Source organism: Balaenoptera borealis (assembly GCF_965194805.1).
Source record: "Balaenoptera borealis genome assembly, contig: HAP1_SCAFFOLD_1360, whole genome shotgun sequence".
Lineage (NCBI taxonomy): Eukaryota > Metazoa > Chordata > Mammalia > Artiodactyla > Balaenopteridae > Balaenoptera > Balaenoptera borealis.
The window spans coordinates 9192-81280 of NW_028122861.1; the positions used below are offsets into that span (position 1 = coordinate 9192).

The 72089-nt window shown below is 44.6% G+C and overlaps 1 long non-coding RNA gene and 2 pseudogenes across 3 annotated transcripts; 1 reads left to right on the forward strand and 2 right to left on the reverse strand.

Moving 5' to 3' along the window:
• Positions 1 to 32400: 32400 nt before the first annotated feature.
• Positions 32401 to 33560, reverse strand: LOC309621996 (heterogeneous nuclear ribonucleoprotein A3 pseudogene; annotated as a pseudogene). Its single transcript has one exon. The product of its transcript is annotated as a heterogeneous nuclear ribonucleoprotein A3 pseudogene (transcript).
• Positions 33561 to 50337: 16777 nt separating this feature from the next.
• On the reverse strand, positions 50338 to 51497 carry LOC309622000 (heterogeneous nuclear ribonucleoprotein A3 pseudogene; annotated as a pseudogene). The gene has a single exon. The product of its transcript is annotated as a heterogeneous nuclear ribonucleoprotein A3 pseudogene (transcript).
• Positions 51498 to 55662: 4165 nt separating this feature from the next.
• LOC309621997 lies at positions 55663 to 63257 on the forward strand. The gene is made up of 2 exons (XR_014240404.1): positions 55663 to 55791; positions 61581 to 63257. It is a non-coding gene; the product is annotated as an uncharacterized lncRNA (long non-coding RNA).
• Positions 63258 to 72089: the final 8832 nt, after the last annotated feature.

Consider the following 72089-nt stretch of genomic DNA (forward strand, 5'->3'; position numbering starts at 1 on the left):
GACATCACAGCAAGCACTGAAAAGAATTCTTCTTCACTCGGAGACTTTACTCTGGCACTCACTGACCGCCACACAGCTGCCTCCTCCATGTTTCTGGCAGCCCAGTATGATAAAACTTCAGACGCCAAGAACATGGTCCCTCTACATCCATCGCTTTCTGCCAGCCTTGCTCAGGGAACACCATCTCAGATTCCAAATCAGGGGCAGAGCCGCCTGCCACTTCCCTGCCAGGAAGGGAGCCAGGTATATTACTATAACCAAGGCACACTGGGGTCTTTACTGTATGGAGAACTTGGCTCCTGCCCGCAATCCTACGGCTCGGCGTCATACACAGGAAGTCGGGCCTCTGGGCAACCAGAAATGGGAATGGGACTGAAGGAGATTCAGCCCACAAATATCCGACCACCAGCTTCCACCTCTGCAGTCTGCCACCCTGTGTCTGCTCAACGCATCACAGAAACAAGTTTTCAAGGTGAGTATAACAAACGCCAGAGAAAGTTGAAGAATGAGGTCGGCACTCAAAAATGGGGTCAAATCGACAGCTGGGAAGGGGTGTAGAGGCAGGTAGAATTTAGATCCTGAGCCTTTAATAACCACTACCTTCGCTCAGTGCCCTCTGTTTTTAGACTCTCTATGAGAACACCTAGGGCTTCCCTGGTGGCGCCGTGGTTAAGAATCCGCCTGCCAATGCAATGCGGGGGACACGGGTTCGAGCCCTGGTCTGCGAAGATCCCACATGCCGTGCAGCAACTAAGCGCATGTGCCACAACGACGGAGCCTGCATTCTAGAGCCCGTGAGCCTCAACTACCGAAGCCCACGTGCCTACAGCCCATGCTCCGCAACAAAGAGAAGCCACCGCGATGAGAAGCCCGCACACCGCAACCGAGAGTAGCCCCCGCTAGCCGCCAACTAGAGAAAGCCCGTGCACAGCAATGAGAGACCCAGTGCGGCCAAAAAAATAAATACGTAGAATAAATAAGTTCAAACAGTAAATAAATACATAAACATAAATTACAAAAAAAAAGAACACCTAATGCAGGTGGGAAGGTGCGAGGGCCACTGTAGAGGTCATCTATGCTACATGTACAAGAACCCCGAGAGCACACCAATCGGTACCACACTTTTCACTGCTGTAGCCGATCATTCCCCCTGTACTGCCACACTGTAGCACTCCCTTCCCTCATCTACTGCTATAGTCTCTTTGGAAGGTGTTTCCGAACTCTTGTTATCAGAGTGCCAGTTGAACTGTCCTCACTTCCTTCATTTATACCAGGATTGAAGACCTTGTGGTCCGAGATCCTGTCCAGAGAGCAAGCAGGCTAAGACTCTGTCTTTGTTGATGTATTTCATCAGCAAGGGCTCTACCCCCTCTCCTAGTTCATGGTGTGACGTGTTCTTGGCCTCTCGGGAAAGTGGGGAGAATGGAAAGGACCCTATATGAGAATGCTAGGCTCTGTAAAACATTTCAGGTTTTTAAAAATAAGGCTCATTTTGTATTGGACTTACAACAGTCCTATGAAATACAAAGAAAGCCGAGAATCAGTGACAGGAAAGGATCACCAGTAAGAACTACAACAGTCACCGCTTACCTCGTAGCATAGGGCACTGTCCGTGATCCTTAAGAAGAGTTAGTAGAAATGCCTTGCCCATCTTGCCCCTGAACCCCTTGAAAGGTACACGACTGCTGTGTTGGTGTTTAGGGGGAGCATCTCACTTACCAGGGACTGACTTCTCCCTTGATTCCTCTGTAGTGATGGAGACTTCCCCGCTGATGAAAAATTCCCTGGGATTGCAACCTCTAAGCCAGACAGCTTTCCTATGGAATGACAGAGAACTTGTCAAGGTGAAACACCAGTCTGCGGGAGAAAGGGAAGAAGAGAATGATGGAAATCGTTTCTGGGAAACTATTTTTACATTATGTGTTGTTTGTTCCCGGTAAATAAACTGAAATCTTCCTAACAGTAAAACAAAATCTAAACCACTAAAGCCAATAATACAGGAGTATAACGTTCGACAAAAATTTCTTTGGCTGCGCAGCATGTGGGATCTTAGCTCCCCAACCAGGGATTGAACCCACGCCTGCTGCATTGGAAGCGCAGAGTCTTCACCACGGGACCACCGGGGAAGTCCCAGGACTATCACTTTTAAAGGAGAAGGTACAAACCCCTCGGTTCTATGAACTGGAGATTTTTAGTAAGAAGTCAATATATTTGTTGTTAGGCACATTTTATGTTAGGCTGTCTCCCTGCACAGGATGCAGGCGCCTTGAGAATGGAAGTCATATCCCTCTATAGTACGTCCCTCTTCTTTCTGCTTTGCAGTTTGCTGCTCCACTTGCTCAACCCCACCTAGTAATAACCTATACTTCCCTTGTTCCTGTTTTCCCATCTGGAAAACAGACAAAAGGCAACCAAACAACGCAAAGGTCTCAACAAATAAGGGATATCCAAAACCAGAGATGGCCAGAACTTCTGTACCCCTGATGAAATAGTCCTCATACAAAACCTGATAATCAAATTCCTTAATGCTAGGAATCACAGTGAAAAATAGTATCTGAACTGACTTCTGTCAGATGAGTGAGAACTAAGGTTAATTCAGTGTATCTGAAGCATAGAAAGTGAGGGCAAAAGTGGCACAAGATGGGACTAGAGAAGCAGAGAGGATTCTAGACCACGCAGAGTCTTAAAGGCCAACAGTGTGTTTTCTATTCTCAAAACAATGCTTGTGAGCGATGTTTATGAGCAACGTTCCAACTTGCTTTGAAGGTTTCTTGTGTGAAGAGTGGATTGGAAGGAAACAAGATATATGGACACTAGTTAGGACCTAATCGCAACAGACAGGCAAGTTCAGTATTAGGAAGTTGAGGAAGAGCTGGCTGACAGATTCCAAAGAAATTCAGGAGATGAACTGAAGCGGGCTTAATGGGGTAGGAGATGGAGGAAAGGAAGGTCTTAGGGAATTCAAGGGTTTACTGCACACATGAGCAAAGTCTCAAAATTAATCATTTGAACGTACAGAGGCGGATCTCCCAAATGACACCGGTTAGGAAGCAACGGTACGCCCTTTAGAATTCCTAGAGACAACACAAATCAACTGTTTCGATGGAAAATTCGGCGGGACTCTTGATTTCCATGGGAATACAGAGAAAAGAGACACTGATCTGGCTTGCAGGTATATTTAGGAAGTTGTTAGCCGGACATCACCTACTAGTATCATGTAAGTAGGCCGTCCGAAGTAGGAAGCTTAGGGGAAAAACCTGGAGGAAAACTTAAAAGCTTAAGCCACACCTCTACACTACACCACCTTTCACAATTTCTTCTCAGATAAGCATCATCCCCATCAGTGAAGAAACTCGTACCTCATAATAGGAAAAACAGGCCTAAAGATTCAATGTGTGTCTTGGGAGGTCCCATCTATGCGATATCTTCCTGGGACCAGAAAAGGCCCCAGGAAGATCCATCTCTGCACCCCTGAAAGCTTACCACCAAGGAAAATGACTAGGTCCATAGATTTCCTCCCTCAAACCAGCTTACCTCACACATAGATCATTAGCAACTCCGCCCTTACTCACATTATCACAGTCACAAGAGTGGTTAGGGAGAAAAGCACTAACCAGGGGAACTAAAACAGAGGCAATCCAGGCCAAGCTGGGCTGGTGGCAGATATCTGCTCCTTACGCTCGGGTGCATAATGCGACTCACCACAGTGCCTTTTTCACAGACCCTTTTGAACGTTTCTCCACAGAATCCAACAGCTCAAGTTAGTTCATGACGCTTCAAGGTCAACAATCGTCAAGAGAAAAACATGCAATATGTCTTACAATGTTGGATTCCTTACAAACAGGACAAGGAGATAACCATGTAGACAAAACCAGAGCATTTGAAAACATCTGTATTCTACAAACACACCAGTGAATGCTATAAATAAGGTACTATGACATAAAACAAAATGAAAACTAGATGTGAGACTGTTCTCTTCAGTGTACAGACTTCATGGCAGTTGCTGCACACTATCTAGCTACTTAGATCTTTAACTCTCTGTTCTGTTAATACCAAATGAGGCCCAAGTGTGTCAACCTGTTTCCCACAGAAACCAAAAAGTCTACATGCATCTCTTTTCTCCTGTGCCCTTTCACCTTACCTGCTCCCAATTCTCCACCAACGTCCTCCTCTTTCTCTAATTATTCTCCTCTTCATTTTGCTTGGCCTTGCCCCCAAGCATGCAAGACAGAGAGTCCTAGAGGTCCAAGATTCTAGAGTGGCTGTTTGCAAGGCGGAGGAGATTACAGTAACTGCCACACTGTATATACTTCTGTGCAAAGAAAAAGGGACAGTGTTCAGAATGTCTCTCACATATAACAAGAGCTGGAGATGGCAGGATACCTGTGTGGCCCAAGGAACTAGAGCTAGCAAATTATGGGCCAAACAATTGCAACCAAAGGCTGGAAGAGGAAAGGTCTGCAACCAGCTCTGTCTCCTAGCTCTCTGGTATTTGCTGCCAACGGGCAGAGTCTATTTCGTGAAGCATCAAGCACTGAAAAGAAGACTCCTGCTGCTGGAAGGTGACAGGAAGTAACGTCCAATGCAAGATCAAGGCTTGTCCTCGAAGCAATGCCCATAATGGAAGAAAAAAAAAAAAGAGAAAGCGGAAGAGAAATGTTAAGTCGCAAGTCCAACCTGGCCCCCAGCCTAGCCCAGCCCAAGGAAGGTAGGAGTCAAGGAGAAGAAACTAAAAGAGAAGAGCCTTGGACCACAACATTCTCCACAAGGTACACTCAAGAAACTTCACCCTACTCTTGAACCAAGTTACAAAGAGAGCTTCTTAATCCCTACTTTGGCTCCTTAAAAGCTGCTATCAGTTCACTCATTAGACACATCTGATTTCAGAACAACTGTAATAGTTCAAACTAGATGGCTCTTTCCTTCCTAAGGATTATTAATTAAAGAAGATCTATATAGCTCTAAGTATATGATACATAAAATAGAATACTCTGTAGAATATAAGTAACTCTTAGTTCAGTGTATTAATGAACGTCTGTAAGAAATGTTGCAATGATTTCCCTAATGGAAGAGCCTGGGGGAGGTAAATCTGTCTTCTAGGATTTCCTCCTCCCCAAAGCTCAGAAACTCAGGTGTTGTTTTAGCTCTCCTACACTCTCTTCACCCAAGCCCGCCTTCCTGTTGGGGATCGGACCTCCCTATTGGCTCTCTCATACCTTTCAACTGCCTGCTTTGTGACATCACTCTCCTCCCAAACCTACTACCACTTGGTAGAGCCTTGGGGTTTCCGTGGAGCTGTTTGGACCAGTAACCAGTGACCTCTGTACTGGACACGTGCGCCGTTCAGCTGCAGCCACTCAGACATCCTCTAGTGTTGTCTCCTCATCCCTTGTACCTGCAGTGGATGCTTCCTCTTCTCTGACCATGTCAGGTAAGAAAAGAAACTTTGGAAAGTTTTGCGTTCGATTTCTTTTGCCCCTAAATTGAGTAGGAGATTCAAAATAGCATGGAATAATGAGGGAAAGTATTGAACTACACGTCTGGAGACCTAATTTCACTTTTGACTTTGACGTTTACTATCTGTGTGACTTTGGACAAATCACTGGCTGTCTCACAAAGCCTGTTGCTTTCCTTAACTGTTACGTTAGGATACCACATTGGGTTGATCACTCTGATCCCCTTCTTTTCCAGTATTGAGCCTTAAAGGGTACCCATGTAGAAAACGAAATCAGACACTTCTCAAGAGTGTTTCAACAGAAACACAGAAAAGCCAGGGGACATAGAAAACTAGCAATATATACCAAGATGTTTCATCTCTAATGGTCTCCCTCCACTAGGATTTCGACTAGTTGAAAAGAGAGAATAGGGAGAGAGGATGGAGAGTACTGGGCTCTACAGGGAGGCACAGAGTCGAGCGTAAGGAAGTTTAGGACGGTTTTCATTAGCACAGGCCAACAGGCACCAAGAGATGGGAGAAAATGTAAGAATGAAGAGGGAAAGCATAGAGGAGCTCTCAAGAAAAACGGAGTTTGCAATGGAATGCTGATGGGAACCAAAGATTTTCAATTAAAGCAGAAACAGCACAGAGGGAAACCTGCTCAGAGCAGGGCAAAACCAAGTTGATGGTAGCAAACCCTTACATTAACAGACTTAAGAAGGAAAGTAAGGCCAGAACAGGGGATCACCGGGAAAGGCAGCTTATCAGAAAAGTCATACTCCGTTTTCTTTCTTTTATTGCCTCTCTGAATACAGTTGGCCACTTGACAGTTTTGAATATAAACATTTTAGAAATACGTTTTAGAAATGATGCCTCCTATAAACAAGCAACCACAGTGGTTATCTAGGGGGCTGCTTTTCAGTGTTTTATTCTTTCTAATTTTTAAACTAGGTAGACATTTCACCAATTCAACATTTTAAGTGATATCTTCTAAATTGAATCAGAAGGACTATTTTCCTTGGTGTGATATGTAGGTTCTAAGGCAAGGCTGCTTTTCATTTTTACAGTTATTTCCTTCCTAACACAGAGAGCACATTGATCAACAGCCATCGTTCGCTTGTAGATCTTAGCTACCGAAGAAGAAGAAGAAGAAGAAAAAGTCAGGCCCCACATCTCTAATTCCCCCCACTTAGGGAATTCCCTGGCGGTCCAGTGCTTAGGACTCGGTGCTTTCACGGCCAGGGCCACGCGGCGCGGCCAAAGAAACAAAACAAACAAACATCCACGTTTATCGAAAACCATATTGTGGAGTCCTGTGGATTTTCTTACATTTGAAAATCTTTTTTAATTGGATTCTAGGCATGATGGTTTTTTGAGGTTTTGGGATGCCATCTTCTTGGATGCTGAAGATGATTCTAATCTAAGTTCTAGGATAAATCCAAAAACCTTCCTGATACATTTTAAGCTTCCTTTCTGCTTATTATATAAGCTATATTCATTGAAATATATATTTCTCCTAGGCTTAATACCTCTTACTTGCTGGGTAAAAATATGAAGGAGCACAATAATGAAACTCTTTTACACTTATTATTTTGCTGTCTGCTTCGTACCGGTTTTCATTGAAATACTTGTCTATATGTGTTGTGGCTACCTATACATGCACATTTATTGCATTCTGTTGCTTGTTATGCATTTTTTACTGACATACCTTCTCTGTCTGTATGCATTGGCTAGGAATTCATTCACCTCTATCACCTCCATCGTGTCTTCTGGTTAATAGTATTCACTAAAATAGAGTGGGCAAAATTCACTTTCATAATATTGCATGGATGGTACAGAATGCCATTTGTTAGTAAATTCATTAGGCTTCGATACTTGCCACATACCCCAGTTTTCATTAATATCTATGGATTTCTTTTTCGTTAACGTAATATGCTTGTCATGATTTTTCTTTGTCTTTCTAGAACTTATTGTATCTTCCTCCATATAAATCATACGCAACAGATCAGCTTATTCATCTATTAATTATTACTGCTATTATTATTGGTGGTGGTGTTATAACCACTTTACAGGTGAGGAATCTGAAGTAATCAGATAACTTTTCCCTTTCCAAAAGCACTTAAGAAATCCACTTTCGGGTAATCATTTTGAGGTAGGATGAGAAACCGGGCTTGAAGAGGGCAAAAATGACTCTTTCAATTCACCAGTTGGACTGAGCTGTACGTCACCTCTAGGTAATAGCGTGGGAACTGCACAAGCAAAGGGAGACACTGAAGACGACCATGGTAATAGCCGTACTGTTTTCTAATGGACAAAAAAAATGCCTATATTATAAGTTCTATTTCTCCTGCTTTCTGGCAGTATCATGCTCAGAGTGGAGTCCTGGCAAGGAAGTCAGGATACTTAGGTTCTGAAACCTGGTAATGATACTAACATAATGAGAGAACTTGAACAAGTCAACCCGACCTCTCTGAGCCTCAGTTTCCTTACTCACGAAATGAGACTGAGAACATCGAAGTTCTCTAAGGGCCTCCTAGTTCTAAAATGCTTCCAGTCTAGGAAATAGCATAGAAGTCAATACGAGTGCAGGCTGAAGGGAAAGACAGGGCAGGGAGAAGGTTGCTTCCAGCCTAGAGAACAATCTCTGAACCACACCACTTGGCTCTTCTGCCCGTCTGTGCCCAAGATGGGAGCACAGGCAGTTAATAGAGAAGAGTGGAAAACTGCTCAGTCCTTACAGCCATCATCAACTGTCTGATTTTGGGTTTCTCAGGAAGTAGTGATAGTAGAGGTGTCCTGATAGCAAGAACCTTCAGATGATGCCGTTCCTCAAACGTAGTGAGAATTTCTCAACCTCCCTGAGTTTTTCATGACCCTCTTGTTCTTACAGAAAATTTCCAACATCCATCTCTACTTGGAACTCTAGATTCTCTGCAGCATTCTCCTCCTGTGGTGAGCAATGCAACTTCCCTAACACGAAGTGTCTGCAACTTCTCCAGAGTCTCTGCCCCTGCCGTCAGTTCGGCATCGGCTACTGGTACCCCTTTCCAGACACTCATGGGTAGTGCCTACCTTTACCAACATTCTAGCACGACTATGTTATCTGGAGTTACTGACCACAGCCAGATCTCCACTTCAGCTGCTTCCTATCCAGGTGTTCTTGAGTGGGACATCACAGCAAGCACTGAAAAGAATTCTTCTTCACTCGGAGACTTTACTCTGGCACTCACTGACCGCCACACAGCTGCCTCCTCCATGTTTCTGGCAGCCCAGTATGATAAAACTTCAGACGCCAAGAACATGGTCCCTCTACATCCATCGCTTTCTGCCAGCCTTGCTCAGGGAACACCATCTCAGATTCCAAATCAGGGGCAGAGCCGCCTGCCACTTCCCTGCCAGGAAGGGAGCCAGGTATATTACTATAACCAAGGCACACTGGGGTCTTTACTGTATGGAGAACTTGGCTCCTGCCCGCAATCCTACGGCTCGGCGTCATACACAGGAAGTCGGGCCTCTGGGCAACCAGAAATGGGAATGGGACCGAAGGAGATTCAGCCCACAAATATCCGACCACCAGCTTCCACCTCTGCAGTCTGCCACCCTGTGTCTGCTCAACGCATCACAGAAACAAGTTTTCAAGGTGAGTATAACAAACGCCAGAGAAAGTTGAAGAATGAGGTCGGCATTCAAAAATGGGGTCAAATCGACAGCTGGGAAGGGGTGTAGAGGCAGGTAGAATTCAGATCCTGAGCCTTTAATAACCACTACCTTCGCTCAGTGCCCTCTGTTTTTAGACTCTCTATGAGAACACCTAGGGCTTCCCTGGTGGCGCCGTGGTTAAGAATCCGCCTGCCAATGCAATGCGGGGGACACGGGTTCGAGCCCTGGTCTGCGAAGATCCCACATGCCGTGCAGCAACTAAGCGCATGTGCCACAACGACGGAGCCTGCATTCTAGAGCCCGTGAGCCTCAACTACCGAAGCCCACGTGCCTACAGCCCATGCTCCGCAACAAGAGAAGCCACCGCGATGAGAAGCCCGCACACCGCAACCAAGAGTAGCCCCCGCTAGCCGCCAACTAGAGAAAGCCCGTGCACAGCAATGAGAGACCCAGTGCAGCCAAAAACATAAATACGTAGAATAAATAAGTTCAAACAGTAAATAAATACATAAACATAAATTACAAAAAAAAAAGAACACCTAATGCAGGTGGGACGGTGGGAGGGCCACTGTAGAGGTCATCTATGCTACATGTACAAGAACCCCGAGAGCACACCAATCGGTACCACACTTTTCACTGCTGTAGCCGATCGTTCCCCCTGTACTGCCACACTGTAGCACTCCCTTCCCTCATCTACTGCTATAGTCTCTTCGGAAGGTGTTTCAGAACTCTTGTTATGAGAGTGCCAGTTGAACTGTCCTCACTTCCTTCATTTATACCAGGATTGAAGACCTTGTGGTCCGAGATCCTGTCCAGAGAGCAAGCAGGCTAAGACTCTGTCTTTGTTGATGTATTTCATCAGCAAGGGCTCTACCCCCTCTCCTAGTTCATGGTGTGACGTGTTCTTGGCCTCTCGGGAAAGTGGGGAGAATGGAAAGGACCCTATATGAGAATGCTAGGCTTTGTAAAACATTTCAGGTTTTTAAAAATAAGACTCATTTTGTATTGGACTTATAAACAGTCCTATGAAATACAAAGCGAGCCGAGAATCAGCGACAGGAAAGGCTCACCAGTAAGAATTACAACAGTCACCGCTTACCTCGTAGCATAGGGCACTGTCCGTGATCCTTAAGAAGAGTTAGTAGAAATGCCTTGCCCATCTTGCCCCTGAACCCCTTGAAAGGTACACGACTGCTGTGTTGGTGTTTAGGGGGAGCATCTCACTTACCAGGGACTGACTTCTCCCTTGATCCCTTTGTAGGGATGGAGACCTCCCCCCTGGTGATGAAAAATTCCCTGGGATTGCAACCTCCAAGCCAGACGTTTTGTGTGACACAAAGTCAAGAACTCCCCAAGTCCTGCAGTAGCAGAAACAGCCACATACTTGAGAGTAACCCACCATCTGAACTTGGGGACATTTCAGTGACAGCTCCAGTCCAGAGTGCCAGGCGTCTCCTGGCCCTGCCTCCAGCTCCAAGCCAGGGACAAATAGAGAGTAAGCACGTGGATGATATCAAAACCAAGCTTTCAAAGCCTCTGGATGCCTACCAGATCCCAACAGAGAACCAAGATCCTCCACTACTCCCTTTAGGAATCCCTGATATTCACCAGCCGCTGGCCTGCACCGATCCCCTCAGCCAAGAGGAGCAGCCTGGTTCTGAAAATGCTGATCTGGGAGAGAACAGCCGGAGTCGTCAGGACCTAGGGACACTTGAAAATGGGATTGAACCTAGCAGTGGTCTTGCAGACATTACTACACTGGCGGAGGATATTCACCTTCCCCAGCTCTTTAATCCTTTGAAAGATCTTGATCAATCCCAAGGTCCCAACGTGATCAAAGCTAAAGACACCAGAGCCATTAAGGTGAATCAGGTGCAGGAAAAGCCAAGTGTCATAAAGGTTCCCTCTGATCAACCCAGGAAGAACAAACAGAAAGCCTCTGAGCCTATCAGTGGCGCTCCCAAGGCCAAAATCCAGCCAAAGAATCCAGAGTGCCTGTTAGGGGGAGAAGTGGTTACATGCCACGCTGCAGTCAGTGACAGGGCTCCTGTGAACACGGCCAAGCACTCTCAAGGCAAACCTCAGAAAGCTGCATCCAGAAAGATCAGCAAAACTAAGAGCCACGGGCAGGAAAAGACCAAAAGGACCAGAGGGAGAAACAAGGCTGAGGAGAACAAGCAGTCAGGGAACAAAGTCAAGGCAGAAGAGAAGCCAGCAATCCCCCACACGAAGCGAAAGGAACACCAAACTGAGCTTCTCCAACAGAGCTTTCAAAAGCCTCGAACCTCCCTTGGCGTGCGCATGCTGGAGTCTGTGAAGGTTCTTCATGCGCTGGGGAAGAAGAATGAGACGAAAACTGGGCTCTCTTCCTGTCGGCTCTTGGGAAAGTCAAGCAACCCCAAAGACCCCCAGCCACCCCCAGCTATCCAGCCATGGCGGCATACCCCACGTGAGGGGAAGGGTCCTGAGAAAACGCAAGTCCAAGCCCAGAAACCAGACAGCAGTGCTGAAACAGAGTGTCCGTCTCCAGCCCAGTATGAGCGGCCTCCTCCTGGGAAGGTCAAGTTGATACCTCTGCCTTTTTCTGCCTGGGACAAGCCTCAAGCTCGACCCGCTCCTCGGAGGCCACAGTCTCTGGCCTCACATCGGCCTGCTGGGGCTTACCGTGCCCAGCCTGGTTCTACTGACTCAGCTCAACCTGCTGCAGCCAATTCATCCCAGCCAGCTCCTGCCTCTTTGCCAGGCCCCGCCAAACCAGCTCAGCCAACTGTGACCAACCCAACCCAACCGGCTTGGCCCAACCATACCCAGCCTCGTGTCCCTCAGTCTGCTGCTCCTAGGCCTGCACCCTCCAAAACTTCATCTGGCGCTCCTCTCCAGCGGGAGCCTGTTCCCCCTGCTGTGAATAAGCGCCAGTCCCCACCCAAGCTCCAAACCCACTTTCTACTCCAAGACTTCAGCAAGCAACGAGTTCCATGGAGGGAACCCAACGTGCCTGAGCCAGTCATGTCAAAGCCCATCGAACAAGAGCAGAGGCCAGAGCGAGAGGCCATGAAGAGGCGGGCTCAACAACAACGGGAGAATGCTGCCAGATACACCTCTTCGGGCAAGCTGCAATTTTTCACCGAGAGGGAAAACGAAATGGAAATTGCCGACTACTACGGATACGTCAAGTGAGAGCTGCTAGGATTCTTGGTGCCACCTTGGCTACCAGCTGTTCTTCCATACACAGGTAAGACAGGTATAGAACTGAATAAGTAAATGGAATACAATTAATAGACGAGTAACAAACCTTTCGAATTTTCAGATGCTGCTAACTGGGGCGTGAGAAAGGAAGGACTGAAAGTTGGATGGGAGAATGAAGGAAAGGGGTAAAAACTGAGCAAAGAGGAAGGAACTTGGCCCAGGGCTAGGAAGGCCAAAAGAGACGTATGGATTTAGGAAAGGAAGCAGGAGCGAGGATGAAATGGCAGAAGTAAAAAGCAGGGTCAGAGGTCTGGGTTGAAAGAACACAATTGGAGTAGAGTTGAAGGTGACAGAAGATGAGTCTAGGTTTACTAGGAGAAATAGAAAAAGTCTCTCGGGGACGCTGGCCTTAAGTCTCACAACCACCAGATAGGTATTTCAGAAAACAAGAGGTTCAGGACACATCTCTGAAAGGTCTGAGTTGCCTTATTCAGGTGTGACTGTAGTGGGGGAATAGGGAAATCTACCAGAGAAGTGGCTAGGGCTCAGAGTTATCCTAGGGGCAGCTGACGACAGGGGCAGAGCCAAGGGAACTGCTGGATCAGGAGGCCCACGAACAAAGCAGGGGCATAGCCGCCTGTCACTTCCCTGCCAGGAAGGAAGCCAGGTATATTACTGTAACCAAGGCACACTGGGGTCTTTACTGTATGGAGAACTTGGCTCCTGCCCGCAATCCTACGGCTCGGCGTCACACACAGGAAGTAGGGCCTCTGGGCAACCAGAAATGGGAATGGGACTGAAGGAGATTCAGCCCACAAATATCCGACCACCAGCTTCCACCTCTGCAGTCTGCCACCCTGTGTCTGCTCAACGCATCACAGAAACAAGTTTTCAAGGTGAGTATACAGACGGCAGAGAAAAGTTGAACAATGAGGTCAGCATTCAAAAATGGGGTCAAATCGACAGCTGGGAAGGGGTGTAGAGACAGGTAGAATTTAGATCCTGAGCCTTTAATAACCACTACCTTCTCTCAGTGCTCTCTGTTTTTAGACTCTATATGAGAACACCTAGGGCTTCCCTGGTGGCGCCTGCCAATGCAGGGGACACGGGTTCGAGCCCTGGTCTGCGAAGATCCCACATGCCGTGCAGCAACTAAGCGCATGTGCCACGACGACGGAGCCTGCATTCTAGAGCCCGTGAGCCTCAACTACCGAAGCCCACGTGCCTACAGCCCATGCTCCGCAACAAGAGAAGCCACCGCGATGAGATGCCCGCACACCGCAACCGAGAGTAGCCCCCGCTAGCCGCCAACTAGAGAAAGCCCGTGCACAGCAATGAGAGACCCAGTGCAGCCAAAAACATAAATACGTAGAATAAATAAGTTCAAACAGTAAATAAATACATAAACATAAATTACAAAAAAAAAGAACACCTAATGCAGGTGGGAAGGTGGGAGGGCCACCGTAGAGGTCATCTATGCTACATGTACAAGAACCCCGAGAGCACACCAATCGGTACCACACTTTTCACTGCTGTAGCCGATCGTTCCCCCTGTACTGCCACACTGTAGCACTCCCTTCCCTCATCTACTGCTATAGTCTCTTCGGAAGGTGTTTCCGAACTCTTGTTATCAGAGTGCCAGTTGAACTGTCCTCACTTCCTTCATTTATACCAGGATTGAAGACCTTGTGGTCCGAGATCCTGTCCAGAGAGCAAGCAGGCTAAGGCTCTGTCTTTGTTGATGTATTTCATCAGAAAGGGCTCTACCCCCTCTCCTAGTTCATGGTGTGAAGTGTTCTTGGCCTCTCGGGAAAGTGGGGAGAATGGAAAGGACCCTATATGAGAATGCTAGGCTCTGTAAAACATTTCAGGTTTTTAAAAATAAGACTCATTTTGTATTGGACTGACAACAGTCCTATGAAATACAAAGAAAGCCGAGAATCAGTGACAGGAAAGGATCACCAGTAAGAACTACAGCAGTCACCGCTTACCTCGTAGCATAGGGCACTGTCCGTGATCCTTAAGAAGAGTTAGTAGAAATGCCTTGCCCATCTTGCCCCTGAACCCCTTGAAAGGTACACGACTGCTGTGTTGGTGTTTAGGGGGAGCATCTCACTTACCAGGGACTGACTTCTCCCTTGATTCCTCTGTAGTGATGGAGACTTCCCCGCTGATGAAAAATTCCCTGGGATTGCAACCTCCAAGCCAGACAGCTTTCCTATGGAATGACAGAGAACTTGTCAAGGTGAAACACCAGTCTGCGGGAGAAAGGGAGGAAGAGAATGATGGAAATCGTTTCTGGGAAACTATTTTTACATTATGTGTTGTTTGTTCCCGGTAAATAAACTGAAATCTTCTTAACAGTACAACAAAATCTAAACCACTAAAGCCAACAATACAGGAGTATAACGTTCGACAAAAATTTCTTTGGCTGCGCAGCATGTGGGATCTTAGCTCCCCAACCAGGGATTGAACCCACGCCTGCTGCATTGGAAGCGCAGAGTCTTCACCACGGGACCACCGGGGAAGTCCCAGGACTATCACTTTTAAAGGAGAAGGTACAAACCCCTCGGTTCTATGAACTGGAGATTTTTAGTAAGAAGTCAATATATTTGTTTTTAGGCACATTTTATGTTAGGCTGTCTCCCTGCACAGGATGCAGGCGCCTTGAGAATGGAAGTCATATCCCTCTATAGTACGTCCCTCTTCTTTCTGCTTTGCAGTTTGCTGCTCCACTTGTTCAACCCCACCTAGTAATAACCTATACTTCCCTTGTTCCTGTTTTCCCATCTGGAAAACAGACAAAAGGCAACCAAACAACGCAAAGGTCTCAACAAATAAGGGATATCCAAAACCAGAGATGGCCAGAACTTCTGTACCCCTGATGAAATAGTCCTCATACAAAACCTGATAATCAAATTCCTTAATGCTAGGAATCACAGTGAAAAATAGTATCTGAACTGACTTCTGTCAGATGAGTGAGAACTAAGGTTAATTCAGTGTATCTGAAGCATAGAAAGTGAGGGCAAAAGTGGCACAAGATGGGGCTAGAGAAGCAGAGAGGATTCTAGACCACGCAGAGTCTTAAAGGCCAACAGTGTGTTTTCTATTCTCAAAACAATGCTTGTGAGCGATGTTTATGAGCAACGTTCCAACTTGCTTTGAAGGTTTCTTGTGTGAAGAGTGGATTGGAAGGAAACAAGATATATGGACACCAGTTAGGACCTAATCGCAACAGACAGGCAAGTTCAGTATTAGGAAGTTGAGGAAGAGCTGGCTGACAGATTCCAAAGAAATTCAGGAGATGAACTGAAGCGGGCTTAATGGGGTAGGAGATGGAGGAAAGGAAGGTCTTAGGGAATTCAAGGGTTTACTGCACACATGAGCAAAGTCTCAAAATTAATCATTTGAACGTACAGAGGCGGATCTCCCAAATGACACCGGTTAGGAAGCAACGGTACGCCCTTTAGAATTCCTAGAGACAACACAAATCAACTGTTTCGATGGAAAATTCGGCGGGACTCTTGATTTCCATGGGAATACAGAGAAAAGAGACACTGATCTGGCTTGCAGGTATATTTAGGAAGTTGTTAGCCGGACATCACCTACTAGTATCATGTAAGTAGGCCGTCCGAAGTAGGAAGCTTAGGGGAAAAACCTGGAGGAAAACTTAAAAGCTTAAGCCACACCTCTACACTACACCACCTTTCACAATTTCTTCTCAGATAAGCATCATCCCCATCAGTGAAGAAACTCGTTCGTACCTCATAATAGGAAAAACAGGCCTAAAGATTCAATGTGTGTCTTGGGAGGTCCCATCTATGCGATATCTTCCTGGGACCAGAAAAGGCCCCAGGAAGATCCATCTCTGCACCCCTGAAAGCTTACCACCAAGGAAAATGACTAGGTCCATAGATTTCCTCCCTCAAACCAGCTTACCTCACACATAGATCATTAGCAACTCCGCCCTTACTCACATTATCACAGTCACAAGAGTGGTTAGGGAGAAAAGCACTAACCAGGGGAACTAAAACAGAGGCAATCCAGGCCAAGCTGGGCTGGTGGCAGATATCTTGCTCCTTACGCTCGGGTGCATAATGCGACTCACCACAGTGCCTTTTTCACAGACCCTTTTGAACGTTTCTCCACAGAATCCAACAGCTCAAGTTAGTTCATGACGCTTCAAGGTCAACAATTGTCAAGAGAAAAACATGCAATATGTCTTACAATGTTGGATTCCTTACAAACAGGACAAGGAGATAACCATGTAGACAAAACCAGAGCATTTGAAAACATCTGTATTCTACAAACACACCAGTGAATGCTATAAATAAGGTACTATGACATAAAACAAAATGAAAACTAGATGTGAGACTCTTCTCTTCAGTGTACAGACTTCATGGCAGTTGCTGCACACTATCTAGCTACTTAGATCTTTAACTCTCTGTTCTGTTAATACCAAATGAGGCCCAAGTGTGTCAACCTGTTTCCCACAGAAACCAAAAAGTCTACATGCATCTCTTTTCTCCTGTGCCCTTTCACCTTACCTGCTCCCAATTCTCCACCAACGTCCTCCTCTTTCTCTAATTATTCTCCTCTTCATTTTGCTTGGCCTTGCCCCCAAGCATGCAAGACAGAGAGTCCTAGAGGTCCAAGATTCTAGAGTGGCTGTTTGCAAGGCGGAGGAGATTACAGTAACTGCCACACTGTATATACTTCTGTGCAAAGAAAAAGGGACAGTGTTCAGAATGTCTCTCACATATAACAAGAGCTGGAGATGGCAGGATACCTGTGTGGCCCAAGGAACTAGAGCTAGCAAATTATGGGCCAAACAATTGCAACCAAAGGCTGGAAGAGGAAAGGTCTGCAACCAGCTCTGTCTCCTAGCTCTCTGGTATTTGCTGCCAACGGGCAGAGTCTATTTCGTGAAGCATCAAGCACTGAAAAGAAGACTCCTGCTGCTGGAAGTTGACAGGAAGTAACGTCCAATGCAAGATCAAGGCTTGTCCTCGAAGCAATGCCCATAATGGAAGAAAAAAAAAAAAGAGAAAGCGGAAGAGAAATGTTAAGTCGCAAGTCCAACCTGGCCCCCAGCCTAGCCCAGCCCAAGGAAGGTAGGAGTCAAGGAGAAGAAACTAAAAGAGAAGAGCCTTGGACCACAACATTCTCCACAAGGTACACTCAAGAAACTTCACCCTACTCTTGAACCAAGTTACAAAGAGAGCTTCTTAATCCCTACTTTGGCTCCTTAAAAGCTGCTATCAGTTCACTCATTAGACACATCTGATTTCAGAACAACTGTAATAGTTCAAACTAGATGGCTCTTTCCTTCCTAAGGATTATTAATTAAATAAGATCTATATAGCTCTAAGTATATGATACATAAAATAGAATACTCTGTAGAATATAAGTAACTCTTAGTTCAGTGTATTAATGAACGTCTGTAAGAAATGTTGCAATGATTTCCCTAATGGAAGAGCCTGGGGGAGGTAAATCTGTCTTCTAGGATTTCCTCCTCCCCAAAGCTCAGAAACTCAGGTGTTGTTTTAGCTCTCCTACACTCTCTTCACCCAAGCCCGCCTTCCTGTTGGGGATCGGACCTCCCTATTGGCTCTCTCATACCTTTCAACTGCCTGCTTTGTGACATCACTCTCCTCCCAAACCTACTACCACTTGGTAGAGCCTTGGGGTTTCCGTGGAGCTGTTTGGACCAGTAACCAGTGACCTCTGTACTGGACACGTGCGCCGTTCAGCTGCAGCCACTCAGACATCCTCTAGTGTTGTCTCCTCATCCCTTGTACCTGCAGTGGATGCTTCCTCTTCTCTGACCATGTCAGGTAAGAAAAGAAACTTTGGAAAGTTTTGCGTTCGATTTCTTTTGCCCCTAAATTGAGTAGGAGATTCAAAATAGCATGGAATAATGAGGGAAAGTATTGAACTACAAGTCTGGAGACCTAATTTCACTTTTGACTTTGACGTTTACTATCTGTGTGACTTTGGACAAATCACTGGCTGTCTCACAAAGCCTGTTGCTTTCCTTAACTGTTACGTTAGGATACCACATTGGGTTGATCACTCTGATCCCCTTCTTTTCCAGTATTGAGCCTTAAAGGGTACCCATGTAGAAAACGAAATCAGACACTTCTCAAGAGTGTTTCAACAGAAACACAGAAAAGCCAGGGGACATAGAAAACTAGCAATATATACCAAGATGTTTCATCTCTAATGGTCTCCCTCCACTAGGATTTCGACTAGTTGAAAAGAGAGAATAGGGAGAGAGGATGGAGAGTACTGGGCTCTACAGGGAGGCACAGAGTCGAGCGTAAGGAAGTTTAGGACGGTTTTCATTAGCACAGGCCAACAGGCACCAAGAGATGGGAGAAAATGTAAGAATGAAGAGGGAAAGCATAGAGGAGCTCTCAAGAAAAACGGAGTTTGCAATGGAATGCTGATGGGAACCAAAGATTTTCAATTAAAGCAGAAACAGCACAGAGGGAAACCTGCTCAGAGCAGGGCAAAACCAAGTTGATGGTAGCAAACCCTTACATTAACAGACTTAAGAAGGAAAGTAAGGCCAGAACAGGGGATCACCGGGAAAGGCAGCTTATCAGAAAAGTCATACTCCGTTTTCTTTCTTTTATTGCCTCTCTGAATACAGTTGGCCACTTGACAGTTTTGAATATAAACATTTTAGAAATACGTTTTAGAAATGATGCCTCCTATAAACAAGCAACCACAGTGGTTATCTAGGGGGCTGCTTTTCAGTGTTTTATTCTTTCTAATTTTTAAACTAGGTAGACATTTCACCAATTCAACATTTTAAGTGATATCTTCTAAATTGAATCAGAAGGACTATTTTCCTTGGTGTGATATGTAGGTTCTAAGGCAAGGCTGCTTTTCATTTTTACAGTTATTTCCTTCCTAACACAGAGAGCACATTGATCAACAGCCATCGTTCGCTTGTAGATCTTAGCTACCGAAGAAGAAGAAGAAGAAGAAAAAGTCAAGCCCCACATCTCTAATTCCCCCCACTTAGGGAATTCCCTGGCGGTCCAGTGCTTAGGACTCGGTGCTTTCACGGCCAGGGCCACGCGGCGCGGCCAAAGAAACAAAACAAACAAACATCCACGTTTATCGAAAACCATATTGTGGAGTCCTGTGGATTTTCTTACATTTGAAAATCTTTTTTAATTGGATTCTAGGCATGATGGTTTTTTGAGGTTTTGGGATGCCATCTTCTTGGATGCTGAAGATGATTCTAATCTAAGTTCTAGGATAAATCCAAAAACCTTCCTGATACATTTTAAGCTTCCTTTCTGCTTATTATATAAGCTATATTCATTGAAATATATATTTCTCCTAGGCTTAATACCTCTTACTTGCTGGGTAAAAATATGAAGGAGCACAATAATGAAACTCTTTTACACTTATTATTTTGCTGTCTGCTTCGTACCGGTTTTCATTGAAATACTTGTCTATATGTGTTGTGGCTACCTATACATGCACATTTATTGCATTCTGTTGCTTGTTATGCATTTTTTACTGACATACCTTCTCTGTCTGTATGCATTGGCTAGGAATTCATTCACCTCTATCACCTCCATCGTGTCTTCTGGTTAATAGTATTCACTAAACTAGAGTGGGCAAAATTCACTTTCATAATATTGCATGGATGGTACAGAATGCCATTTGTTAGTAAATTCATTAGGCTTCGATACTTGCCACATACCCCAGTTTTCATTAATATCTATGGATTTCTTTTTCGTTAACGTAATATGCTTGTCATGATTTTTCTTTGTCTTTCTAGAACTTATTGTATCTTCCTCCATATAAATCATACGCAACAGATCAGCTTATTCATCTATTAATTATTACTGCTATTATTATTGGTGGTGGTGTTATAACCACTTTACAGGTGAGGAATCTGAAGTAATCAGATAACTTTTCCCTTTCCAAAAGCACTTAAGAAATCCACTTTCGGGTAATCATTTTGAGGTAGGATGAGAAACCGGGCTTGAAGAGGGCAAAAATGACTCTTTCAATTCACCAGTTGGACTGAGCTGTACGTCACCTCTAGGTAATAGCGTGGGAACTGCACAAGCAAAGGGAGACACTGAAGACGACCATGGTAATAGCCGTACTGTTTTCTAATGGACAAAAAAAATGCCTATATTATAAGTTCTATTTCTCCTGCTTTCTGGCAGTATCATGCTCAGAGTGGAGTCCTGGCAAGGAAGTCAGGATACTTAGGTTCTGAAACCTGGTAATGATACTAACATAATGAGAGAACTTGAACAAGTCAACCCGACCTCTCTGAGCCTCAGTTTCCTTACTCACGAAATGAGACTGAGAACATCGAAGTTCTCTAAGGGCCTCCTAGTTCTAAAATGCTTCCAGTCTAGGAAATAGCATAGAAGTCAATACGAGTGCAGGCTGAAGGGAAAGACAGGGCAGGGAGAAGGTTGCTTCCAGCCTAGAGAACAATCTCTGAACCATACCACTTGGCTCTTCTGCCCGTCTGTGCCCAAGATGGGAGCACAGGCAGTTAATAGAGAAGAGTGGAAAACTGCTCAGTCCTTACAGCCATCATTAACTGTCTGATTTTGGGTTTCTCAGGAAGTAGTGATAGTAGAGGTGTCCTGATAGCAAGAACCTTCAGATGATGCCGTTCCTCAAACGTAGTGAGAATTTCTCAACCTCCCTGAGTTTTTCATGACCCTCTTGTTCTTACAGAAAATTTCCAACATCCATCTCTACTTGGAACTCTAAATTCTCTGCAGCATTCTCCTCCTGTGGTGAGCAATGCAACTTCCCTAACACGAAGCGTCTGCAACTTCTCCAGAGTCTCTGCCCCTGCCGTCAGTTCGGCATCGGCTACTGGTACCCCTTTCCAGACACTCATGGGTAGTGCCTACCTTTACCAACATTCTAGCACGACTATGTTATCTGGAGTTACTGACCACAGCCAGATCTCCACTTCAGCTGCTTCCTATCCAGGTGTTCTTGAGTGGGACATCACAGCAAGCACTGAAAAGAATTCTTCTTCACTCGGAGACTTTACTCTGGCACTCACTGACCGCCACACAGCTGCCTCCTCCATGTCTCTGGCAGCCCAGTATGATAAAACTTCAGACGCCAAGAACATGGTCCCTCTACATCCATCGCTTTCTGCCAGCCTTGCTCAGGGAACACCATCTCAGATTCCAAATCAGGGGCAGAGCCGCCTGCCACTTCCCTGCCAGGAAGGGAGCCAGGTATATTACTATAACCAAGGCACACTGGGGTCTTTACTGTATGGAGAACTTGGCTCCTGCCCGCAATCCTACGGCTCGGCGTCATACACAGGAAGTCGGGCCTCTGGGCAACCAGAAATGGGAATGGGACTGAAGGAGATTCAGCCCACAAATATCCGACCACCAGCTTCCACCTCTGCAGTCTGCCACCCTGTGTCTGCTCAACGCATCACAGAAACAAGTTTTCAAGGTGAGTATAACAAACGCCAGAGAAAGTTGAAGAATGAGGTCGGCATTCAAAAATGGGGTCAAATCGACAGCTGGGAAGGGGTGTAGAGGCCGGTAGAATTTAGATCCTGAGCCTTTAATAACCACTACCTTCTCTCAGTGCTCTCTGTTTTTAGACTCTATATGAGAACACCTAGGGCTTCCCTGGTGGCGCCTGCCAATGCAGGGGACACGGGTTCGAGCCCTGGTCTGCGAAGATCCCACATGCCGTGCAGCAACTAAGCGCATGTGCCACAACGACGGAGCCTGCATTCTAGAGCCCGTGAGCCTCAACTACCGAAGCCCACGTGCCTACAGCCCATGCTCCGCAACAAGAGAAGCCACCGCGATGAGATGCCCGCACACCGCAACCGAGAGTAGCCCCCGCTAGCCGCCAACTAGAGAAAGCCCGTGCACAGCAATGAGAGACCCAGTGCAGCCAAAAAAATAAATACGTAGAATAAATAAGTTCAAACAGTAAATAAATACATAAACATAAATTACAAAAAAAAAGAACACCTAATGCAGGTGGGAAGGTGGGAGGGCCACTGCAGAGGTCATCTATGCTACATGTACAAGAACCCCGAGAGCACACCAATCGGTACCACACTTTTCACTGCTGTAGCCGATCATTCCCCCTGTACTGCCACACTGTAGCACTCCCTTCCCTCATCTACTGCTATAGTCTCTTTGGAAGGTGTTTCAGAACTCTTGTTATCAGAGTGCCAGTTGAACTGTCCTCACTTCCTTCATTTATACCAGGATTGAAGACCTTGTGGTCCGAGATCCTGTCCAGAGAGCAAGCAGGCTAAGACTCTGTCTTTGTTGATGTATTTCATCAGAAAGGGCTCTACCCCCTCTCCTAGTTCATGGTGTGAAGTGTTCTTGGCCTCTCGGGAAAGTGGGGAGAATGGAAAGGACCCTATATGAGAATGCTAGGCTCTGTAAAACATTTCAGGTTTTTAAAAATAAGACTCATTTTGTATTGGACTGACAACAGTCCTATGAAATACAAAGAAAGCCGAGAATCAGTGACAGGAAAGGATCACCAGTAAGAACTACAGCAGTCACCGCTTACCTCGTAGCATAGGGCACTGTCCGTGATCCTTAAGAAGAGTTAGTAGAAATGCCTTGCCCATCTTGCCCCTGAACCCCTTGAAAGGTACACGACTGCTGTGTTGGTGTTTAGGGGGAGCATCTCACTTACCAGGGACTGACTTCTCCCTTGATTCCTCTGTAGTGATGGAGACTTCCCCGCTGATGAAAAATTCCCTGGGATTGCAACCTCCAAGCCAGACAGCTTTCCTATGGAATGACAGAGAACTTGTCAAGGTGAAACACCAGTCTGCGGGAGAAAGGGAGGAAGAGAATGATGGAAATCGTTTCTGGGAAACTATTTTTACATTATGTGTTGTTTGTTCCCGGTAAATAAACTGAAATCTTCTTAACAGTAAAACAAAATCTAAACCACTAAAGCCAATAATACAGGAGTATAACGTTTGAAAAAAATTTCTTTGGCTGCGCAGCATGTGGGATCTTAGCTCCCCAACCAGGGATTGAACCCACGCCTGCTGCATTGGAAGCGCAGAGTCTTCACCACGGGACCACCGGGGAAGTCCCAGGACTATCACTTTTAAAGGAGAAGGTACAAACCCCTCGGTTCTATGAACTGGAGATTTTTAGTAAGAAGTCAATATATTTGTTGTTAGGCACATTTTATGTTAGGCTGTCGCCCTGCACAGGATGCAGGCGCCTTGAAAATGGAAGTCATATCCCTCTATAGTACGTCCCTCTTCTTTCTGCTTTGCAGTTTGCTGCTCCACTTGTTCAACCCCACCTAGTAATAACCTATACTTCCCTTGTTCCTGTTTTCCCATCTGGAAAACAGACAAAAGGCAACCAAACAACGCAAAGGTCTCAACAAATAAGGGATATCCAAAACCAGAGATGGCCAGAACTTCTGTACCCCTGATGAAATAGTCCTCATACAAAACCTGATAATCAAATTCCTTAATGCTAGGAATCACAGTGAAAAATAGTATCTGAACTGACTTCTGTCAGATGAGTGAGAACTAAGGTTAATTCAGTGTATCTGAAGCATAGAAAGTGAGGGCAAAAGTGGCACAAGATGGGGCTAAAGCAGAGAGGATTCTAGACCACGCAGAGTCTTAAAGGCCAACACTGTGTTTTCTATTCTCAAAACAATGCTTGTGAGCGATGTTTATGAGCAATGTTCCAACTTGCTTTGAAGGTTTTTTGTGTGAAGAATGGATTGGAAGGAAACAAGATATATGGACACCAGTTAGGACCTAATCACAACACACAGGCAAGTTCAGTATTAGGGTGTTGAGGGAGAGCTGACAGATTCCAAAGAAATTCAGGAGATGAACTGAAGCGGGCTTAATGGGGTAGGAGATGGAGGAAAGGAAGGTCTTAGGGAATTAAAGGGTTTACTGCACACATGAGCAAAGTCTCAAAATTAATCATTTGAACGTACAGAGGTAGATCTCTCAAATGACTCCGGTTAGGAAGCAACGGTACGCCCTTTAGAATTCCTAGAGACAACACAAATCAACTGTTTCGATGGAAAATTCGGCGGGACCGGTGCGTTTTTTCACTCCAACTTAGCTCCAGTTCCTATTACTCACATCTTCTGTGCCAAAACAACACAGCTGGAGGAACTGAAGGGGATTCCGTTTTGGTAATTAAGGAGTGTCCCCAACACTGACAGTCCCATCTTAAAAAGCACTCCCTCTGCATTTTACCCGAGGAGCAATGGCCAGAGCCTCCCTTTGAAAACGATGGGCAGAAATGAGAACATCACACACTGTCCCTTTCAGCTACTGTGAACTGAGCCGCGAGACGACCAATACCCCCTGGCACAGCGCGGACGGGCCAGCGCGCGGGGGCAACAGGGACAGGAGACAGCACAAGAGACGAAGCCCAGGCCCAGGGGCCAAGGCCTATTACCTTTCCGGCATGTGCAAAACATAAAACAGAAGCAATATTGTAACAAATTCATTAAAGACTTAAGAAAAAAACAAAAATCAGATGCTAAAGTGCCTACTCTAACCACTATACTATATTGCTTCTATAAAACAAGCACTAAACCTCAGATACAGAAAAAAACCCTTTTCGTGTCCTCACACCTAGGTCAAAATTACAAAGCGTTAATTCAGGAGACAGAAAGGGAAGGAATAAATCTGAATGAATCTGAGTCAGAACACAGTGCTATATAACCTTAGGCAAATTCCACAATACCCATGCCTCAACATGGCAAATTCCACAATACCCATGCCTCAACCTCCCTATCTATAAAGGAGTTAACCACACCAGCGCTAACCATTACTTGCCTCCTGGTAGCTTGTGAGTGTTAATTAATATTTGTAATAAATACACAGATCATCAGTTGAAAGAAACAAGGAAAACTACAGCGTTATTATTATTGCCTTGTTGCTAGAGCTAAACACCACAAATCAACATAAATAACTTATGTACACCAAGAATGTAGGGTTTGAATATGTACTTTGAAAGGCCATCATATAATTAGTTGTTTCACCTCTAATTGCTTTTCCTTTTTTTTTTTTTTTAATTTAAAAAAGCAATACAGGGACTTCCCTGGTGGTTCAGTGGTAAAGAATCCGTCCTGCAATGCAGGGGACGCGGGTTCGATTCCCGGTCGGGGAACTAAGATCCCACATGCCGCGGGGCAACTAAGCCCTCGCACCAAACTACTGAGCTCGCACACCTCAATGAGGTAGCCCACGTGCAGCAAACTACAGAGCCCACGCGCTCTGGAGCCTGCACGCCACAACTACAGAGCCCACGTGCCACAACTAGAGAGAGAAAACCCGCACGCCACAACTAGAGAGAAGCTCTCATGCTGCAACGAAGAGCCCGTGCGCCGCAACGACAATAAAGATCCCACATGCCTTAACGAAGGTCCCGCGTGCCGCAACTAAGACCCAATACAGCCAATCAACCAATCAATCAATCAAGTGGGGCGGGGGGAGCAATACAGGAATTTCCCTGGCAGTCCAGTGGTTAAGACTCCAAGCTCCCAATGCAGGGGGCACGGGCTCGATCCCTGATTGGGGAACCAAGATCCCACATGTGGCACAGCGTAGCCGAAAAAAAAACAAAAAAAGCAACACATACCCTACGGCATTTATCCCAGAGAACGCATGTTCGCACAAAAAAAGGTACACAAATGTCCACAGCATCTCTATCAGTAATAGTCAGGAAATGGGAAAAAAAACTCAGATGTTCTTCAATGGGCAAGTGATTAAACAAACTGAAGTACAGCCAAACCATGGAATACTACTCAGCAATTAAAAAGAAAGCGGCACTGGGACCTCTCTGGTGTTCCAGCGGTTAAGACTCTGCACTCTCAATGCAGGGGGCCCAGGTTCCATCCCTGGTCAGGGAACTAGATCCCGCATGCTGCAACTAAAGACCCGCACAGCCAAATAAATAAATAAATAAATATTTTTTTTAAAAAAGAGGAGCACTGTTGATTCATGCAATTTGGATGACTCTCCAGGGAATTACACTGATTGAAAAAGGCCAATCCAAAAGGTTGCATACTGGGAATTCCCTGGCGGTCCAGTGTTTAGCACTCAGCACTTTCACTACCTGGGCTGGGTTCAATCCTTGGTCGGGGAACTAAGATCGCACAACCGGCAGCGCAGCCAAAAAAAAATTTTTTTTACTTAAAAAAAAAAAAAGGTTACACACTATATGATTTTATTCACATAACATTCTTTTTTTTTTAATTAATTAGTTAATTTATTTTATTTTTGGCTGCGTTGGGTCTTCGTTGCTGCGTGTGGGCTTTCTCTAGTTGCGGCGAGCGGGGGCTACTCTTTGTTGCAGTGTGCGGGCTTCTCGCTGCGGTGGCTTCTCTTGTTGCAGAGCACGGGCTCTAGGCACGCGGGCTTCAGTAGTTGTGGCACGTGGGCTCAGTAGTTGTGGCTCCCGGGCTCTAAAGCGCAGGCTCAGTCGTTGTGGCGCATGGGCTTAGTTGCTCCGCGGCATGTGGGATCTTCCCGGACAAGGGATCAAACCCATGTCCCCTGCAATGGCAGGCAGATTCTTAACCGCTGCGCCACCAGGGAAGTCCCACATAACATTCTTGAAATGACAGGTTGCCAGGGACAGATAGGGCCGGGGGAGTGGGAGACGGGCCATCTTCCCCAGGGGGTATTTTCCCTTGATCATCTGCACAAAAACTTTATTGCAACTTTATCCACTGCACTATCAGATCATTATGATTTGGTGGGGAGTGGGGGAGCAGCAGTGGCTATAAAATGGCATCAGGAGAGATCCTGTGGGATGGAAATGTTCTCTATCTTGACTGTGTCAATGGCAATACCCAGGTTGTGACAGTATACTATGATTCTGTAAGATGTTACCATTGGGGAAAACTGGGTAAAGGACACACAGGAGCTATCGCACTATTATTTCTTACAACTGCATGTAAACCTACAATAATCTGGACACAAAAAGTTTAATCAGAAATGAAGGCAACACATGCCTCTTGTAACAAGTAAAACAATAGTCTGTGGTCAGTCTCTTTCTCTACCCGTCCCATTCCCTCCCTCTTGAGATAACCATGCAAACTCACTGCTCATACAAACAGGCATGCATTTAATACTTTCTGTTTACTGTATCAAAATGGGATCATACATACTACATATTACCCTGCAGCCTACCTTCTTCACCCATCATCCCTATATCATAGAGAGCTTAAAAAAAAAAAATTTTTTTTTAAGTGCCAAGCAGGATGGCAGGTATAGAAAATTTTCTGACTAGGGCAAATCTGACAAATGTTTACCGTGCTAATGTGCCATAGCTCAGCCAGGTGCATTCAGTGAGAGCACAATATGCAAGTAGCATTCTAAAGAGATCTGCAAAAAATGCAAGGTCTTCAGCAGCTCTTCGAGGATCCCATCCCCCTCTCTGCCTCCTCCATGGAACCATCCCATGGAGGTTGAACAGTTTAACTCCATTTGCCCCTCCTGCTGTTTGTGCTTTCGTTGTATACTTCTGTTCTACATCTCCACAAGACATTATTATTGTCACTTATTTACAAAATAACATATAAATATAAAGGTGTATGTACCTGGGTATATGTACATGTATATATTAGACACACACACACTTTAAGTGCTCTTTGTTCTTTCCTGCAGTTGTGTTCTTTTTTTTGGGGGGCGGGGGGGGCAAGTTTTTATATTGGTAAAGTTCTGTACTACTAGAAATATAAGATTTGAAAAGAAAAGTGAGACTTGAGGATCATCTGTGGAGCTTATCCTCATTCTCCTGCTGACGCATTATGTGTTTATAATTTGAGAACTGCAGATAAATACAAACTGGTCTTCTCCATACTTGCTCACTAAGGAATTCCTCATTTCTAGGAAACGTCTATTTCAAGGAAAGGAAACAAACAAAAACACCTAGTGCACTAGATGATTAAAAGGTACACATTTTATAGCCTGAGTTCGAGAAAAAAATTACCCAAGAAACGGCCTTTTTCCCTAGGAGCCAGCTTCTACTAGGGGAGTCTAGGGTTCTCTAGGCAAAGAAAAAAAACTTGCCAGTTTAAACAGAATAACAGAAACGTTCAGCCAATCAAATATACAGAACTCATCACTTGCAGTGAGGAATGAAAGGCCTGTATCAACAGAAACAATAAATGGCACCGGCAACGTCTGCAACAGAAAACAAACAGGAAATCCTTTAAAAAGCCAAAATTGCAAAGACAGATGAACAGGGTATGAAATTACACGCCGGGCAATGCACCTGTTAAAGGAAAAGAGGCGCACACCAAGTCTGAAGTCTTAAGAATTCGGTGTTTAACACTACTTCTGCATGCTGCCCAGCAGAAAACTCGGGTCCTGGCTTAATCCACAACGCACACTTCATTTAAGGAGGTGAACTGCTTGGTCTGACTCAGTTTCTTATTCTGTAAAATGAATGCAACACAGCTGTCGTGAGTCCCCAAAGAATTCTGCACAAACGCTTTGTAACTCCAAAGTGCTGTGCAAATCAGAGCAGCCCTTCTCTCCTTCACATTCGTTGGACTTAGAATTTCAGAAGTTTAGCTGAAAATACAGACGACTCGGAAGCAAGGGACTGAGAGTGGCCCACACAGGTGGAAAGAAATGCAGAAACTGGAGCACCTCATACAAACCGCAAGAGACCACGTTCACGTGCACACGTTATCAGTGACAGAAAACGCCACCGGTAGCAACTGTAAACCACTGAGAGGACCAGCAACGACATGTGTCCAAATCCAGCCGGCAGCACAGCCTCGTCGGCGGCAATGCCTTAAACACAGCTCCCCGCACTCCGCGGCCTAACAAGATCCACTTTTTCCAAAAAGTTTAGCAACTTGCCAAGTACACTGGCGTAGTTCACCTTTTTTAATTGCTAAGCAAACATGCAGGGGAGTTGAGACAATCAAGGGAATGTTCAGCCTTCCTCAAAAATAAGATCCAGGAAATTCACGTTTTGCTTGAACAGTTTCATGTCTAAAACTGATCACAAACCTCTGTTTGATGTTGTTTTCTCGCTGCTGGCCAATGAGCCCGGGAAAGAGAACCAATTCTTTCAAACAGGGAGGGCTCTCTGCACTCTTCAGCTAAACCAGCGAGGCTTTACCACCGTCACGTTTAAAATAATGAGGAGGATGCCTCCATAGAGTTTACCGGGCTGCGCTAATCACGAGGGGCCTCGGGCGCCCAGGGCGGATCCCAGCGCCGGTGGCCGCGGGACCGGACGCCCTCCCCGGGACCCCCCCAGGACCCCCTCCCCGGGACGCGGCCGCGGGACAGGACGCCCCCCAGAACCCCTGCCCGGGACGCAGCTGCGGGACAGGACGCCCCCCAGACCCCTGCCCGGGACGCAGCTGCGGGACAGGACGCCCCCCAGAACCCCTGCCCGGGACGCGGCCGCGGGACACGAAGCTCCCCCCTCCCCAGGAACCCCTCCCCAGAGCGCGGGCCTCGCCGCCGTCTCGCAGCACCCGCCGCGCTCACCGCGGGCCGGGAGCCCCCTCAGGCCGACTGGCCCCCGCCCGCCGCCCGGCCTCCCTCCGGCCCGCGCCGCCCGCCGCGCTCACCGCGTTTTTCTTCTGCACCATCTTGTCCATCTTCTTGGCAATGCGGACCACCTCGTCCTCCATGGCCCTGGCAGGCCTGCCCCGCGCCGGGCCGCGGGGGACGGGAAACGAGCGGAGCTGGCCGGGCGGCAGGTAAGCCCAGGCGTCGGCGAGGGCCCTCACCAGGCGTCACCGAGGCGCTTCTTCACTCACGACGACTGCGACGGCGGGGGCGGCGGCGGCGGCGGCGCTCCTCCCACGCAGGCAGCGCCAATCGAGCTCCCAGCTCGCGGCGGCGACGGCGGCGGCGCTCCTCCCACGCAGGCAGCGCCAATCGAGCTCCCAGCTCGCGGCGGCGACGGCGGCGGCGCTCCTCCCACGCAGGCAGCGCCAATCGAGCTCCCAGCTCGCGGCGGCGACGGCGGCGGCGCTCCTCCCCCGCAGGCAGCGCCAATCGAGCTCCCAGCTCGCGGCGGCGGCGGCGGCGGCGCTCCTCCCCCGCAAGCAGCGCCAATCCAGCTCGCGGCGGCGGCGGCGGCGGCGGCGCTCCTCCCCCGCAGGCAGTGCCAAGCGAGCTCCCAGCTCGCGGCGGCGGCGCTCCTCCCCCGCAGGCAGCGACAATCGAGCTCCCGGCTCGCGGCGGCGACGGCGGCGCTCCTCCCCCGCAGGGAGCGCCAGTCGAGCTCCCAGCTCGCGGCGGCGGCGGCGGCGCTCCTCCCCCGCAGGCAGCGCCAACCGAGCTCCCAGCTCGCGGCGGCGACGGCGGCGGCGCTCCTCCCACGCAGGCAGCGCCAATCGAGCTCCCAGCTCGCGGCGGCGGCGCTCCTCCCCCGCAGGCAGCGCCAATCGAGCTCCCAGCTCGTGGCGGCGGCGGCGGCGGCGGCGGCGGCGGCGGCGCTCCTCCCCCGCAGGGCAGCGCCAATCGAGCTCCCAGTTCGCGGCGGCGGCGGCGGCGCTCCTCCCCCGCAGGCAGCGCCAAACGAGCTCCCAGCTCGCGGCGGCGGCGGCGGCGGCGCTCCTCCCCCGCAGGCAGCGCCAATCCAGCTCGCGGCGGCGGCGGCGGCGGCGGCGGCGCTCCTCCCCCGCAGGCAGTGCCAAGCGAGCTCCCAGCTCGCGGCGGCGGCGCTCCTCCCCCGCAGGCAGCGCCAAGCGAGCTCCCAGCTCGCGGCGGCGACGGCGGCGGCGCTCCTCCCCCACAGGCAGCGCCAATCGAGCTCCCAGCTCGCGGCGGCGGCGGCGGCGGCGCTCCTCCCCCGCAGGGAGCGCCAGTCGAGCTCCCAGCTCGCGGCGGCGGCGGCGGCGGCGGCGGCGGCGGCGCTCCTCCCCCGCAGGCAGCGCCAATGGAGCTCCCAGCTCGCGGCGGCGGCGGCGGCGGCGCTCCTCCCCCGCAGGCAGCGCCAAACGAGCTCCCAGCTCGCGGCGGCGGCCGCGGCGGCGCTCCTCCCCCGCAGGCAGCGCCAATCCAGCTCGCGGCGGCGGCGGCGGCGGCGGCGCTCCTCCCCCGCAGGCAGTGCCAAGCGAGCTCCCAGCTCGCGGCGGCGGCGCTCCTCCCCCGCAGGCAGCGACAATCGAGCTCCCGGCTCGCGGCGGCGACGGCGGCGCTCCTCCCCCGCAGGGAGCGCCAGTCGAGCTCCCAGCTCGCGGCGGCGGCGGCGGCGGCGCTCCTCCCCCGCAGGGAGCGCCAATCGAGCTCCCAGCTCGCGGCGGCGGCGGCGCTCCTCCCCCGCAGGCAGCGCCAATCGCGCTCCCAGCTCTGTTCTTTTGTTTTTTTTTTTTTGAATTCTGAGATTTTTCATTTGAAGTAAATCTTAAAGCTATTAAATTCACAAATATGCTAATTTAAATACCCAATTCTATTATCTAAAACACACATTGCAAACATACAAATATCTATTCTCTCCACATGTCAGAGCCCATTCATTTCATGGTTTGGAAATGGGGAGAATAGATCCCCTTAAACTGCAAGTCAGCAGGTGTTTCTTTACAGTTAACTTTAGCAAAATTCATACAAAATATTAATGAACAATGATCTTCTTTACTTGTTAACTCACAAGGAAACACCTTCAAAACTGCATTTTGTTAAAGTTTCTGTACTAAAATGTAGAAAAACTGAACTACACAAATATTGAAAAGTTTAAAATTCCTTAATTTTTTATTCCTGGTACCACTACCACAATTTACAGGGCAATATACCTGATGTAATGAAAAGAAAAAGACAAAGCTACAACAGATAAAAGACCTCAGGAATGTACATCTAATTGACCCTCCGTTGCATGAATCAATAGCTGCACTTTTTGCAAACTGTGGCTAGGACAGTCCTGAACAAGAAGGGTTTCCTGTTTAAGCTGCAGTAACTTTTCTGACTATGGATCATCGTTCCTTCTGCGGCAGGTTTTTACAGTTCCTCTAATGCATTTGGGACGACTGTCTCAAAGTAACCTGCAGCTTTCCTGACAACTCCTCGCTCTCTCTCCTGCTAAGAACTGTAGCCCTTTTCTTCTGAGTTTTGAGAACCTTCTGCTACCATATCCACCACTTCCACCACCAGATCCATAACCACCACCATAGGGACTTCCCGAGCTTCTTCCACCAAAACTGCCCCCCTTCATGGGTCCATAATTTGATTGCTGTTGTCCACTATAATTTCCAAAATCATTATAGCTCCCACCACCACCACCATAGTTACCTCCAAAATTTCCTCCTTCATTGTAAGCATCATATCCTCCACCACCGCCACCATATCCACCATCTTGGTTTCCATATCCTGGTCCACCACCACCATAGCCTCCTCTACTACTGTAACCAGGACCACCACCATCGTTACCACCGTCGCCTCCAAATCCGTTTTATCCACCATCACCTCCTCCATAACTACCTCTGCTGCCACCACCTCCACCACCATAGCCTCCTCTTCCACCAAAGTTTCCACCACGGCCAAAGTTACCTCCACCACCTCCAAAGTTTCCTCCACGACCCATAAAGTTGCCAGATCCACCTCCACGACCTCTCTGTGATCCAGCAGATTGCATTTCTTGTTTAGAAAGGGCCTTTTTCACTTACAATTATGCCCATTAATAGTGTGGTATTTCTGAACAACAATTTTATCAACTGTATCATGATCATCAAAAGTTACAAAAGCAAATCCTCTCTTTTTTCCACTCTGCCTGTCTTCCATAACTCCTATGGTTTCAATCTTGCCATACTTTTCAAAGTAGTCTCTCGAATTACATTCTTCTGTATCTTCTTTAATACCACCAACAAAAATTTTCTTCACTGTTAGACGGGCACCAGGCTTTACAGAATCCTCTCTAGAAACAGCTCTCTTTGGTTCCACTACACGCCCATCAACCTTGTGTGGTCGAGCACACATTGCTGCATCCACCTCTTCAACCCAAGAGTAAGTCACAAAACCAAAGCCCCTGGAACGGTTTGTCTGGGGGTCTCTCATCACCACACAATCTGTAAGTGTGCCCCATTTCTCAAAATGTTCTCTTAAGCTATCGTCTGTAGTTTCAAAGCTCAGACCACCAATAAACAGTTTTCTCAACTGTTCTGGTTCCTTTGGATCATGGCCCTCCTCCCCCCGGCGGCGGCGGCGGCCGGAGTCGGGCTGGGGGCGACCGGGCGGCGGTTTTACCTCCGTTTTGAGACCGGACTCGCCTCTTCCAACTCGAGTTCAATATGGGACCGAGAGCCCAGCTCTGTTCTATGTTGGGCCATTTTACTTCAGCCCAAAAAAATTTCTTCTAGTATTCCCTAAGGTCTGCTGGGGATCAGTTTTCTTATTTTTCATTTATCTGTATTTGATTTTTTAAAATTGATTCCAATTTTCTGTTGAGATTCTCCATATTTTAATCTATTAATCCCCATCTTTTACTCTCAATATAGTCATTTTAAAGTTCTGTGCTAACTCCAGAATCTGAATTCCCTCTAAATCAATTTTTCTTGGTTTTTTTTTTTTGTTTTTTTTTTTGTCTTAAGTTTTAGTCACTTTTTCCTGCTTCAGGAATTTCATAATTTTTGATTGTGTGCTGGACGTGGTGAATAAAAAATTCATAGAGACTGAAGATGCTATTACTTTGCACCAGAGAAGATTTACCCTTTTCTCTGTTAATCAGAGTGGCTGATCATTTCAGTCATTTCAGGAATTTTACTAGGTCAGAACTGGGTTGGAGCTTTAGTTGTCTCATCCTACCTATGATTTTTCCTAATTTGTGGCCTCCCTGGATTTTTGCTGTGAGCCTGACAGGTCTTTGATTCTTCAATAAATACAGTCAGTTATTGACTTCAGTCTTTCAGATGTTTGAATTCAGCTCTTTAGGCTCTCAGTTCTCACAGCTTCAGAGTATGGCAAATGTAAGGAGAGACCAGCTATGTATTTGTTGCCGTTACACTTTCTCAGTGAAAATTTGTCTCATAAACACTGAAACATTGCAGATGACTTCACTTTTTCTGACTCAGCCCCCTTCTTGGGGATGGCACTTCTGGGTTTTTACTGTGAGTCTGGTAGGTCTCTAATTCCTCACTTTGGAAAGTTCTCTCCCTCAGGCATTAGGTATTTAGCTTCCTGCTTTATATAGGTTCAAAAACTGGCAAATGTCTTGAAGAGGAGACCTAATGATTGTCACAGGCCCCTTTATCTAGCGGGATTTGGTTTGTTAGTGCCATGACTGTGCAGGAAATTTCACTCTGCTTTCTTGGCTCAGTCCCCCATCATCCTATACCACCCTGACACTAAGGAAATGTCCTGTGGGGGAAATCGGCTTGACATTCTGCTAGATTTCACTCCATCATGCCAGCAAATGAGTTCATCAAAAGATATGGTGATTTCTCTTTTCCAGTGGAGTATGTCTCCCTACACCAAACCCCTGCTCCAAATCTCTAAATGTCCCTCTCTAGCATATTAGTTGATATTGTTTCTTGATTGCTTCCTTAGCTCGATGATCTTTTATTCAAGTTTGTTTGCTCGTTGCAGCAGGAGTGATGGCCTGTGCCTACCTAGTGCAGGCATATTATTATGGAGATATGGCTTTGGTCCCAGACACCACAATAAGGAGAATATCATAAGAAAGCAAGTCACACGAGTTGTTTGGTTTCCCAGTGCATGTACAAGTTATGTTTATGCTATACTGTAGTCTATTAAGTGTGCAATAGCATTATGTCTAAAAAAAGTACATATCTTAATTTGAAAGTAGACTTTAAGAATGCTACCCATCATCTGAGCCTTCAGCAAGCTGTAATCTTTTTGCAATAGTAACATCAAAGATCACTGATCACAGATCATGTAACAAGTATAATAGTGAAAAAGTTTGAAATATTGTGAGACTTACCAAAACATGACATAGAGACACGAAGTGAGCAAATGCTGTTGGAAAAATGGCACCACCAGTAGAGCTGCTTGACACAGGGTTGCCACAAACCTTCAATTTGTAAAAAAAAAAAAAAAAAAAAAAAAAAAAAAAAGCATTATCTGCAAGGTACAATAAAGTGAAGTGCAATAAAGTGAGGTATGCCTATACATCCTGCCTCAAAGCAGAAATCCTATTTAGATCACCTTTAATTTCTCTCTATGATATATCAATAGTTTTCTATTCTAATAGGGTTCTTACATTTTTTATTACACTTATTATTAGGTATATGATGTTTTGATGATAATGTAGATGGCATATTTTTTAGTTTTTAATTTTATAACTTTTCAGACACAGAAAAATGTTAGTGGAATTTTTTAATGTTTGGTCTCTTATCTGGCAACTCTTCTAAAAACTAACTGATATTCTAATAAGTTATCTGTAGATGGTTTTGGATTTTCTGTATCCTTAATTATATCAACTATGGAAAGTGACAGTATGATTTCTTCCTTTCTTAGCCTTATATTTCTGATTTCTTTTTCCTGCCTTACTGCTAATGCCATTTAATACTTTTACTAATAGGTTGAATAGAAAAGGTAAGAGTTGGCATTCTTATTTTGTTCCTAATCTTACAGTGGACGTTCTCCACATTTCACTATAAATAGGATGGTGGCTCTAAAGTTTTTTGTAGTTTCCCTTTGCTATGAGTTTTTAATCATACATAATTATTGAATTTTATCAAATGCTTTATCTGACTATACTGATATGATCATATACATTTTCTCCTTTATTTTATGGATGTGGTGCATGACATTTATTGATATTTGAATGTTAACTCACCTTGCATTTCTGGAGTAAAACAACTTGGTAGGAATTCACACACACACACACACACACACACACACACACACACACATTCACTCACTCACACACTCTACATTTGATTGTCTAACATTTTGTGTATGATTTTTGCTTCTGTATACATAAGGGAGATGGGCCTATTTTCTTTTCTCATAATTGTCCTTTTAATTAGTGAATAGTATATAGAGGGTAGAGATTTAAAAGACCTTTTAAAAGGTCTTCTTCTTCTGTGATATAATACAATACAGTATTACTCCATTTTTTAAAAATGACCTTTTTCATTTTCAAATAATTTCAAATCTGCAGAAAAGATACAAACAGAGTTCCCTTTACCTCTCTCCCAGTTTTTCCTATTGCTAACATCTTATACTACCATAGTATATTTTTCAAAATTAAAAAGCCAACATTTATACATTACTATTAACTAAACTTAAGACTTTTTTTGGATTTCACCAGTTTTCCTGTTAATGACCTTTTTCTGTTCTAGGACCCAATCCAGTATATCACATTCCACTTAGTTAGTTGTCATGTCTCCTTAGTCTTCTCTGGTCTATGACAGTTCCTCATTCCTTCCTTGTTTTTCATGATTTTGACAGTCTTGAGGAATATTTGTCTGATATTTTGTAGAATTGTTCTCAGTCTGGGTTTGGCTGATGTTTTTCTCATGATTCGACTGGAGTTATAGGTTTTGACAAAGAATACCGCAGAAGCGAAGTAACCGTCTCATCACATCATAACAGAGAGTATGTAGTGTCTCCGTGACATCACTGGTGATGTGAAACATCATCACTTGCATAACATGGTGTTTGCTTGGTTTCTCCACTGTAAAGTTACTTTTTCTCCCATTTTATACTGTCTCTGGAATTCAATCATTAAGGCCAGCCCAGGACTGGACTTAAGGGGAAGATTAAGCTTCACCTCCACCTCCTTGGGGAGGAGATGGATGCCGGGGGGGGGCGGGGGGGAGGTTACCTACATATGGAATTCTTCTGTTGGCAAGATTTGTCTTCTCCCTCCCTCCTATTATTTATTTATTTATACACTCATTTATTTACTCCATTATGTTTTAATATGGATTCTTTATAATCTATATACATAATTACAACCTTAAAAACCTCTGGTTCCCCCACTGACATATAAACTTTTTGAGGAAAGGCTCTGTTTCTTTTTTATTTTTGTACACTCTATGCGTTTAGCATAGTCCCCTAATTTATAGTGGACTTCCAGTAATTATTTTTTAATGGATATCTTTCCACTTCAACTGAAAAGTACCCTTTCCTTATATAATAGCATTCTAAATCCAAAATAAAAGTAGATTTTAAAATAAGTAAAAGTAAACTCATGCATGATCACCCTGTAATAAGTATGTAAAAAAGCACAGGGTACTGCAGAAATAACTTAACCATTTGAGTTGGATGTGTCTCCAAAAAATATTGAAGCCACATTTGGAAAGAAATTACAGTATTTGATAAGCCAAGGATATGACCTGCTGTGTGCTTTCTCTTTTTTGTTCAGATCACCAAAGGAGATTAAGACCCCGTTTTCTCCCTTCTCTGGAAAATTATCATCTGATGCAGTCACTCAGATAACAACAGAGAGTCCAGGAAAAACCATGTTTTCATCTGAGATTTTTGTTAATGCTGAAGATCGTGGACATGATATTCCAGACCTCAGTACACAGAAGTTGGGCAAAGTTCCTGTCAAGTTTGCTTCATCATCTTCAGTCCAACAGATTACTGTTCTTCATGGCACAGATGGTAAGAGAATTTTAGGTCACATTACCAACTTTTGTGTGTCATTAACTAAGAAATTTCTTGATTGGGTCTTTCTAGTTAGAAAACCTAATTTTAATTTTAAGCATTAGGTTGTACATGATTAAAACATCTTTTATTTACATAGCTATGAAGAGAATATAATTTATTATGTTTTTACTTCAATTTCTAGTGAAGTTAACAACCTATGTGAAACTCATGCTACTTGTGGCTGACGTATTTTCAACTCATAATACTTGTCATAAGAATGCAAGTAGTTCATGAAAACATAAAAACTATAGAGGTTCAATTTTAGGGAGGTAGATAACTATTTGGCATTGTTTCTTTTACTATTGTTTTGCATGATACAGTGAACAGATAGCAAACACAATACCAGTCTATTTCTTGCTCAAGAAACGTTGAGCAGGGACCCAGGTTGACTGTGACTCTGCTTTCTTTAAAACATGGAACCTTGGATTCATCATCATAGTCAACTGGAAGGGACGAAAAGCATGGAGGAGCACATGTTGGGAGGCTTTTATGGGCTAGGCCTAGGTGTGGCCCACATCACTTTCCACTGACTAGGAATAGTTTAGCTGTGCTTTCCAGGATGAAGAAGAAATGAGTTTTGGTGAACAGCTAGCAATTTCTACCATAAGGTCTACATTTAGAGTGTTCCTATGCTATCATGACAGTGATATTTTTATAGTGCTTATACTATATAACATTCAAAATTATAGCAAGTTATTTTCTTTTTCAGACCAGTAACTGGAAAGTTAAGTTCCCATTCTACCTCCAAATGAGGGTGGGAACTTTCAATTACTAATTTTAAAGTATTCAACAGTTTGTACAAATCTATTCAAAATATATTTTAAGTTTTCCTACTTGTGCAAAAAGTTTACCTGTCTGTAGGTATAAATGGAATATGCCTAAATGTATAAAGAAAATTGCTTAGTTCCACATGTAAATTGCACTGAATTTAATTTGAATAAATACATTTATATGTTGAAATGGTTATATTTCTTTTCTTTTTTTTTTTTTTACTTTTATTTATTTTATTTTTGGCTGTGTTGGGTCTTCATCGCTGCGTGCAGCCTTTCTCTAGTTGCGGCGAGCGGGGGCTACTCTTCGTTGCGGTGCACGGGCTTCTCATTGCGGTGGCTTCTCTTGTGGTGGAGCACGGGCTCTAGGCGCGTGGGCTTCGGTGCATGGGCTCAGTAGTTGTGGCTCGCGGGCTCTAGAGCGCAGGCTCAGTAGTTGTGGCACATGGGCTTAGTTGCTCCGCGGCATGGGGGATCTTCCCGGACCAGGGCTGGCACCCGTGTCCCCTGCATTGGCAGGCGGATTCTTAACCACTGCGCTATCAGGGAAACCCGAGATGGTTATATATCTTATACATTTTTATTGTGATATAAAATTATGCCCCCCAAATGTATAGTCTAATCAATATCACACAGAACACCTTTAATGTGTCAGTTACCTATTGCCACCGTGATACTGTATAAGAACCTCGAAAATCTCAGTGCTTCGTAACAACAGACATTTGCTTTCCTCACTCATGGGCTTATGAGTCAGTTGGAGTTTGGCATCAGGATGCAAAAACGGTTTGGGTCTGTTCCACATGCCTTGTACTGAAACCCAGGCTACTCTGGGTATGCTGTTTTCATGTTGGTGGCAGAGCACAGGAGAGGAAATCCAACTGTGAAAGTGTATTTTATACCTCTTCTGACATCAAATGGATCGGTCTACATAGAGCCCACAGTTCACGGTCTTACCTTTACATACAGGTACTTGGTAGAAAGGACTCCTTTAAAAGAGAAATATTATTTGGTTTAATAATAAAAGATTTTTAACTCTGTGGATTCAGAAGTAAAATTTTAAAAAATATTTTAAAAGTATACAGAATAGGGCTTCCCTGGTGGCGCAGTGGTTAAGAATCCACCTGCCAATGCAATGCGGGGGACACGGGTTCGAGCCCTGGTCTGCGAAGATCCCACATGCCGTGGAGCAACTAAGCCCATGTGCCACAACTACTGAGCCTGCATTCTAGAGCCCGTGAGCCGCAACTACCGAAGCCCACGCGCCTAGAGCGCATGCTCCGCAACAATAGACGCCACCGCGATGAGACGCCCGCACACCGCAACCAAGAGTAGCCCCCGCTAGCCGCCAACTAGAGAAAGCCCGTGCACAGCAATGAAGACCCAGTGCAGCCAAAAAAATAAACACATAGAATAAATAAGTTCAAACAATAAATAAATAAATAAACATAAATTTAAAAAAAAAAGAACACCTAATGCAGGTGGGAAGGTGAGAGGGCCACTGTAAAGGTCATCTATGCTACATGTACAAGAACCCCGAGAGCACACCAATAGGTACCACATTTTTCACTGCTGTAGCCGATCATTCCCCCTGTACTACCACACTGTAGCACTCCCTTCCCTCATCTACTGCTATAGTCTCTTTGGAAGGTGTTTCACAACTCTTGTTATGAGAGTGCCAGTTGAACTGTCCTCACTTCCTTCATTTATACCAGGATTGAAGACCTTGTAGTCCGAGATCCTGTCCAGAGAGCAAGCAGGCTAAGACTCTGTCTTTGTTGATGTATTTCATCAGAAAGGGCTCTACCCCCTCTCCTAGTTCATGGTGTGAAGCGTTCATAGCCTCTTGGGAAAGTGGGGAGAATTGAAAGGACTCTATATGAGAATGCTAGGCTTTGTAAAACATTTCAGTTTTTTAAAAATAAGACTCATTTTCTATTGGACTGACAACAGTCCTATGAAATACAAAGAAAGCCGAGAATCAGTGACAGGAAATGATCACCAGTAAGAATTACAACAGTCACCGCTTACCTCGTAGCTTACGGCACTGTCCATGGTCCTTAAGAAGAGTTAGTAGAAATGCCTAGCCCATCTTGCCCTTGAACCCCTTAAAAGGTACACGACTGCTGTGTTGGTGTTTAGGGGGAGCATCTCACTTACCAGGGACTGACTTCTCCCTTGATCCCTCTGTAGTGATGGAGACTTCCCCGCTGATGAAAAATTCCCTGGGATTGCAACCTCCAAGCCAGACAGCTTTCCTATGGAAAGACAGAGAGCTTGTAAAGATGAAACACCAGTCTGCGGGAGAAAGGGAAGAAGAGAATGATGGAAATCGTTTCTGGGAAACTATTTTTACATTATGTTTTGTTTGTTCCTGGTAAATAAACTGAAATCTTCTTAACATTAAAACAAAATCTAAACCACTAAATTCAATAATACAGGAGTATAACTTTTGAAAAAAATTTCTTTGGCTGCGCAGCATGTGGGATCTTAGCTCCCCAACCAGGAATTGAACCCACGCCTGCTGCATTGGAAGCGCAGAGTCTTCACCACTGGACCACCAGGGAAGTCCCAGGAATATCACTTTTAAAGGAGAAGTTATAAACCCCTTGGTTATATGAACTGCAGATTTTTAGTAAGAAGTCAATATATTTGTTGTTAGGCACATTTTATGTTAGGCTGTCTCCCTGCACAGGATGCAGGCGCCTTGAGAATGGAAATCATATCCCTCTATAGTACGTCCCTCTTCTTTCTGCCTTGCAGTTTGCTGCTCCACTTGTTCAACCCCACCTAGTAATAACCTATACTTCCCTCGTTCCTGTTTTCCCATCTTGAAAACAGACAAAAGGCAACCAAACAACGCAAAGGTCTCAACAAATAAGGGATATCCAAAACCAGAGATGGCCAGAACTTCTGTATCCCTCATGAAACCTAGCCCGGTGTTCAATATGTAGGTATCATTAATACATGCGTGTTGACTGAAACAGTTTAAACTCAATTCTTCCACTTCCCAGTTTAGTTTTAGTCCTCATACAAAACGTGATAATCAACTTGCTTAATGCTAGGGATCACAGTGAAAAATAATATCTGAACTGACTTCTGTCAGATGAGTGAGAACTAAGGTTAATTCAGTGTATCTGAAGCATAGAAAGTGAGGGCACAAGTGGCACAAGATGGGGCTAGAGAAGCAGAGAGGATTCTAGACCACGCAGAGTCTTAAAGGCCAACAAACACTGTGTTTTCTATTCTCAAAACAATGTTTGTGAGCGATGTTTATGAGCAATGTTCCAACTTGCCTTGAAGGTTTTTTGTGTGAAGAATGGATTGGAAGGAAACAAGATATATGGACACTAGTTAGGACCTAATCGCAACACACAGGCAAGTTCAGTATTAGGGTGTTGAGGGAGAGCTGACAGATTCCAAAGAAATTCAGGAGATGAACTGAAGCGGGCTTAATGGGGTAGGAGATGGAGGAAAGGAAGGTCTTAGGGAATTAAAGGGTTTACTGCACACATGAGCAAAGTCTCAAAATTAATCATTTGAACGTACAGAGGTAGATCTCTCAAATGACTCCGGTTAGGAAGCAACGGTACGCCCTTTAGAATTCCTACAGACAACACAAATCAACTGTTTCGATGGAAAATTCGGCGGGACCGGTGCGTTTTTTCACTCCAACTTAGCTCCAGTTCCTATTACTCACATCTTCTGTGCCAAAACAACACAGCTGGAGGAACTGAAGGGGATTCCGTTTTGGTAATTAAGGAGTGTCCCCAACACTGACAGTCCCATCTTAAAAAGCACTCCCTCTGCATTTTACCCGAGGAGCAATGGCCAGAGCCTCCCTTTGAAAACGATGGGCAGAAATGAGACCATCACACACAGTCCCTTTCAGCTACTGTGAACTGAGCCGCGAGACGACCAATACCCCCTGGCACAGCGCGGACGGGCCAGCGCGCGGGGGCAACAGGGACAGGAGACAGCACAAGAGACGAAGCCCAGGCCCAGGGGCCAAGGCCTATTACCTTTCCGGCATGTGCAAAACATAAAACAGAAGCAATATTGTAACAAATTCATTAAAGACTTAAGAAAAAAACAAAACTCAGATGCTAAAGTGCCTACTCTAACCACTATACTATATTGCTTCTATAAAACAAGCACTAAACCTCAGATACAGAAAAAAACCCTTTTCGTGTCCTCACACCTAGGTCAAAATTACAAAGCGTTAATTCAGGAGACAGAAAGGGAAGGAATAAATCTGAATGAATCTGAGTCAGAACACAGTGCTATATAACCTTAGGCAAATTCCACAATACCCATGCCTCAACATGGCAAATTCCACAATACCCATGCCTCAACCTCCCTATCTATAAAGGAGTTAACCACACCAGCGCTAACCATTACTTGCCTCCTGGTAGCTTGTGAGTGTTAATTAATATTTGTAATAAATACACAGATCATCAGTTGAAAGAAACAAGGAAAACTACAGCGTTATTATTATTGCCTTGTTGCTAGAGCTAAACACCACAAATCAACATAAATAACTTATGTACACCAAGAATGTAGGGTTTGAATATGTACTTTGAAAGGCCATCATATAATTAGTTGTTTCACCTCTAATTGCTTTTCCTTTTTTTTTTTTTTGAATTTAAAAAAGCAATACAGGGACTTCCCTGGTGGTTCAGTGGTAAAGAATCCGTCCTGCAATGCAGGGGACGCGGGTTCGATTCCCGGTCGGGGAACTAAGATCCCACATGCCGCGGGGCAACTAAGCCCTCGCACCAAACTACTGAGCTCGCACACCTCAATGAGGTAGCCCACGTGCAGCAAACTACAGAGCCCACGCGCTCTGGAGCCTGCACGCCACAACTACAGAGCCCACGTGCCACAACTAGAGAGAGAAAACCCGCACGCCACAACTAGAGAGAAGCTCTCATGCTGCAACGAAGAGCCCGTGCGCCGCAACGACAATAAAGATCCCACATGCCTTAACGAAGGTCCCGCGTGCCGCAACTAAGACCCAATACAGCCAATCAACCAATCAATCAATCAAGTGGGGCGGGGGGAGCAATACAGGAATTTCCCTGGCAGTCCAGTGGTTAAGACTCCAAGCTCCCAATGCAGGGGGCACGGGCTCGATCCCTGATTGGGGAACCAAGATCCCACATGTGGCACAGCGTAGCCGAAAAAAAAACAAAAAAAGCAACACATACCCTACGGCATTTATCCCAGAGAACGCATGTTCGCACAAAAAAAGGTACACAAATGTCCACAGCATCTCTATCAGTAATAGTCAGGAAATGGGAAAAAAAACTCAGATGTTCTTCAATGGGCAAGTGATTAAACAAACTGAAGTACAGCCAAACCATGGAATACTACTCAGCAATTAAAAAGAAAGCGGCACTGGGACCTCTCTGGTGTTCCAGCGGTTAAGACTCTGCACTCTCAATGCAGGGGGCCCAGGTTCCATCCCTGGTCAGGGAACTAGATCCCGCATGCTGCAACTAAAGACCCGCACAGCCAAATAAATAAATAAATAAATATTTTTTTTAAAAAAGAGGAGCACTGTTGATTCATGCAATTTGGATGACTCTCCAGGGAATTACACTGATTGAAAAAGGCCAATCCAAAAGGTTGCATACTGGGAATTCCCTGGCGGTCCAGTGTTTAGCACTCAGCACTTTCACTACCTGGGCTGGGTTCAATCCTTGGTCGGGGAACTAAGATCGCACAACCGGCAGCGCAGCCAAAAAAAAATTTTTTTTACTTAAAAAAAAAAAAAGGTTACACACTATATGATTTTATTCACATAACATTCTTTTTTTTTAATTAATTAGTTAATTTATTTTATTTTTGGCTGCGTTGGGTCTTCGTTGCTGCGTGTGGGCTTTCTCTAGTTGCGGCGAGCGGGGGCTACTCTTTGTTGCAGTGTGCGGGCTTCTCGCTGCGGTGGCTTCTCTTGTTGCAGAGCACGGGCTCTAGGCACGCGGGCTTCAGTAGTTGTGGCACGTGGGCTCAGTAGTTGTGGCTCCCGGGCTCTAAAGCGCAGGCTCAGTCGTTGTGGCGCATGGGCTTAGCTGCTCCGCGGCATGTGGGATCTTCCCGGACAAGGGATCAAACCCATGTCCCCTGCAATGGCAGGCAGATTCTTAACCGCTGCGCCACCAGGGAAGTCCCACATAACATTCTTGAAATGACAGGTTGCCAGGGACAGATAGGGCCGGGGGAGTGGGAGACGGGCCATCTTCCCCAGGGGGTATTTTCCCTTGATCATCTGCACAAAAACTTTAATTGCAACTTTATCCACTGCACTATCAGATCACTATGATTTGGTGGGGAGTGGGGGAGCAGCAGTGGCTATAAAATGGCATCAGGAGAGATCCTGTGGGATGGAAATGTTCTCTATCTTGACTGTGTCAATGGCAATACCCAGGTTGTGACAGTATACTATGATTCTGTAAGATGTTACCATTGGGGAAAACTGGGTAAAGGACACACAGGAGCTATCGCACTATTATTTCTTACAACTGCATGTAAACCTACAATAATCTGGACACAAAAAGTTTAATCAGAAATGAAGGCAACACATGCCTCTTGTAACAAGTAAAACAATAGTCTGTGGTCAGTCTCTTTCTCTACCCGTCCCATTCCCTCCCTCTTGAGATAACCATGCAAACTCACTGCTCATACAAACAGGCATGCATTTAATACTTTCTGTTTACTGTATCAAAATGGGATCATACATACTACATATTACCCTGCAGCCTACCTTCTTCACCCATCATCCCTATATCATAGAGAGCTTAAAAAAAAAAAATTTTTTTTTAAGTGCCAAGCAGGATGGCAGGTATAGAAAATTTTCTGACTAGGGCAAATCTGACAAATGTTTACCGTGCTAATGTGCCATAGCTCAGCCAGGTGCATTCAGTGAGAGCACAATATGCAAGTAGCATTCTAAAGAGATCTGCAAAAAATGCAAGGTCTTCAGCAGCTCTTCGAGGATCCCATCCCCCTCTCTGCCTCCTCCATGGAACCATCCCATGGAGGTTGAACAGTTTAACTCCATTTGCCCCTCCTGCTGTTTGTGCTTTCGTTGTATACTTCTGTTCTACATCTCCACAAGACATTATTATTGTCACTTATTTACAAAATAACATATAAATATAAAGGTGTATGTACCTGGGTATATGTACATGTATATATTAGACACACACACACTTTAAGTGCTCTTTGTTCTTTCCTGCAGTTGTGTTCTTTTTTTTGGGGGGCGGGGGGGGCAAGTTTTTATATTGGTAAAGTTCTGTACTACTAGAAATATAAGATTTGAAAAGAAAAGTGAGACTTGAGGATCATCTGTGGAGCTTATCCTCATTCTCCTGCTGACGCATTATGTGTTTATAATTTGAGAACTGCAGATAAATACAAACTGGTCTTCTCCATACTTGCTCACTAAGGAATTCCTCATTTCTAGGAAACGTCTATTTCAAGGAAAGGAAACAAACAAAAACACCTAGTGCACTAGATGATTAAAAGGTACACATTTTATAGCCTGAGTTCGAGAAAAAAATTACCCAAGAAACGGCCTTTTTCCCTAGGAGCCAGCTTCTACTAGGGGAGTCTAGGGTTCTCTAGGCAAAGAAAAAAAACTTGCCAGTTTAAACAGAATAACAGAAACGTTCAGCCAATCAAATATACAGAACTCATCACTTGCAGTGAGGAATGAAAGGCCTGTATCAACAGAAACAATAAATGGCACCGGCAACGTCTGCAACAGAAAACAAACAGGAAATCCTTTAAAAAGCCAAAATTGCAAAGACAGATGAACAGGGTATGAAATTACACGCCGGGCAATGCACCTGTTAAAGGAAAAGAGGCGCACACCAAGTCTGAAGTCTTAAGAATTCGGTGTTTAACACTACTTCTGCATGCTGCCCAGCAGAAAACTCGGGTCCTGGCTTAATCCACAACGCACACTTCATTTAAGGAGGTGAACTGCTTGGTCTGACTCAGTTTCTTATTCTGTAAAATGAATGCAACACAGCTGTCGTGAGTCCCCAAAGAATTCTGCACAAACGCTTTGTAACTCCAAAGTGCTGTGCAAATCAGAGCAGCCCTTCTCTCCTTCACATTCGTTGGACTTAGAATTTCAGAAGTTTAGCTGAAAATACAGACGACTCGGAAGCAAGGGACTGAGAGTGGCCCACACAGGTGGAAAGAAATGCAGAAACTGGAGCACCTCATACAAACCGCAAGAGACCACGTTCACGTGCACACGTTATCAGTGACAGAAAACGCCACCGGTAGCAACTGTAAACCACTGAGAGGACCAGCAACGACATGTGTCCAAATCCAGCCGGCAGCACAGCCTCGTCGGCGGCAATGCCTTAAACACAGCTCCCCGCACTCCGCGGCCTAACAAGATCCACTTTTTCCAAAAAGTTTAGCAACTTGCCAAGTACACTGGCGTAGTTCACCTTTTTTAATTGCTAAGCAAACATGCAGGGGAGTTGAGACAATCAAGGGAATGTTCAGCCTTCCTCAAAAATAAGATCCAGGAAATTCACGTTTTGCTTGAACAGTTTCATGTCTAAAACTGATCACAAACCTCTGTTTGATGTTGTTTTCTCGCTGCTGGCCAATGAGCCCGGGAAAGAGAACCAATTCTTTCAAACAGGGAGGGCTCTCTGCACTCTTCAGCTAAACCAGCGAGGCTTTACCACCGTCACGTTTAAAATAATGAGGAGGATGCCTCCATAGAGTTTACCGGGCTGCGCTAATCACGAGGGGCCTCGGGCGCCCAGGGCGGATCCCAGCGCCGGTGGCCGCGGGACCGGACGCCCTCCCCGGGACCCCCCCAGGACCCCCTCCCCGGGACGCGGCCGCGGGACAGGACGCCCCCCAGAACCCCTGCCCGGGACGCAGCTGCGGGACAGGACGCCCCCCAGACCCCTGCCCGGGACGCAGCTGCGGGACAGGACGCCCCCCAGAACCCCTGCCCGGGACGCGGCCGCGGGACACGAAGCTCCCCCCTCCCCAGGAACCCCTCCCCAGAGCGCGGGCCTCGCCGCCGTCTCGCAGCACCCGCCGCGCTCACCGCGGGCCGGGAGCCCCCTCAGGCCGACTGGCCCCCGCCCGCCGCCCGGCCTCCCTCCGGCCCGCGCCGCCCGCCGCGCTCACCGCGTTTTTCTTCTGCACCATCTTGTCCATCTTCTTGGCAATGCGGACCACCTCGTCCTCCATGGCCCTGGCAGGCCTGCCCCGCGCCGGGCCGCGGGGGACGGGAAACGAGCGGAGCTGGCCGGGCGGCAGGTAAGCCCAGGCGTCGGCGAGGGCCCTCACCAGGCGTCACCGAGGCGCTTCTTCACTCACGACGACTGCGACGGCGGGGGCGGCGGCGGCGGCGGCGCTCCTCCCACGCAGGCAGCGCCAATCGAGCTCCCAGCTCGCGGCGGCGACGGCGGCGGCGCTCCTCCCACGCAGGCAGCGCCAATCGAGCTCCCAGCTCGCGGCGGCGACGGCGGCGGCGCTCCTCCCACGCAGGCAGCGCCAATCGAGCTCCCAGCTCGCGGCGGCGACGGCGGCGGCGCTCCTCCCCCGCAGGCAGCGCCAATCGAGCTCCCAGCTCGCGGCCGCGGCGGCGGCGGCGCTCCTCCCCCGCAAGCAGCGCCAATCCAGCTCGCGGCGGCGGCGGCGGCGGCGGCGCTCCTCCCCCGCAGGCAGTGCCAAGCGAGCTCCCAGCTCGCGGCGGCGGCGCTCCTCCCCCGCAGGCAGCGACAATCGAGCTCCCGGCTCGCGGCGGCGACGGCGGCGCTCCTCCCCCGCAGGGAGCGCCAGTCGAGCTCCCAGCTCGCGGCGGCGGCGGCGGCGCTCCTCCCCCGCAGGCAGCGCCAACCGAGCTCCCAGCTCGCGGCGGCGACGGCGGCGGCGCTCCTCCCACGCAGGCAGCGCCAATCGAGCTCCCAGCTCGCGGCGGCGGCGCTCCTCCCCCGCAGGCAGCGCCAATCGAGCTCCCAGCTCGTGGCGGCGGCGGCGGCGGCGGCGGCGGCGGCGCTCCTCCCCCGCAGGGCAGCGCCAATCGAGCTCCCAGTTCGCGGCGGCGGCGGCGGCGCTCCTCCCCCGCAGGCAGCGCCAAACGAGCTCCCAGCTCGCGGCGGCGGCGGCGGCGGCGCTCCTCCCCCGCAGGCAGCGCCAATCCAGCTCGCGGCGGCGGCGGCGGCGGCGGCGGCGCTCCTCCCCCGCAGGCAGTGCCAAGCGAGCTCCCAGCTCGCGGCGGCGGCGCTCCTCCCCCGCAGGCAGCGCCAAGCGAGCTCCCAGCTCGCGGCGGCGACGGCGGCGGCGCTCCTCCCCCACAGGCAGCGCCAATCGAGCTCCCAGCTCGCGGCGGCGGCGGCGGCGGCGCTCCTCCCCCGCAGGGAGCGCCAGTCGAGCTCCCAGCTCGCGGCGGCGGCGGCGGCGGCGGCGGCGGCGGCGGCGGCGGCGCTCCTCCCCCGCAGGCAGCGCCAATGGAGCTCCCAGCTCGCGGCGGCGGCGGCGGCGGCGCTCCTCCCCCGCAGGCAGCGCCAAACGAGCTCCCAGCTCGCGGCGGCGGCCGCGGCGGCGCTCCTCCCCCGCAGGCAGCGCCAATCCAGCTCGCGGCGGCGGCGGCGGCGGCGGCGCTCCTCCCCCGCAGGCAGTGCCAAGCGAGCTCCCAGCTCGCGGCGGCGGCGCTCCTCCCCCGCAGGCAGCGACAATCGAGCTCCCGGCTCGCGGCGGCGACGGCGGCGCTCCTCCCCCGCAGGGAGCGCCAGTCGAGCTCCCAGCTCGCGGCGGCGGCGGCGGCGGCGCTCCTCCCCCGCAGGGAGCGCCAATCGAGCTCCCAGCTCGCGGCGGCGGCGGCGCTCCTCCCCCGCAGGCAGCGCCAATCGCGCTCCCAGCTCTGTTCTTTTGTTTTTTTTTTTTTGAATTCTGAGATTTTTCATTTGAAGTAAATCTTAAAGCTATTAAATTCACAAATATGCTAATTTAAATACCCAATTCTATTATCTAAAACACACATTGCAAACATACAAATATCTATTCTCTCCACATGTCAGAGCCCATTCATTTCATGGTTTGGAAATGGGGAGAATAGATCCCCTTAAACTGCAAGTCAGCAGGTGTTTCTTTACAGTTAACTTTAGCAAAATTCATACAAAATATTAATGAACAATGATCTTCTTTACTTGTTAACTCACAAGGAAACACCTTCAAAACTGCATTTTGTTAAAGTTTCTGTACTAAAATGTAGAAAAACTGAACTACACAAATATTGAAAAGTTTAAAATTCCTTAATTTTTTATTCCTGGTACCACTACCACAATTTACAGGGCAATATACCTGATGTAATGAAAAGAAAAAGACAAAGCTACAACAGATAAAAGACCTCAGGAATGTACATCTAATTGACCCTCCGTTGCATGAATCAATAGCTGCACTTTTTGCAAACTGTGGCTAGGACAGTCCTGAACAAGAAGGGTTTCCTGTTTAAGCTGCAGTAACTTTTCTGACTATGGATCATCGTTCCTTCTGCGGCAGGTTTTTACAGTTCCTCTAATGCATTTGGGACGACTGTCTCAAAGTAACCTGCAGCTTTCCTGACAACTCCTCGCTCTCTCTCCTGCTAAGAACTGTAGCCCTTTTCTTCTGAGTTTTGAGAACCTTCTGCTACCATATCCACCACTTCCACCACCAGATCCATAACCACCACCATAGGGACTTCCCGAGCTTCTTCCACCAAAACTGCCCCCCTTCATGGGTCCATAATTTGATTGCTGTTGTCCACTATAATTTCCAAAATCATTATAGCTCCCACCACCACCACCATAGTTACCTCCAAAATTTCCTCCTTCATTGTAAGCATCATATCCTCCACCACCGCCACCATATCCACCATCTTGGTTTCCATATCCTGGTCCACCACCACCATAGCCTCCTCTACTACTGTAACCAGGACCACCACCATCGTTACCACCGTCGCCTCCAAATCCGTTTTATCCACCATCACCTCCTCCATAACTACCTCTGCTGCCACCACCTCCACCACCATAGCCTCCTCTTCCACCAAAGTTTCCACCACGGCCAAAGTTACCTCCACCACCTCCAAAGTTTCCTCCACGACCCATAAAGTTGCCAGATCCACCTCCACGACCTCTCTGTGATCCAGCAGATTGCATTTCTTGTTTAGAAAGGGCCTTTTTCACTTACAATTATGCCCATTAATAGTGTGGTATTTCTGAACAACAATTTTATCAACTGTATCATGATCATCAAAAGTTACAAAAGCAAATCCTCTCTTTTTTCCACTCTGCCTGTCTTCCATAACTCCTATGGTTTCAATCTTGCCATACTTTTCAAAGTAGTCTCTCGAATTACATTCTTCTGTATCTTCTTTAATACCACCAACAAAAATTTTCTTCACTGTTAGACGGGCACCAGGCTTTACAGAATCCTCTCTAGAAACAGCTCTCTTTGGTTCCACTACACGCCCATCAACCTTGTGTGGTCGAGCACACATTGCTGCATCCACCTCTTCAACCCAAGAGTAAGTCACAAAACCAAAGCCCCTGGAACGGTTTGTCTGGGGGTCTCTCATCACCACACAATCTGTAAGTGTGCCCCATTTCTCAAAATGTTCTCTTAAGCTATCGTCTGTAGTTTCAAAGCTCAGACCACCAATAAACAGTTTTCTCAACTGTTCTGGTTCCTTTGGATCATGGCCCTCCTCCCCCCGGCGGCGGCGGCGGCCGGAGTCGGGCTGGGGGCGACCGGGCGGCGGTTTTACCTCCGTTTTGAGACCGGACTCGCCTCTTCCAACTCGAGTTCAATATGGGACCGAGAGCCCAGCTCTGTTCTATGTTGGGCCATTTTACTTCAGCCCAAAAAAATTTCTTCTAGTATTCCCTAAGGTCTGCTGGGGATCAGTTTTCTTATTTTTCATTTATCTGTATTTGATTTTTTAAAATTGATTCCAATTTTCTGTTGAGATTCTCCATATTTTAATCTATTAATCCCCATCTTTTACTCTCAATATAGTCATTTTAAAGTTCTGTGCTAACTCCAGAATCTGAATTCCCTCTAAATCAATTTTTCTTGGTTTTTTTTTTTTGTTTTTTTTTTTGTCTTAAGTTTTAGTCACTTTTTCCTGCTTCAGGAATTTCATAATTTTTGATTGTGTGCTGGACGTGGTGAATAAAAAATTCATAGAGACTGAAGATGCTATTACTTTGCACCAGAGAAGATTTACCCTTTTCTCTGTTAATCAGAGTGGCTGATCATTTCAGTCATTTCAGGAATTTTACTAGGTCAGAACTGGGTTGGAGCTTTAGTTGTCTCATCCTACCTATGATTTTTCCTAATTTGTGGCCTCCCTGGATTTTTGCTGTGAGCCTGACAGGTCTTTGATTCTTCAATAAATACAGTCAGTTATTGACTTCAGTCTTTCAGATGTTTGAATTCAGCTCTTTAGGCTCTCAGTTCTCACAGCTTCAGAGTATGGCAAATGTAAGGAGAGACCAGCTATGTATTTGTTGCCGTTACACTTTCTCAGTGAAAATTTGTCTCATAAACACTGAAACATTGCAGATGACTTCACTTTTTCTGACTCAGCCCCCTTCTTGGGGATGGCACTTCTGGGTTTTTACTGTGAGTCTGGTAGGTCTCTAATTCCTCACTTTGGAAAGTTCTCTCCCTCAGGCATTAGGTATTTAGCTTCCTGCTTTATATAGGTTCAAAAACTGGCAAATGTCTTGAAGAGGAGACCTAATGATTGTCACAGGCCCCTTTATCTAGCGGGATTTGGTTTGTTAGTGCCATGACTGTGCAGGAAATTTCACTCTGCTTTCTTGGCTCAGTCCCCCATCATCCTATACCACCCTGACACTAAGGAAATGTCCTGTGGGGGAAATCGGCTTGACATTCTGCTAGATTTCACTCCATCATGCCAGCAAATGAGTTCATCAAAAGATATGGTGATTTCTCTTTTCCAGTGGAGTATGTCTCCCTACACCAAACCCCTGCTCCAAATCTCTAAATGTCCCTCTCTAGCATATTAGTTGATATTGTTTCTTGATTGCTTCCTTAGCTCGATGATCTTTTATTCAAGTTTGTTTGCTCGTTGCAGCAGGAGTGATGGCCTGTGCCTACCTAGTGCAGGCATATTATTATGGAGATATGGCTTTGGTCCCAGACACCACAATAAGGAGAATATCATAAGAAAGCAAGTCACACGAGTTGTTTGGTTTCCCAGTGCATGTACAAGTTATGTTTATGCTATACTGTAGTCTATTAAGTGTGCAATAGCATTATGTCTAAAAAAAGTACATATCTTAATTTGAAAGTAGACTTTAAGAATGCTACCCATCATCTGAGCCTTCAGCAAGCTGTAATCTTTTTGCAATAGTAACATCAAAGATCACTGATCACAGATCATGTAACAAGTATAATAGTGAAAAAGTTTGAAATATTGTGAGACTTACCAAAACATGACATAGAGACACGAAGTGAGCAAATGCTGTTGGAAAAATGGCACCACCAGTAGAGCTGCTTGACACAGGGTTGCCACAAACCTTCAATTTGTAAAAAAAAAAAAAAAAAAAAAAAAAAAAAAAAAAGCATTATCTGCAAGGTACAATAAAGTGAAGTGCAATAAAGTGAGGTATGCCTATACATCCTGCCTCAAAGCAGAAATCCTATTTAGATCACCTTTAATTTCTCTCTATGATATATCAATAGTTTTCTATTCTAATAGGGTTCTTACATTTTTTATTACACTTATTATTAGGTATATGATGTTTTGATGATAATGTAGATGGCATATTTTTTAGTTTTTAATTTTATAACTTTTCAGACACAGAAAAATGTTAGTGGAATTTTTTAATGTTTGGTCTCTTATCTGGCAACTCTTCTAAAAACTAACTGATATTCTAATAAGTTATCTGTAGATGGTTTTGGATTTTCTGTATCCTTAATTATATCAACTATGGAAAGTGACAGTATGATTTCTTCCTTTCTTAGCCTTATATTTCTGATTTCTTTTTCCTGCCTTACTGCTAATGCCATTTAATACTTTTACTAATAGGTTGAATAGAAAAGGTAAGAGTTGGCATTCTTATTTTGTTCCTAATCTTACAGTGGACGTTCTCCACATTTCACTATAAATAGGATGGTGGCTCTAAAGTTTTTTGTAGTTTCCCTTTGCTATGAGTTTTTAATCATACATAATTATTGAATTTTATCAAATGCTTTATCTGACTATACTGATATGATCATATACATTTTCTCCTTTATTTTATGGATGTGGTGCATGACATTTATTGATATTTGAATGTTAACTCACCTTGCATTTCTGGAGTAAAACAACTTGGTAGGAATTCACACACACACACACACACACACACACACACACACACACACATTCACTCACTCACACACTCTACATTTGATTGTCTAACATTTTGTGTATGATTTTTGCTTCTGTATACATAAGGGAGATGGGCCTATTTTCTTTTCTCATAATTGTCCTTTTAATTAGTGAATAGTATATAGAGGGTAGAGATTTAAAAGACCTTTTAAAAGGTCTTCTTCTTCTGTGATATAATACAATACAGTATTACTCCATTTTTTAAAAATGACCTTTTTCATTTTCAAATAATTTCAAATCTGCAGAAAAGATACAAACAGAGTTCCCTTTACCTCTCTCCCAGTTTTTCCTATTGCTAACATCTTATACTACCATAGTATATTTTTCAAAATTAAAAAGCCAACATTTATACATTACTATTAACTAAACTTAAGACTTTTTTTGGATTTCACCAGTTTTCCTGTTAATGACCTTTTTCTGTTCTAGGACCCAATCCAGTATATCACATTCCACTTAGTTAGTTGTCATGTCTCCTTAGTCTTCTCTGGTCTATGACAGTTCCTCATTCCTTCCTTGTTTTTCATGATTTTGACAGTCTTGAGGAATATTTGTCTGATATTTTGTAGAATTGTTCTCAGTCTGGGTTTGGCTGATGTTTTTCTCATGATTCGACTGGAGTTATAGGTTTTGACAAAGAATACCGCAGAAGCGAAGTAACCGTCTCATCACATCATAACAGAGAGTATGTAGTGTCTCCGTGACATCACTGGTGATGTGAAACATCATCACTTGCATAACATGGTGTTTGCTTGGTTTCTCCACTGTAAAGTTACTTTTTCTCCCATTTTATACTGTCTCTGGAATTCAATCATTAAGGCCAGCCCAGGACTGGACTTAAGGGGAAGATTAAGCTTCACCTCCACCTCCTTGGGGAGGAGATGGATGCCGGGGGGGGGCGGGGGGGAGGTTACCTACATATGGAATTCTTCTGTTGGCAAGATTTGTCTTCTCCCTCCCTCCTATTATTTATTTATTTATACACTCATTTATTTACTCCATTATGTTTTAATATGGATTCTTTATAATCTATATACATAATTACAACCTTAAAAACCTCTGGTTCCCCCACTGACATATAAACTTTTTGAGGAAAGGCTCTGTTTCTTTTTTATTTTTGTACACTCTATGCGTTTAGCATAGTCCCCTAATTTATAGTGGACTTCCAGTAATTATTTTTTAATGGATATCTTTCCACTTCAACTGAAAAGTACCCTTTCCTTATATAATAGCATTCTAAATCCAAAATAAAAGTAGATTTTAAAATAAGTAAAAGTAAACTCATGCATGATCACCCTGTAATAAGTATGTAAAAAAGCACAGGGTACTGCAGAAATAACTTAACCATTTGAGTTGGATGTGTCTCCAAAAAATATTGAAGCCACATTTGGAAAGAAATTACAGTATTTGATAAGCCAAGGATATGACCTGCTGTGTGCTTTCTCTTTTTTGTTCAGATCACCAAAGGAGATTAAGACCCCGTTTTCTCCCTTCTCTGGAAAATTATCATCTGATGCAGTCACTCAGATAACAACAGAGAGTCCAGGAAAAACCATGTTTTCATCTGAGATTTTTGTTAATGCTGAAGATCGTGGACATGATATTCCAGACCTCAGTACACAGAAGTTGGGCAAAGTTCCTGTCAAGTTTGCTTCATCATCTTCAGTCCAACAGATTACTGTTCTTCATGGCACAGATGGTAAGAGAATTTTAGGTCACATTACCAACTTTTGTGTGTCATTAACTAAGAAATTTCTTGATTGGGTCTTTCTAGTTAGAAAACCTAATTTTAATTTTAAGCATTAGGTTGTACATGATTAAAACATCTTTTATTTACATAGCTATGAAGAGAATATAATTTATTATGTTTTTACTTCAATTTCTAGTGAAGTTAACAACCTATGTGAAACTCATGCTACTTGTGGCTGACGTATTTTCAACTCATAATACTTGTCATAAGAATGCAAGTAGTTCATGAAAACATAAAAACTATAGAGGTTCAATTTTAGGGAGGTAGATAACTATTTGGCATTGTTTCTTTTACTATTGTTTTGCATGATACAGTGAACAGATAGCAAACACAATACCAGTCTATTTCTTGCTCAAGAAACGTTGAGCAGGGACCCAGGTTGACTGTGACTCTGCTTTCTTTAAAACATGGAACCTTGGATTCATCATCATAGTCAACTGGAAGGGACGAAAAGCATGGAGGAGCACATGTTGGGAGGCTTTTATGGGCTAGGCCTAGGTGTGGCCCACATCACTTTCCACTGACTAGGAATAGTTTAGCTGTGCTTTCCAGGATGAAGAAGAAATGAGTTTTGGTGAACAGCTAGCAATTTCTACCATAAGGTCTACATTTAGAGTGTTCCTATGCTATCATGACAGTGATATTTTTATAGTGCTTATACTATATAACATTCAAAATTATAGCAAGTTATTTTCTTTTTCAGACCAGTAACTGGAAAGTTAAGTTCCCATTCTACCTCCAAATGAGGGTGGGAACTTTCAATTACTAATTTTAAAGTATTCAACAGTTTGTACAAATCTATTCAAAATATATTTTAAGTTTTCCTACTTGTGCAAAAAGTTTACCTGTCTGTAGGTATAAATGGAATATGCCTAAATGTATAAAGAAAATTGCTTAGTTCCACATGTAAATTGCACTGAATTTAATTTGAATAAATACATTTATATGTTGAAATGGTTATATTTCTTTTCTTTTTTTTTTTTTTACTTTTATTTATTTTATTTTTGGCTGTGTTGGGTCTTCATCGCTGCGTGCAGCCTTTCTCTAGTTGCGGCGAGCGGGGGCTACTCTTCGTTGCGGTGCACGGGCTTCTCATTGCGGTGGCTTCTCTTGTGGTGGAGCACGGGCTCTAGGCGCGTGGGCTTCGGTGCATGGGCTCAGTAGTTGTGGCTCGCGGGCTCTAGAGCGCAGGCTCAGTAGTTGTGGCACATGGGCTTAGTTGCTCCGCGGCATGGGGGATCTTCCCGGACCAGGGCTGGCACCCGTGTCCCCTGCATTGGCAGGCGGATTCTTAACCACTGCGCTATCAGGGAAACCCGAGATGGTTATATATCTTATACATTTTTATTGTGATATAAAATTATGCCCCCCAAATGTATAGTCTAATCAATATCACACAGAACACCTTTAATGTGTCAGTTACCTATTGCCACCGTGATACTGTATAAGAACCTCGAAAATCTCAGTGCTTCGTAACAACAGACATTTGCTTTCCTCACTCATGGGCTTATGAGTCAGTTGGAGTTTGGCATCAGGATGCAAAAACGGTTTGGGTCTGTTCCACATGCCTTGTACTGAAACCCAGGCTACTCTGGGTATGCTGTTTTCATGTTGGTGGCAGAGCACAGGAGAGGAAATCCAACTGTGAAAGTGTATTTTATACCTCTTCTGACATCAAATGGATCGGTCTACATAGAGCCCACAGTTCACGGTCTTACCTTTACATACAGGTACTTGGTAGAAAAGACTCCTTTAAAAGAGAAATATTATTTGGTTTAATAATAAAAGATTTTTAACTCTGTGGATTCAGAAGTAAAATTTTAAAAATATTTTAAAAGTATACAGAATAGCATGTTGAATTTATGACTATGTGTCCACTGCTCTGAATTAACAAATTAAGAGTAATATGCTATATGTTTATATTTAGTTCCATTTGCAAGTTTTTTGAAGGAATAAAGTTTATGGTTGGACTTTCTTCTTTACCCTTCTGCAGTCCTTTCTTTCTCTCCCAGGAACAACCATTATTTGCTGAATAGTCGCTTCTTCCCCCAGAGATAGGCAGTCCAAAGTAACTTTAAGACTTCTGCATCCAAACAGAAAGTTGTTGAGAATTTCAAAAAGCCACTTATCTTGCCTCTGAATTCTCCATCTCCACATGGTAGCCATTCTTGCCCTGGGTCCATTGTAATTCTGCCCAATTGTTGTTGTCCATTTTCTGCAAACTTTGAACTAAATGGTAAATTTAACCATCACCACCAAGCTTTATATACACTGGTGGAGGAAGAAAACTACTAAGTCAATATTCTAACAATAATGACTACAGCAACGTCCAAAGAGAAGTAGAGGCTACAGCCTATTTTTCCTGTTATTTAAATTCTTCCAGCCTCTATACATTTCTTCATTCTCCTTGAATTCAGCCAGGTTCTCATTGGCTGGGGCTTTGCCTGATAGGTTGGTACAAGTATTCCTAAGTAGTCTAAGGCTTTGCTAGCCCTGCATAGGTTTAAGGTCATTTTTTGTTAATTTCTATGACCAGGCTTGGTAAAGTGGTCCCCTAGGTGTAAGCCATACTCCTACTGACTTTCTTCTTTTAAGGTAACCTTATTTCTCCCTGATAGTTAAGGTCAATTGTAGTTTTAGTCAACACTATGGCATCCTATTCCCTGTATTGTTTCAGTGACATAAAGAATGTAAAATGACTAGATGGCTCCTGTCTCCCGGTAGAAGTGCCCCTCCCTTATTTCTAAGATCTTCCATCAAACAAAGCAGAGTCACAGAGATAGAAAGCAAAAGATTTTAAAGGCTTCTGCCTTTGTTCCTAAATATATGCATTCTGTCTGTAGGATAGGCAAGTGCCATATGTGGTTCTGAGCACATGCCGTATTTGGCAAGCTAGCATTCCAGCCTCAGAAAGTGATGCCTCCCAGCTTGTGCCATGACAGTTATCAGTAAATTGTTCACTCGCTTTTTTGTTTTTGAGTTTACCATAGCTGTGGGTGATCAGGCTTGTGAGGAGAACAGTGACTCCCTTTAGGCATCAGCCTGTTGTCTCATTTCCTTCACTATGAAGTCAGTTCCTTGGTTGGAAGCAGGGTACTAGTAATATGGATTCCATGTCAAATCATCAGAATGATGGAGTGGTCAAGGATGGTAACACAATTCTAAGTAATATAAAAGTTGTTATTGCGTCCAGAATGAAGGAGATCTCATTCTACTCTGGGACTATCAGACTCTGTCTAGAGTATTTTGATTTTTATAAACTAGACATGGGCAACTAGGAGTCCATCTAGAGGTGATTACAGGATGCAAGAGAAGACCATGGTCCATAAGGATAAACTGAAGAAGCTGTTGTGTTTAATCAGGAGAAGTGGTAGCTATCTACAAAATTCTATTTGAATGAGCAGTACAACCCCATGAATACTGAGGAGTAACCTAAACAAGAATTTTATAGGACTCATGTGATGGCAATACTAATCCTTTGTGTAGGCATAGAAAAGGAGAGTAGACTAAAAGGAGGGATGGGATATTTCTGAATGGGAAAATTGAATATTTAAAGATGTCATTTATTCCCAAATGAATTTAAACTCTAATGTAATTCTACTCAAAATTCTAATGGAATTGTTCTTTTGAACTTGTTTAATTGATCTTAAGTTTTTTCCGGAAGACTAATAAAGAAAATACTGGAAAAGAAGAGTAATGGGGAGGATAAATTTTAGCAGCAGCCGGTGGAGTGTTTTAATGGGATGCCTGGAAGTTGCAGACATTATTCTCACCCTTGACCTATGGGCCCAGACTTAGTCATATGTCCATACATGTCTGCAAGGGAGATTGGGAAATACAGTGTACAGATGAGCAGTATGTACCCAGCTAAATATCAAAATGCTGTTACAGAGAGAGAGAGAGTTTCTACCACATCATGAAAGAAAAACAAGTGTATAGAAAAAGATTTCAGGGACTTCCCTGGTGGCGCAGTGGTTAAGAATCCACCTGCCAGTGCAGGGGACACGGGTTCGAGCCCTGGTCCGGGAAGATCCCACATGCCGCAGAGCAACTAAGCCCGTGTGCCACAACTACTGAGCCTGTGCTCTAGAGCCTGCGAGCCACAACTACTGAGCCCATGCTCCACAACTACTGAAGCCTGCGTGCCTAGAGCCTGTGCTCCACAACAAGAGAAGCCACTGCAGTGAGAAGAGTGAGAAGCTCGCGCACCACAACGAACAGTAGCCCCCCCACACCGCAACTAGAGAAAGCCCGCGTGCAGCAATGAAGACCCAATGAAGCAAAAAAATAAGAAGAAGAAGAAAAAGATTTCATCTTCTATAATAATCAAATTACTACCATGTCACAGACATTTTAGAAAGAATTTTAGCAGTTAGTATTTAAAAAAAAGAAACTTTATAAATGACATAATTTTTCACTCTGAAATCAGAAAACTTATGTGAAATGGGGCAGCAGGGGAGAATGGGTATGCTATAAACAGGAAGTCTTTATTACAGAATTCTTTATTATTGAAAATTTAATCCAGCCTAAATTTTTAACATTATGAGAAGGGTTAAATACACTTAATGTGTAGTAGAATGATAAAAAATGTGACGATAGGAAATAAAATGAATATTTTATTATCAATGTAAAGTAGAAAAACTGAATTCCACATTATACATACTATACACAACTATGTAAACAAATAAGAAATACAGAGGAAAGACCTGTAGAAATACATTAAAATATTAATAATAGTTATCTTTGAGTGGTAAGACTTTGTCTTTTTTATTTCTGTGTATTTTTTTAATATTGAGAAGTTATACTTTTTTAATGGGAAACTTATTTTGAAAATCTGCCACATAGAAGAGAATTAGATTTACTTTCTATGACTCTGGAGGGAGAACCTTCAAAGATCAGTAGTAGGGGTTAACAACGACCAGGTTTGGGTTCAATATAAGATAAAGTGTTTCTTAGTTAGAGCCATCTAAATATGGAATAGATTGCTAGGAAGTCGTCTTCTCAATGAATCCTACCCTTACCACTCTATTTAAACTGCATCCTGCTGCAATTTCCCAAATACTTCTAATCTTCCTCAGCATTTTCTAATTTTTGGGGGGGGAGTGGCTGTTTTGGGTCTTTGTTGCTGCACACGGGCTTTCCCTAGCTGTGGTGAGTAGGGGCTACTCTTCGTTGTGGTGCATGGGTTTCTTATTGTGGTGGCTTCTCCTGTTGCAGAGCGTGGGCTCTAGGCGCACAGGCTTCAGTAGTTGCAGCACGAGGGCTCAGTACTCGCAGCACAAGGGCCCTAGAGCACGTGGGCTTCAGTAGTTGCGGCACATGGGCTCAGTAGTTGTGGCGCTCGGGCTCTAGGGCGGGCGGGCTTTGGTAGTTGTGGCACGCAGGCTCAGTAGTTGTGGTGCACAGGCTTAGTTGCTCCACAGCATGTGAGATCTTCCCAGACCAGGTATCGAACCCCTGTCCCCTGCATTGGCAGGCAGATTCTTAACCCACTGCACCACCAGGGAAGTCCCAGTATTTTCTAATTTTTTATGTCACTAATAATTTATAAAAATACTAGATGATTTACTTATTTAGTATGCTAATTGTTTACTGTCTATCTCCCTCTTCTAGAATGCTAGTTTACTGATACATTCCAAGAATCTTGACCACTGCTTGGCACATTAAAGGTGCTTAATATTTGTTCAGTTAATTAATAAATGTTTTCTTATTAATTATTCTGATCTTTATGTCCTTAGGCCAGCCTTTACTGTTGCCATATAAGCCTTCTGGTAGTACAAAGATGTACTATGTTCCCCAATTAAGACAAATTCCTTCATCTCTGGATTCCAAGTCAGACACCACCATTGAGAGCTCACACTCAGGTATTATGCAGAAATTATTCAAAATTTTATTTTTTGAAATTTTATTTGTGGATTGGCTGTTTAATTCTGGATGACATATGAAAGCTCAGTGCTCTTTAATCTTTAAGTGAAACATGGAGATTTTCATGACACAGGCTCTGGTTCAGATAGGTGAGTTATTTGGTCAGATGTATTGTGTACACTCAAACATTTGATAAATATTTGAAGAAAATTGTATGAACAGTTACTTGTTTGGGTTAGTGGACTCCATCTAGGACAAAGGTTTCCAAGTTTTCTCTGTTCACAGTCACCTTAGTGTTTGGGTGATTTCTTTTCTCATCATCGTGGGGATATAAATCATCAGCAGCATATAAATACATGAAGTATTTTTTCAGACACTAAGCTATTATGTTATTAGGGTATAAAAATACTTAGCGTTTTGATCTTACAGCTTAATAAGCAAAAATATTTTTCGTTTTGTGTTTGAAAGAAAACATTTTACTTTGTTCAGAAATATGCATAATTACTTGCTAACGAGATATGTGTGGCTATTAGGGCACAGTTTCTCAAACCTTGAGATGAGATTGGACACAACCACCCTCATTTATTGCTTTTGTTACAGAAACCGTCAAAAATCCAACTCTGCAGAGATACAGACAGCAGCATTGAAAGGAATGTAGCAGTATCTAATGTTGAAACTTTAAACTATCTTTAGCGATTAGTTTTTGTCCTGTACACCAGATATTACATATCACTCTTTCTCTAGAATTTTAAAATATCCCACAACATCCCTGTGAGATCACCACAATAGAACTGCAGATTTAGAAAATGAATAGCATCCTGTGGAGGAACTGAATAAATATTTTCTGTGGAAAATTATAAGGATACAGAGTTGGTATGGTGCGGGGTTTTGATTGTTGGGATAACATATTGATTGGTCCACAGGAGTTGACTTGGTTCAGTTTAGATATAAATTGTTCATGATTTGTCAATAGACATCTTTATAGGTGTAGAAATTAAAAAGAAAGTAGTTGTCCCTGGTCTTACGCAGATTTTCTGTTAATTTTAAGAGGACCCAACTAGTATCTAATGGTAACTGAGTTAAAGCCCCGATATAATTGCTCCTGATTTCCCACTGTGATGCCACTGAAAAAAAGAACCACAAAATGCTCATATGTTAGGATTGATTATGAAGCCTATAACCAGGAACTGGAAGAAATTTTCACTACCTGCATGGCTATGATTTTAAAAACTCACTTAGTGGCTACGAGACATAAAACAAGCTTACTTAATTGATTGTAGGTAGGAAAATCTTTTATCTCAGTCTCACTTTCAGCCCCCTAGTTCAGAAGACAGAATGTACCAATAGAAGTCTAATCAGGTGTTCCAGTATTTTTTGAGGCCTCCTGTGTACTTCTATTCATTTACATCCTAACTCTTCCCTTTGGAGACATTAACTTTGAGAAAAATTGGACAGTAGTGGGAAGAGGAAATGACTCAGGGATGGTACACTGTATCCTGAGAAATACTGTCCGTATAAATAAAGTACTGAATGCATCAGTTAGACAAGAAGAGATCTGTTGGCTATATATACTTGAGGTTGTCATTTATCATGTTCTGCATCTATTCTGAGAGTGAGGGAGTTGACAGTAGAAAATAATAGTTTCTTAGACCAGTAGAGCTGATCTAGATGAAAGCCTAGGAATTGTTCTGATAGATAGTGTCTATTAGTATGTTGTGATTCTATAGATACTAGAAAGATCCAACTAGAGTTTGGGGCCAAGGGCAAGTCATAAACCATTGCAGATATTTGGACCAAATAATTTCTCCTCAGTTGAGAATGAGTAAACAATTGAACTCATAAAATTCTTTTAGAGACAAAAACAAAGGGACTTCCCTGGTGGCGCAGTGGTTAAGAATCCGCCTGCCAATACAGAGGACACGGGTTCCAGCCCTGGTCCGGGAAGATCCCACATGCCACAGAGCAACTAAGCCTGTGCGCCACAACTACTGAGCCTGCGCTTTAGAGCCTGCGAGCCACGACTACTGAAGCCCGCATGCCTAGAGCCCGTGCTCCACAACAAGAGAAGCCACTGCAATGAGAAGCCCGCGCACTGCAACGAAATGTAGCCCCCGCTCGCCGCAACTAGAGGAAGCCCGTGCACAGCACCGAAGACCCTACACAGGCAAAAATAAAAATAAATAAATTAAAAACAAAACAAAAACAAAAAAACAAGGCAAAGGTAACCTCGCAAAGAAAGAGATAGATGTTAGAGATTTACTCATTAGGTCAAGTAACACTCTGAAGTAGTAACAGGATTTCATTTATATCTGACAGTAAGTTCTGTGAAGATAGGTACTATGTCTTTTTTTTTGTAAGCCATTTTATACCTCATACCAATATATAATATAGATGTTATTTTTATATTCATTTAAAGACATTTAAATATTTTGTGTACTAGTACTGTCAATAGGAGCAAAAAGCCATGGGGAGAGAACTGGTTGGGATTTTTAAAACAAAGTGAGGAGTTAATAGCAGAAAAAAATGGTGGAGTAAAGACCTCCAACATTTTGCCCTGTGATAAAAGCAACAGAATTTTGGCAAAACTTTATGGAAAACTTTTCCAAAACTCGAAATTAACCAAAGGCTTGTAGCTTTTGTAGTAAGCATTTATTCAAGAAAAATGGCTGAACCTTGATAAGAATAGTAAGCTTGTGGCATTTTACCTTGCCCTATTCTCATTGCCACACTCAGCTCAGTGATAACCTTGAAAAATATCAGCCTGCATTCCCAGGACTGGAGGGAGCAGAACAGAGCTGGACCTCTTTCACAATTTCATTCCCAAAGAATTGTCAGTATTTGATCTGTCTGATGGCTCTCTGGAAGACTCCACTCAAAAGGCTTATCTTTATTTGACCTTACCCAGAGCTATCCAGTGCGTATGAGCCTCTGTGTCTATGTGTGAGGTGTTTGTCAAAAAACACTTACAGGCAAGTGTTTTATTTTAGTTTCTTAAATATTTATTTATTTTATTTATTTATTTTGGCTGCGCCGGGTCTTAGTTGCACCACTCAGGATCTTCGTTGCGGCATGCGGACTCCTTAGTTGCAGGACCTAGTTCCCTGACCAGGGATCGATCCCGGGGCCCCTGCATTGGGAGCCCGGAGTCTTACCCCCTAGACCACCAGGGAAGTCCCCAGGCAACTGTTTTAATGTCACAATGCAGGAGGCAGTGGATAACACTTTAGACAAACAATAGACTAACCAAAAGCTTTAACGGAAAAACTGAGGATGAGATGTCCATAGATATTTTGAAAAGCATTGATATATTCCTAGGACTCTAGAAGACCACAAGTGTGCACAGGCCTGAGTGCATGCTCAGGAAAGATCTGAGAGGGGCCTACCCTTTACCTTTGGCTGCCCTTGAGGCTCTGGGCAAGAAGAAAGGGAAGGCTAAGGCAGAATTGATAACTCCCTGCCCTCAGCATTGATGGCTATGTGCACGTAGTCCCTCGGCAAAGACTGGGAGATTTATTGTTTCTAGATGTTTAAGGATACCTCCATCTAGGCATTAGCTGACCACTAAGCTAGTTGAGTGGCAGCTTCAGTAGACTTCATAGAATTTGTTCAGAAAAGTTACTTAAAAAAAAAACAGCGTAAAGCAACAGCAGGAAACTGTAGGGAGGTAGTAGACTCTGATTTCCAGGGTTGTCACATTATATTTTTTAAGATGTCGAGTTTTCAACAAAAAGTTACAAGATATGGAAATTCAAAGTAAAAACAAAATATATGGACCATACAAAAGTTTAGAAACTGTCTGTGAGGAACCTCAGACATTGGACTTACTAAATGAAGATGTTAAAATAGCTATTTAAAATATGTTCAAAGAACTAAATGAAACCATGTCTAAAGAAGTATAGGGAGAGGGGCAAGATGGCGGAAGAGTAAGACGAGGAGATCACCTTCCTTCCCACAGATACAGTAGAAATACATCTACACGTGGAACTGCTCCTACAGAACACCCACTGAACGCTGGCAGAAGACGTCAGAACTCCCAAAAGGCAAGAGACTCCCCACGTACTTGGGTAGGGCAAAAGAAAAAAGAAAAAACAGAGACAAAAGAATAGGGACAGGACCTGCACCAGTGGGAGGGAGCTGTGAAGGAGGAAAGGTTTCCACACACTAGGAAGCCCCTTCACGGGCAGAGACTGTGGGTGGCAGAGGGGGGAAGCTTCGGAGCCACGGAGGAGAGCGCAGCCACAGGGGTGCGGAGGGCAAAGCGGAGAGATTCCCGCACGGAGGAGCGGTGCTGAGTGGCACTCACCAGCCCGAGAGGCTTGTCTGCTCAGCCGCTGGGGCGGGTGGGGGCTGGGAGCTGAGGCTCGGGCTTCGGTGCTAGCCGAGAGGGAGTCCGGGAAAAAGTCTGCAGCTGCCAAAGAGGCAAGAGACTTTTTCTTGCCTCTTTGTTTCGTGGCGCGCAAGGAGAGGGGATTCAGAGCGCCGCCTAAACGAGCTCCAGAGACGGGCGCGAGCCGCGGCTATAAGCGCGGACCCCAGAGGCGGGCGCGAGCCGTGGCTAACAGCGCGGACCCCAGAGACGGGCGTGAGCCGCGGTTATCAGCGTGGACCCCAGAGACGGGCGGGAGACGCTAAGGCTGCTGCTGCCGCCACCAAGAAGCCTGTGTGCGAGCACAGGTCACTCTACACACCGCCCCTCCCGGGAGCCTGTGCAGCTCGCCACTGCCAGGGTCCCGTGATCCAGGGACAACTTCGCCGGGAGAACGCACGGCGCGCCTCAGGCTGCTGCAACGTCACGCCGGCCTCTGCTGCCGCAGGCTTGCCCCGCCTCCTCCATACCGCTCCCTCCCCCCGGCCTGAGTGAGCCAGAGCTCCCGAAGCAGCTGCTTCTTTAACCCCGTCCTGTCTGGGCGGGGAACAGACGCCCTCAGGCGACCTACACGCAGAGGCGGGTCCAAATCCAAAGCTGAACTCCGGGAGCTGTACGAACAAAGAAGAGAAAGGGAAGTCTCTCCCAGCAGCCTCAGAAGCAGTGGGTTAAAGCTCCACAAACAACTTGATGTGCCTGCATCTGTTGAATACCTGAATAGACAACGAATCATCCCAAATTCAAGAGGTGGACTTTGGGAGCAGAATATATTAATTTTTCCCCTTTTCCTTTTTTTGTGAGTGTATATGTGTATGCTTCTGGGTGAGATTTTGTCTGTATAGCTTTGCTTTCACCATTAGTCCTAGGGTTAGGTCCGTCCATGTTTTTTTTCTTTGTTTTTTTGTTCACTCAAAAAAATTTTTTTTCCTAATAAATGTTTTCTTAATATTTTTTCCCTTATTTTCTATTTTTAGAAATTAAAAAAAAATTTTAATAAGTTTTTTCATATTTTTTATTTTAAAAAATTAAACATTTTTTCTTAATAAATTTTTTTCTTAATAATTTTTTTCTTATTTTTTACTACAAAAAATTAATAAATCTATTTTTAAAAATTAAAAAAAATTTTTTTTCTGAATACATTTATTCTTAATTTTTTTTCTTATTTTTTATTATAATAGCTTTATTTTATTTTATTTTATCCTCTTTCTTTCTTTCTTTCTATTTTTTTCTCCTTTTTATTCTGAGCCATGTGGACGAAAGGCTCTTGGTGCTCCAGCCAGGCATCAGGGCTGTGCCTCTGAGGTGGGAGAGCCAACTTCAGGACACTGGTCCACAAGAGACCTCCCTTCTCCACGTAACATCAAACGGTGAAAATCTCTCAGAGACCTCCATCTCAACATCAAGACCCAGCTTAACTCAACGACCAGCAAGCTACAGTGCTGGACACCCTATGCCAAACAACTAGCAAGACAGGAATACAGCCCCATCCATTAGCAGAGAGGCTGCCTAAAATCATAATAAGGCCACAGACACCCCAAAACACACCACCAGACGTGGACGTGCCCACCAGAAAGACAAAATCCAACCTCATCCACCAGAACACAGGCACTAGTCCCCTCCACCAGGAAGCCTACACAACCCACTGAACCAACCTTAGCCACTGGGGACAGATACCAAAAGCAACGGGAACTACGAACCTGCAGCCTGTGAAAAGGAGACCCCAAACACAGTAAGATAAGCAAAATGAGAAGACAAAAAACCACACAGCAGGTGAAGGAGCAGGGTCAAAACACACCAGACCTAACAGATGAAGAGGAAATAGGCAGTCTACCTGAAAAAGAATTCAGAATAATGATAGTAAAGATGATCCAAAATCTTGGAAATAGAATAGACAAAATGCAAGAAACATTTAACAAGGACGTAGAAGAACTAGAGAGGAACCAAGCAACGATGAAAAACACAATAAATGAAATTAAAAATACTCTAGACGGGATCAATAGCAGAATAACTGAGGCAGAAGAACGGATAAGTGACCTGGAAGATAAAATAGTGGAAATAACTACTGCAGAGCAGAATAAAGAAAAAAGAATGAAAAGAACTGAGGACAGTCTCAGAGACCTCTGGGACAACATTAAACGCACCAACATTCGAATTATAGGGGTCCCAGAAGAAGAAGAGAAAAAGAAAGGGACTGAGAAAATATTTGAAGAGATTATAGTTGAAAACTTCCCTAATATGGGAAAGGAAATAGTTAATCAAGTCCTGGAAGCACAGAGAGTCCCATACAGGATAAATCCAAGGAGAAACATGCCAAGACACATATTAATCAAACTATCAAAAATTAAATATAAAGAAAGCATATTAAGAGCAGCAAGGGAAAAACAACAAATAACACACAAGGGAATCCCCATAAGGTTAACATCTGATCTTTCAGCAGAAACTCTGCAAGCCAGAAGGGAGTGGCAGGATATACTTAAAGTCATGAAGGAGAAAAACCTACAACCAAGGTTACTCTACCCAGCAAGGATCTCATTCAGATTCGATGGAGAAATGAAAACCTTTACAGACAAGCAAAAGCTGAGAGAGTTCAGCACCACCAAACCAGCTTTACAACAAATGCTAAAGGAACTTCTCTAGGCAAGAAACACAAGAGAAGGAAAACACCTACAATAACAAACATAAACTATTTAAGAAAATGGGAATAGGAACATACATATCAATAATTACCTTAAATATAAATGGATTAAATGCTCCCACCAAAAGACACAGACTGGCTGAATGGATACAAAAGCAAGACCCATATATATGCTGTCTACAAGAGACCCACTTCAGACCTAGAGACACATACAGACTGAAAGTGAGGGGATGGAAAAAGATATTCCATGCAAATGGAAATCAAAAGAAAGCTGGAGTAGCAATTCTCATATCAGACAAAATAGACTTTAAAATAAAGACTATTACAAGAGACAAAGAAGGACACTATATAATGATCAAGGGATCGATCCAAGAAGAAGATATAACAATTGTAAACATTTATGCACCCAACATAGGAGCACCTCAGTACATAAGGCAAATACTAACAGCCATAAAAGGGGAAATCGACAGCAACACAATCATAGTAGGGGACTTTAACACCCCACTTTCACCAATGGACAGATCATCCAAAATGAAAATAAATAAGGAAACACGAGCTTTAAATGATACATTAAACAAGATGGACTTAATTGATATTTATAGGACATTCCACCCAAAAACAACAGAATACACATTTTTCTCAAGTGCTCATGGAACATTCTCCAGGATAGATCATATCTTGGGTCACAAAACAAGCCTTGGTAAATTTAAGAAAATTGAAATCGTATCAAGTATCTTTTCTGACCACAACGCTATGAGACTAGATATCAATTACAGGAAAAGGTCTGTAAAAAATACAAACACATGGAGGCTACACAATACACTACTTATTAACGAAGTGATCACTGAAGAAATCAAAGGGGAAATCAAAAAATACCTAGAAACAAATGACAATGGAGACACGACGACCCAAAACCTATGGGACGCAGCAAAAGCAGTGCTAAGAGGGAAGTTTATAGCAATAGAAGCCTACATCAAGAAACAGGAAACATCTCGAATAAACAACCTAACCTTGCACCTAAAGCAATTAGAGAAAGAAGAACAAAAAAACCCCAAAGCTAGCAGAAGGAAAGAAATCATAAAGATCAGATCAGAAATAAATGAAAAAGAAATGAAGGAAACAATAGCAAAAATCAATGAAACTAAAAGCTGGTTCTTCAAGAAGATAAACAAAATTGATAAACCATTAGCCAGACTCATCAAGAGAAAAAGGGAGAAGACTCAAATCAATAGAATTAGAAATGAAAAAGGAGAAGTAACCACTGACACTGCAGAAATACAAACGATCATGAGAGATTACTACAAGCAACTCTATGCCAATAAAATGGACAACCTGGAAGAAATGGACAGATGCTTAGAAATGCACAACCCACCGAGACTGAACCAGGAAGAAATAGAAAATATGAACAGACCGATCACAAGCACTGAAATTGAAACTGTGATTAAAAATCTTCCAACAAACAAAAGCCCAGGACCAGATGGCTTCACAGGCGAATTCTATCAAACATTTAGAGAAGAGCTAACACCTATCCTTCTCAAACTCTTCCAAAATATTGCAGAGGGAGGAACACTCCCCAACTCATTCTACGAGGCCACCATCACCCTGATACCAAAACCAGACAAAGATGTCACAAAGAAAGAAAACTACAGGCCAATATCACTGATGAACACAGATGCAAAAATCCTCAACAAAATACTAGCAAACAGAATCCAACAGCACATTAAAAGGATCATACACCATGATCAAGTGGGGTTTATTCCAGGAATGCAAGGATTCTTCAATATACGCAAATCAATCAACGTGAATACATCATATTAACAAATTGAAGGAGAAAAACCATATGATCATCTCAATAGATGCAGAGAAAGCTTTCGACAAAATTCAACACCCATTTATGATAAAAGCCCTGCAGAAAGTAGGCATAGAGGGAACTTTCCTCAACATAATAAAGGCCATATATGACAAACCCACAGCCAACATTGTCCTCAATGGTGAGAAACTGAAACCATTTCCACTAAGATCAGGAACAAGACAAGGTTGCCCACTCTCACCACTATTATTCAACATAGTTTTGGAAGTTTTAGCCACAGCAATCAGAGAAGAAAAAGAAATAAAAGGAATCCAAATCGGAAAAGAAGAAGTAAAGCTGTCACTGTTTGCAGATGACATGATACTATACATAGAGAATCCTAAAACTGGCACCAGAAAACTACTAGAGCTAATCAATGAATTTGGTAAAGTAGCAGGATACAAAATTAATGCACAGAAATCTCTTGCCTTCCTATATACTAATGATGAAAAATCTGAAAGTGAAATTAAGAGAACACTCCCGTTTACCATTGCAACAAAAAGAATAAAATATCTAGGAATAAACCTACCTAAGGAGACAAAAGACCTGTATGCCGAAAATTATAGGACACTGATGAAAGAAATTAAAGATGATACAAATAGATGGAGAGATATACCATGTTCTTGGATTGGAAGAATCAACATTGTGAAAATGACTCTACTACCCAAAGAAATCTACAGATTCAATGCAATCCCTATCAAACTACCACTGGCATTTTTCACAGAACTAGAACCAAAAATTTCACAATTTCTATGGAGAACAAAAGACCCCGAATAGCCAAAGCAATCTTGAGAACGAAAAATGGAGCTGGAGGAATCAGGCTCCCTGACTTCAGACTATATTACAAAGCTACAGGAATCAAGACAGTTTGGTACTGGCACAAAAACAGAAATATAGATCAATGGAACAGGATAGAAAGCCCAGAGATAAACCCACGCACATATGGTCACCTTATCTTTGATAAAGGAGGCAAGCATATACAGTGGAGAAAAGACAGCCTCTTTAATAAGTGGTGCTGGGAAAATTGGACAGGTACATGTAAAAGTATGAAATTAGAACACTCCCTGACACCATACACAAAAATAAACTCAAAATGGATTAAAGACCTAAGTGTAAGGCCAGACACTATCAAACTCTTAGAGGAAAACATAGGCAGAACACTCTATGACATAAATCACAGCAAGATCCTTTTTGACCCAGATCCTAGAGAAATGGAAATAAGAACACAAATAAACAAATGGGACCTAATGAAACTTAAAAGCTTTTGCACAGCAAAGGAAACCATAAACAAGACCAAAAGACAACCCTCAGAATGGGAGAAAATATTTGCAAATGAAGCAACTGACAAAGGATTAATCTCCGAGATTTACAAGCAGCTCATGCAGCTCAATAACAAAAAAACAAACAACCCAATCCAAAAATGGGCAGAAGACCTAAATAGACATTTCTCCAAAGAAGATATACAGATGGCCAACAGACACATGAAAGCATGCTCAACATCATTAATCATTAGAGAAATGCAAATCAAAACT